Source organism: Spea bombifrons, chromosome 5 (assembly GCF_027358695.1).
Source record: "Spea bombifrons isolate aSpeBom1 chromosome 5, aSpeBom1.2.pri, whole genome shotgun sequence".
Taxonomy (NCBI): domain Eukaryota; kingdom Metazoa; phylum Chordata; class Amphibia; order Anura; family Pelobatidae; genus Spea; species Spea bombifrons.
Window position 1 is genome coordinate 81,816,743 of NC_071091.1, and position 72,089 is coordinate 81,888,831.

Here is a 72,089-nt window from a genome sequence, read left to right on the forward strand (position 1 = left end):
CATTTTGCAAATGCATTTGTCTCCTTGCCCAACACATCTCCCTGCAGGGGATATACTCCTCTCCAACTCAGCTCCAGCACTGGCTCAGGGAATCCAATCTCCAGCAAGAATAGTCAAACCATGAAGCAGGAGGGGGGCTGCTGCTGCAGGGCAGCCTCTTCCGTGTCACGTTCTTTTTTTTTTTTAGTTTGGAATACTGTATATTGACATAATCACAGAGTAGGTTAATATGCATTCTTCATTGGAGGGGTTTATCAGGGATGTTAGACTGTCCTTTTAAATACTCATACTAGCAGTATATTGTGAATGATCTCATATATATTTAGTAAATCACACACGATGGGCATTCAGTGCTTTTGTTACTTGCTTTTGTATTGTACAATCTTTTTATGGTTTATGATTAGAGCCAAACGGTCATCAACAAAGCACTTGGCAATATTACATTCATCTATTAGAACTATTTTAATGTTGGTTGTGTGTTTTAAAATCACTGTTTTAGAAAACTTTTCTTTAGCGTAGGCGTTTTTGTTTTGTGGGAATCCGGTAGCTCAAGGCACATAAACTCATAGATCATCTTCTCCCCTCATCTTTCAAAGGTTTCCAGGACTAATCAAATTAACGAGGAAGAATAACTCAATTGGGAGAAACCCTTGTGCAAATCCTGACCATAGGAATTCAAGCTCACTGCAATGCAATAAGCGAGACAGATAGATAAGATAAGCATAGTTGATATGAAAAGTATACAGATTCAAGGAGAAAGGTCCTCTTAACAGATCCCCCAGAGCCAAAGTTATCTAAGCAACCATATTGTTTTCCAGAATCTCTGCGATAACATCCTGTGTGGAAGTGCATTGGATGTGACGTCTGTTCCAGGATATGTTACTTGTGATTTATTCAATAAAGAGACCTGATATTGGAGACATGATGTCGCTTTCAGTGATAAAATACATGCGCACCATGTTTATTTTTCTTTGGTATTTGGTATTTTTCTTTGGTCTTTATATGATATTTGTACAATCCCGAGCCTTGGATTTTTACAATTCGTGCACGCATTCTAAAATATAATTACCAATGGTACTTACTTCATTTTCATAACCCTTAGAGCACACTCAGATCAAATACATATATATAGGAAAGAAAGTTATAGTAGCCCAAATGTAGTTTTAATGCAACATAAGATGCCTAGTTTAGAAAAATACTAAGAAATGCCAAGTAAATATTTTAACATATACAGTAATTAGAACATTACAATTCTTGTTTCAGCATGTATTTTCTAACATTGTTGTAAATTAACAAAGGATTTATACATTTTGAAGTCAGCTTGTTCAATTGTTCAAAGACCAAATGACAATCTGTATTACTACAATAAACAAAGGCCTATTGCGTACTTAGTTAATGTAATAAGAATAGTTATTTCTTTTGTTAACCTCCCTGCTCTAGACGCTGTAAGGTTCTAGACGGTTAAATCTCTTTATTCTGAAAACTCTGTAATCGGTTTACTGTAATCGTCCTCAAAACACAAAAGAAAATGAAGGCCCTCGAGTGTCAGAACGGTGAGAGATATTTATATCAAATATGGCACGATCAGAATTCCCACTGAGTTGGGAGGAGAGAGACTTTGCATTATAAAGGGCCATCTCAGGCTGATTTCTCCGCATAATGTATAGTTCATTCGCCTTAAGAAATCTTTAAAAAAAAACTGCAACTCTCGTGCCAACCCCCTTTTTTTATGAATAACCTCCACTTTTGTATTTAGGCTATTTACTTTTCTATTATTAATTTCACTGTGCTGGAAACTACAATGATGACTCCCTACAGAACAGGAGTTTGCGGTTCAAAACTATCCAGCTTTCTTCTTCCAGGAGGACTTATATTGTACGCTGAAAATAAAAATGGCTGTCAGTATGGCAGTCTGGAGTGGTTGAGCTTCTTGTTCAATCCACAGCTTTAGTCTAGATATTGACTTCAGGCTGTCTCCTCTTCTAAACAAATATTCTAATGGTTTACTGATAATTGTGTTTGAGACCTATTTAGAAATATTAGCTATTAACATACACGCTATCTGGTAACCTTCTCCATCAGCACAGAGAATACATTGGAGGTGGATAATATTGCACTTAACAAGGTTTGTGTAACCTTACATTCTGAATGATGGCCAAACAGGTTTCTCTGGTTTTTCAGCCAGTTCAGGATATGGAGTACGCTGATTATACATTTGTGACCATAAAATACTCATCATCATCCAAAATAGATTTAATTATCTACCACCAATCACAATTATAATTAATTGGTTTATATGCAATAATCATAGAAATAGATCAAACTCTTCTATGTCAGTATCTTTCAGCTAGAGGTAAGAACTGCAATAATAATTTCCCTGATCGACCAATTCTTTACTACTAAACTGTAACGCAGAGATTTACAATCTTTCTGGTTATGAGACCTTGTAGTTAATGAAGAATTTTAAGAAAGACTAAGAAGATTCATTAAAAATGGAGATTAAGAATACATCTTGAGCAGCTTATTTGCCAAATGTATGCTTTAATGATATTTTGTAATGTTACATTTTCTTCTTCCTACCTGTCTTCTTCTACATAAGAACATTTGGTAGAAGCAGGCAGAGAGAGAGAAAATGTTTTTACCTGTATTTAAGACCGCAGTGTTCATTTACCGGTTTTTGAGGGTATGAATGAATGAATGAAAGGCATCTTTAAGGTTGGAAATCCTTTTTTCCCAGGGGCAGTCAAAAACAAGGGAATGCCACATGTCTCCAAATTAAACAGAGAAGTCATCTAAGGATGCAAACAGGTACCTGTTAAACAATGTTTATTCTTTCAGAAGAGATCATTAATTCATTGACTGAATGGGAAGAGAAAGGTAAGGAATGTAACACTTTTCCTAAAACTGCACTCATTCTCAGTTTCACATCTTTCCCAAGGTCCCTTCTTGACTGGTTACCTATGATGCATGACCTAGCGTAGTTTTATGAAGTCACAGTTTGGGGAAGTTCAGTAGTCTCTGTTGAGGTTTTCCTAGAATTTTCTTGCATTCCCAAAATGTTAACTTCTTGCTAAATGTTAAAGGATACTATTGTGCGTGGTGATCCAACTGGGGTTATCTCTCCGTTCTCCACCAGAGTTCAGCTACTTTGGGCACCTGTCAATTCATTCTGTTTAGATTAGTAAATATGAATTTTCTCTGTGTAATTGCTAGTTGGAAATCATGATTTACTCTAAAACCTTTAGATTACAGCTTGAAACCTGTTTGTAGTCTACATCAGTGCCCAGGGATGCAATGATGCCTGGAATTGCATGTGTCCATGTATTTTAATGTTTTTTGTTTTTTTTTAAATTGAGATGGCTGTGCTCAAGCAGAGATATTCAGAAATGATGCCTTGTTTGTAGCCCTCAAGGACTGGTGTTGTGCACTGGTGGTCTGTGTTGATTTTAACCCATTTTGTGAGGGCCAGTGATTGACATATTGTTAAAGTTGCTACATAGTGTACGTCAGTACGTTCTCTTCCACTTTTCATGCATTAGGGATCTTGGCTGCTGAGGTTTGGTTTTGGTTCCTGTTAGGTGTTCCTGTCCATTGTGTTGACTTTTCTTTTCATAGTGATTTCTGAAAATGACCTTAACTATGAGAAAAGTAATGAGGCACACACGTTTTTGCCACTTCTGGCAGTGTGTCGTCTGTAGAGCTGTTGAGGACACTAGTTTTCTGGAGATTAGTTCTTATATTTTGTTATTAAGAAGAAAGTAATGAGCAGGGCCGGATTGGGGATTTAAATGAGCCCTGGCTCTTTAAGGCCTGTGGCCGAGAAGCAAGATATGTGTGACAACCTGCTGGATTCACATGGCTATACAATATGCTCCTACACTCTCACAAAGTGTGGCCCAATCTTAATAGTGGGTGGCTACACACTAAGATACCAAATCTGCCGCACATGCAATAAAGGTAGATGTCTGGCACAATGAATGTATATTGAGGATGCCGTTACATTTACTCATATACATTCAAGATGGCATATTCTGGAGAAAGAGGGCAAACTGGGGAAATTGGCTTGTGCTCCGCACACAGGAGGTTGCACCCAGGGCCAGGCTGGTGATGAAAGGCAATGCCACGGCTGAGAGTGCTGGGTAAGGCGGGTGTCAAGCAATTACATTGCATGTTACGTAGTGTGTGGCGTAATTGCTTTAGCGTTACAATCTCCAGGAGGCTTCCCGAGGACATCTTGAAGAGTGTTGGAGGTGCATGGGAAGGCGAATACTGTGTAAAACATTAGGGAAAGTAAAATTAAAGAATGATGAGGGGTTTAAACCAATGTTTGTTTGTCCTTAATAAATAAAAGATAAATACTAAATAAAGGATAATAGTAATTATAATAATAATAATAATGGTAGTAATACAGCCAAGGTACAGGGTGGTGGGAGGAAGGAAGTACTGTATCTGTGACAGGTCACTGTTACTGGTACACTAGTACATCTGTAAACGCTTTCCCATCTCCTCCATGCGGAATCTCTAATGGGATTTGTGCGATCGACTTATTTGCTTCTAGCTCACACAATAGATCACTTCTAAAGCGCTTTATTACTGGGAGGACTGTGACGATCAGCTCCGCCTGCTCTTTAGTATCAGTTAGCAACAAGCACATCTTTGGCCGCGTCCAGTAGGCTGTCTCTCCTGTGTCTCATGTTACCAGTCCTGCTGTTTACTTTAGCTGTAGTGCTGGCACTGAGCACATGCTGCCTCCCAACAATAGGACTCCTCAGCCATTGGCCAGAGCAGTACAAGCGCATGGGGCTGTAACCAGAGCCGCTGCCAGCAACCCCTTCACAGGCAAACAGGGGGCAACTCTCACAAAGGATCTTCGGGCAGAGGCTGAGCACAGGCCAGCGGCTCCTTCCTGCTTCACCGTCCGGATCTCGGCACTCCAAGAGATGGGCTCAATACTGAGCAGTGAGAGTAGCCGAGAGGCGAACTCCCGGAGCATGGCAGCGGAAGAGCCCGATCCCAGCTATGACTGTGCCGTCTGCCTGGAGGTGCTTAACCGGCCAATGAGGACGCGTTGTGGGCATGTGTAAGTGCAGTGGGCTCCCCGCACCGGCCTGAGTGGGGCACACGTGCTGCTGCCGCTTAGGACATTCTCATTCGATCACCAAGTTCCCTTTAAGCCCCCGGTGGCCAGTGAGTCGTTACCCCACCGAGCGAACCTCCCTGGCTCAGGTAGCCCAGAATCTAGCTGTGATCCAACAGCTGCACCGTCACAGGTGGCCGGACCGCTGGCGTTTAGTTGTTTTGCGGGCAGCCTAATTCCCCCGTTAAAGTGATATGAGATCAGTGCTTTGTTTTCACTATGTTGGCAGGTTGGTGCCTTCTATACCCCGACTCCATGTGGCTAGCATCGATGCTTGTACAGTTGTCTGCATTCTCATTGCCACAAAGGCCAGCTGCACTGCATACATTTCAGCTGCCACAGCAAAGCTCTCACGACTCCCAGCATATCTGCCTGAGGATAATGGGTGTTGTGCTGCAGCAAAAGCTGCTCAAACTAATTTATACTAAGCAGCTTGTTCTTTGTGTTGGCAGTTTGCATACAATGGGGTCTTCTATTCTCTCTGCTACTTCTCTGGTACTATAGTCACCCATCTACATTAATGCCGATTGCCCCAAGTTAGTTAAACTAACGTGTAGATCTGGTGACAGAGAAACTTTGATTAGATTTATAATTATTATCATGATTATTATTGTGATCTTTTATTTTTATGGCGCCAACAATTCACTCAGCACTCCTTCCAGTACACACATTTAAAGAGTGTGACAAAACTAGGACTGACAGCCTGAGACAAACCGATATATCGGGCACAGAGGGTCTTGATCGCAAGCCTACAATGTAGAGGGTCCGAGAGTTAGCGTCTGACGTCCCCGTCTGAGCACAGCCTCTCTTTGTGCCCGATCAGCGGCGCTGTACTTTCCATTAAAGTGTGTGGTACAGCCGGCTTCATTGTTCTTTCTTGTGTTATATGTGGCAACGCACACTTTCACTGGGCCAGCATTTGCAGTGTTGACCTACATAAGGCTCTTTGTTCTGTCGTCTGTTGTTAACACAGACACACTTGGCACTTACAAGGATCTTTTGACACGTGACCATACTGTTTGAGAATGATTACTGTTTAGTTAGTGTTTGACACGATGAGGAGTTTCAGACTTTTGGAAAGGGCGTTTAATATTTATAGTTCTACGATGTAACTGTTTGTACGCCTAACCCATTTGAACAGAGACCCTGAAACTTTAATAAAGGTTCTTTCTAAAATCTAGATTTTGGGAGAATCCTTAGTAATCTCATGTGATAAAGATCTTTAGGTTTTCTTGTCACTGGGGATGTGTATAGGTTTGATGTGTTAACAATTGTGTAATGTAATTTATTCTAAATTGATTTTAAATGCTAGCAGCAAAACTTTGATCGTTAATGATAACAATATCTAACCTGCCCTTTATGACTCAAGCGATGATTGTTGCACAATGCAGGCTGTTGTTGTTATAATCGGTGTGTTCTTCAGTTCGTAGTGTAATTGTATCACCTCCTGATCAGGACCTTCTGTACATAATGTATCGGTTTGTCTTAGTCTGCCACTTCTAGTTTTGTGAGACTCTTTGAATGTACACTGTAAGAAGCGCTGTGTTAATTGTTGGCCTTATTTAAATTAAGATCATAATTATTATTAACTGAATTGAAAAGTAACATACCATGTGTCCTTTTTATATATATATATATATATACTTAAGTATTAGGCATGTCGATATAGATGGAACTATGTTTTTCTTGTTGTGGACATGTGGAGGCCTTTTGTGTTCACCTTAAATCAGGGCTCGACAGGCACCAGATCGCCATGGCAACAAGAACTCGCTTCCTGGTGCCCAAGGTTTGGCAGAGGAGTCCCCAACCCCAGAACCACTGTTTCCCCCCCTGTCTGGGCATACCGTGCTCCCTTAGTGCCCCAAGTATGAGCGTGGGGTAGGACGTCATTTCCTAGACCCAAATGCAAGCCTCGTGTGAGGACTGCGAGGGACCAGGAGGCAGAAGAGTAGTCCCGAGCCAATATAGGTACTGGTAAAGAAAGTATGTGTGTGTGTGTGTGTGTAAATATGTTACAAAATGTGTCTTTTAATGTTAACGAGTTTATATGTGTAAATATGTTACTGTGTGTGTGTTAGTATATTAATATGTGTAACTATGTTACTGTGTGTGTGTGTGTGTTAGTATATTAATATGTGTAAGTATGTTATGTGTGTGTGTGTTAGTATATAAATATGTGTAAGTATGTTACTGTGTGTGTGTGTTTTAAAATCTAAAGTTGGAGAAACATATCCCAGCTACATGTTTAAAAATGCGGAATCTCTAAAACAAGGAAACCTCCTTAATATCGTATTTTTGTATCAAATCTGCCACTTACATTGACTTAGTGGATCGTGAGAATTCCCGTAGCAGTAAGGTGAGAAGCTGACACCTGTTTTCACTTGTTTAGGCCCCGTGCATGTTGTTGTGAGGTGAAGTATTGTATGTTGCAGGAAGCTGACATGTGTGGACAGCTGTTGCGTAGCCATGTGTTTTGGTTTTATTTTACGTCTTTCTGTACAGTTGCATTTCCACCCTATAGGGATTCTTGAATCTGTTCCAATTTTCCATTGAGAGCAGAGCTGAAAGTTTAATCACTTAAACCGTTTAAAGGCGAAATCCCCTTTCGGAACAGTTCCTGTTTTCATGGTATATGATATCTTAAGCTGGTGTATGGCAGTTATGTTAAACTGTTTTTACAATGTGACTGTATAATCTAAAGGCGCATGCAAATATGTCGTTTTGTAGAAAATCTGGGCTTTTGAATATCTTGGCTAAATTCAGTTTGTGACAATGCTCTACGACGCAGTATGCAAATAAACTATTATATTTGACAATGGCGGATTTGCATAGGAACTGCCCTGGATGGCAAGTGTATGGAAATGAACCGGGGGTAGTTAGAGCACAATCCACCTGGGCATTAAGCATGTGGTGGTCTGGTTGTGTAGTCAGTAGGGTACCTAGTGTTGTGTGCGTATCTAGTTACTGTTGAGTGAACCAGTGTGTTGGAAAACTTACTTTCAATCTGTGTGTATCTGTTCAAGCTTCACGGCGCTCCATCATCTCCTCTCCCAGCTGGGCCACGGATGTTTGATGATGTCAGGTGTCCCTTGTGCAAAGACACATATTGCTGAAAGTAACAACGCCACAATCTATGACTATTTCATGCCATTTGTGTCTTTTCTTGGCAATGAGCAACCTCCATATTTACACTATGATGGCGCACACTATGTTGTGTGCAATGTCATCTCTGCAGTGTTCCATGAGGCTTCTAGGTCACAAGGGAAGATGATGTAAAGTGCCAGGGGATCCTTTGGTAGGTAAGTATTCTTGTTAAAGCTTCAAGTAAATATACATTTAAAAGAACTTACAATAAAATAAAGTATGTATATAAATAATATTATAATTAAATATTTTATTCTTCATTAAAAGAATACTTTGCTAATTTTACCAAAAGTTTGTATCACGAAAAACAATATATACCTGTGTCAATAAGGCTAAGACTATTGGTGAAAGAATTTAAGCAATTAATAAAAGAAAATAAATCTCACCCAGTGAGACACATCAGGTCATCAAAAACAACAAATGCAACATCTTTTCTCTTAAACATGGTACAGTATTTAATGTTCAATAGGAGTAATTGTTCTCTATGTTGTCGCATATCCTTATACTCTTTTTGAATCCAGTAGAGTTGACATCACGACGATGACTTCATAATATCCATAACACTGTCAATACTTTAATTGTCCTCTATGTTCTTCTTAAATAAATCAGCTTGTGAAAGTTTCAACACATACCAATGCGTTTTCAAGTAGGATAACTGCCAGATTTTAAGTCACATGTGTATATTTCCGTTGGATGTAGCTTAAACTGGTGGAGCTGTGCAGAAAGGAAATGATGTCATATGAACAATAGAACAGTTCATTTCCTGAAATAAAACAATGACAGTGGGAGAACAGTATGACTAAGAATGATGCCAGGAAAAAAAAATATTAAGTCTCCCTTGGGAAATAATGGGAATATTTCTCACTGAGGATTAGAGTGTGTATGGTGTTTTGTGGACTATAAAATGAACAACTAATGCCAGTTCAATTAAGTTTTAATTAAAAAACATTAGGTTAATATTCTGTGCTCATTAAAGAGATCTACCCATAATCATCTAGCCAGGGAAAAGATATCCACTCGTAACAGAGTAAATGCTGTAGGCAATTTCAATAAATTAATTTAGATGTGCTACAAGATATGAAAGTAACAGTACCTCTTTAATTCAAAGCTGTTTCAGAAATCAAGAATTTGACGGCAGAGAAGACCAATTTGGTCCATCTAGTGTGCCAATTTTTCCTGCTAGAGTCCTTAATCACCCCTTGTTCTCGTCTATCTTTAGGACTCAGGACGGCAATATGCCGATACCATGCATGAAAAGTAAAACTTCCTTAAGTTTAGCATACGTGGATACGTATGTCGTTCTACATTAGATTTCCTGAAAATGTAAAGAACTTTAGAAACTTAAAGATAAACCCACCTAGCATCATATTTGTTGGTAAAATGCGAAATTTTGAGATATTTTTGTGGACACTTGTATTTGTCTAAGAAAAAAATTATTTTTAGTTTTGTGAGAAAGTTCAAAGTGTAGCAAAGAAAACATCTACTGAATTTCTTCTGTTTTTGTCTATTGCACAACCCATAGCAATCCTGTATTTGTATTTGGTTGAGCATCACACATTTGTGACCTGTTACAATCCTCAATATATATACAATGCTGTGAAAAAAGTATTTACCCCTTCCTGATTTATTCTATTTTTGCTCATTTGTAACGGTTAAATGCTTTAGATCATCCCACTGATTTCAATATACTTGTCATGAGTAAACACAAAATGCAGCTTTTAAATGATAATTTCTTTTATTGAGGGTAATGAGTTAATCAAAACCTATGGGGCACATTACACCCCTAATCCTAATAACTGCTTGTGCCTCCCTTGGCTGCAACTGGCAATGCGTTGTTTACATTGTTGTAGGGGAATCTTTGCCGACTCTTCTTGGCAGAATTGTTTTAATTCAGCCACATTGGAGTGTTTTGGGGCATGAACTGCCTTTTTAAGGTAATGTCACAGCATCTCCGGTTCAAGTCAGGATTTTGACTAGGCCACAGAATTCATGGTTCCATCAATTCTAGTCGCCCGGGTCCTGAAGCAGCAAAGAAGCCCCAGACCATCACACCACCATCAACGTGTTTTACTGTTGGTATGATATTCTTATTGTGGAATGTTGTGTTACTTTACGCCGAATGTAATGGGACCCATGTCTTCCAAAAAGTTCCACCTTTGAGTCATCAATCCAAAGAATATTATCCCAAAAGTCTTGTTGATGTTTTTTGGCACATATGGGATGAGCCTTTGTGTTCTTTTTGGTCGGCAGTGGTTTTTGCCCTGCGGCTCTCCATGGATGCCATAAGGCATTTTTGCCTTATTGTGGAATCGTGCATACTGACCTAAGTTTTTTTACATGTTAGTCTGGGTTCTTTTGTGGCCTCTTGGAGTCATTTTGGTATGCTGGCCACTCCTGGGAAGGGTCACCACTGCTCCAAGTTTTCTCCACTTGTAGATAATGGTTCTCACCATGGTTCGCTAGAGTCTTAGAGCCGTAGAAATGGCTGTGTAACCCTTTCCAGACTGATAAATGTCAATAACTTTGTTTCTAATCTGGTTTAGAATTTCTTTAGATCTCACATGCTGCGTTTTGAGACTGTTTAGCCTACTTCATTTTGCAAGACAGGTTTTATTTAATTGATGTTTAGATTCAGCAGGCTGAACGTAATCATGTCTGGGTGTAGCTAGAAAAATGGAATACAATTATCATTTGGTTAATTTAGTAACTTAGGGGGCAATTACTTTTACAAAGGGCCAGGTAGGGTTGTATTTCCTTCTATACATTAAATCATAATTTAAAAACTGCATTTTGTGTTTACTCGGATGATTTTTGTCTAATATTTAAATTAGTTTGAAGATCCAAAATATTTAAGTGTAACAAATATGCAAAAAGAAATAGGAAATGGGGCAAATATCTTTTTACAGCACTATATATATATATATATATATATATATATATAAGTGTGCACACACTAATGTTTACAAGCCGTGGTAGCACAGATTAATGACTGGATCATCTGTAATGATATGATTAGAGCCCTTCTGATCATATGTGTTTTGTTTATGTATAGCTACATGAGCAAAATCCAAATATTTTTCTTTTAGGAAGACAAAACACATTTTATGTACTATGGACTTTGGAACCTTAAAATTTCACTGCCAGGTCAGTTGATTATTCTCAAAGAAAATAGGTCAAACAACTGAATTATATACTCCTTTTTCATATCTTTTTTTTTTTTTTTTTAGTAAATAATTGACCACAATGTAGTACAAACAGTCACAATGTTTTTCTGTAGGCTTAACCATTAACTCCAGATACACCTGACCACATGAAATAGGCTATAGAAACATAAACATAGATTTGGCAGCACATACGGCTTTTCCTGATGTAAAGATTCAGAGGTTATTCAGCCCTTGGTCTTAGATTCAGGATAGCCTTATGGTGCCCCCTACAGGCCATACCGGATGGACAGAATGTGTGGGCTAATGGAAACAGTATGCAGAACGAGTGTACATACAGTGGATCCTGTTGTGCTCTCAGCTTACAGGAAACACTAATCCTACACAGAAAATTTCTATTGGAATCATAGAAACGCCTACTTACTGTCGTAAGGAATCTCAAAGAAGAACACAGGAAAAACGCAAATCCCAAAGTCTGTCTGTTCTCCTCTGTAACGCCAGTGCAAAGATAAGCAAACAAGTTGTCCTTTATTGTTGCATTGTCTTGCAGGACTTGTCTTGTTTCTCCTCAAACCAGATCAGATAAAAGGCAAAGTAACATCCAAACCCTGTATGTGTATCAGTAATCAGTTTACAGTTCAGTAAGCTATCTGGCGTACCTTTTATTTACAGATTAACTCAGACACGTATGTGTTTATTTTAATTTTTTTATAGATTTTGCCACACATGCATTAAAGCCAGTTTGCGGACCAACACATATGCTTGTCCATATTGCCGGACCCACCTCTCATCTGAAGGAACACCAGCTGTGGACATAATGAAGAAGATGAAAACTGTATTCCAAAACTGTGAGGAGTGTGAACAAAAGGTAGTCAACAATCTATCAAAAATGATAATACAAAGAGTAGTATTGTTGCTACTTTGGTTAAAATTTTCATATTACTTTTCTGAAGTATAATATTCAGTCTGATGAACGTGATCCGGTCTGCAAGTCATGCAAAGGGTGAACCTCCCATGGACCTTGATGGAAATTCCTCCCTACAGCTAGTCTTGTAGCAGCTTTGCAGTAAATTACATAGTTGTGGTTCCTCCCCACAGATGTTGTTATGAACACCGAAAGAACCCAAATACAGAGGATCCCACTTATTTCAAGCAACATTTAATAAAAACATGTATGTTGGGCAGTGAATTATTAGCAGAGATACAAATTAAGTGAACAAACTTAGGAGTAAGTGTTGGTGATCATTGTGCTTGTTAAGGAGATTTAAATAGCACACTAGGATATTATACTGGATACTTGTAAGGACATGCCATTGTTAAAAACTGTTGCTTTTATCAAACTGAGTTATTAATAGTGACCTTTGTTCACCAAGTGTCACATGAGGCTTTGAAATCTCTACCCTTGCTCATCATCATGTGAATCTGCAATGCTATATCTCACAGCATGTTTAATTTGTAGATCACCAATAAGTTCAAGCACTGTTTTCAAAGGAAAACATTGTTTATTATATTCTTTGTACAGATGTGCAACAGTTTATTTAGTATTGCTTCCGGTGGGCACCAAGCGCTCTCTTTAAATGCTTTTGTATGGGTTCCTGAGGGTGCATCTGCACACCCCTTCGTAGTGGTCCATTATAAGCCAGCTATGTTTTATGTGCCTCTTTTGGCGCTCAATCCCAATAGTGTCGCCAAGGTGTGATAGCACAGTCCAGCACTCTTGTTAAGTGATTCATCAGTCTCCTTGCTGTGTTCTTGTGATTATGAGTATGGAATCTGGGGCCTTTGACTGCAGTTGACGATGGAAAGGCCAAAAGTGTTCTGCCCTGGGTCCCTCCTCTGCTTAGCAATGCCTCCCCTGGACTCACAGGGGGCTATAGCTCAACTGCTTGAGGTTCAATTTGTGAAATATCTGACTGAAGTATGCCTTTAAACAGCAGCTTCAAATGTTGGTGAGAATTCTTAATAGCTGTGAGATGAAATAAAGGAAAAACCAGTCAATGGGAAATTTAGGCCACATGAACTACCTATCCTCTGCTAAGTATTGCCTCTCCAAATCCGCTCCAAAGGTCATAAGGTTATAACTTGAATGTTGTTTTATTTATACCATCCTGGTGCTTGAATTGTTTTATCTCCTTTGCTGCACCAATAAAGATCATTCAAATGTTATGTGACTATATTGGCGGAAACAATAGAAAGCAGTTGGAGGTCTACAAGAGCAGAGCATGGTCTACTGTGTAGCTGAGTCACCTCATCTAATTTACCTCCTTCTAAGACCTCTGATGGATGAAGTCAAGCTGGACATGGAGTGGAAGTGGACATGTTATTACAGCAGAGGATTGTAAGGCTGTAGTAGCATTTAAATCATTCAGACAAAGCATTTTTTTTTTACTAAATACCGGTAATTTGAAGCTTTTGGAAGCTGTTTTCTAAAAACAAAAAGAAAAACACTTATTTTATTTTTTTTTAAAGGTTTGCCTGAGTGACATGAGAGCCCATTTAAATATGTGTGAGCAATATATAACAAAGTATGGGCCCCTAGAGGAGCTTGGGAGAACCCCATGCAGGTATGAGCGTATACTTTGCTTGTTCACATACTATATTACAGAATTGTAATGAATGGGTAGGCTTACATCACTGGGGGAGTTTCTAGTGTTTTTGAATATACCAATAAATATTATGTTCTCCCTATTGGATTTAGATTTAATCCTTTGCCTTACATGACTTTTTGTCTTGTGCTTCTAACTTTAAAGCAAGGAATAATAGTTTCTGTTGGCACCACAAAAAGCCATAACTTTGCTTTTCTGGTTCCAGAGATGACCTGTTCGCATGCCCGTTTTGCCACACGGAGCTTGATGAAGATGGCCTTGTACAGCATTGCTTTACGTACCACAGCACAGAAAGACGACTAGTGGCAAGTACCTTACTCCACTGATAAATCCATCCGGTGATTGACAGAATATCAATGACATCTTATGTATGCACATGGGGAAGAAAAATCCAGGCTGGGAATATGTATTAAATGGGAAAGCACTGGGGATGACTGACAAGGAAAAGGACACAGGAGTTTTAGTTAACAGTAAATTTCCTGTAGTGACCAGTGTCAGGCAGCTGCTGCTAAGGCAAATAAAATCATGGGGTGCATCAAAAGGGGCATAGATGCCCACGACAAGGAAATAATTCTACCACTGTACAAGTCACTAGTCAGACCACACATGGAATACTGTGTACAGTACTGGGCACCAGTGTACAAGAAAGATATAGTGGAGCTGGAGAGGGTTCAAAGACGGGCAACCAGAGTAATAAGGGGAATGGGAGGACTACAGTACCCAGAAAGATTATCAGAATTGGGGTTATTTAGTTTGGAAAAAAGACGGCTTGGGGGGACTTATGTATAAATATATAAGGGGGCAGTACAGAGATCACTCCCAGGACCTATTTATACCCAGGACTGTATCTATAACAAGGGGACATCCTCTACGGCTGGAGGAAAGAAGGTTTCTACACCAGCACAGACTGGGGTTCTTTACAGTAAGAGCGGTGAGATTATGGAACTATCTGCCAGAGGACGTGGTAATGGTAAACTCAATAAAAGAGTTCAAAAGGAGCCTGGACGTGTTTCTTGAAAGCAATAATATTACAAGTTATGGATATTAGATTAATAGGGACAGAACGTTGATCCAGGGATTTATTCTGATTGCCATATTTGGAGTCGGGAAGGAATTTTCCCCCTGGTATGGGGCGATTGGCATCTGCTTCATAAGGGTTTTTTGCCTTCCTCTGGATCAACACAGTAGGGACACAATATGTATATAGGTTGAACTTGATGGATTTTGGTCTTTTTTCAACCTTATGAACTATGTTACTATGTTACCGTAATTTCATGACTATTCAGAGAACTTGAATTTCTTCCCGAGGACACTGTGTGTCACTTTTCTGTGGCCTGAGTTCATATTCAGACATTTTAATTCCAGATCCTTTGAGCTCACATGATTGTTAATACAATAAACAATCCTGGTTCTTTCCTATAATAAAAGAACTTAGGGGAGGGCATTTTTATTTATTGTTGTGTGGTCAAAATGCATATTATTGTCTCTTTCATTGATGCAATGAACTGACACACTGTGGCTTTGTTTGTTGGATACAAGGTTTAGCAGAATCCTGAGAAATCCTGAGTGGGCTCGCTATAAATAGTCTGTACATAATGTGCTGTATAAGCAGTTTGTGATTTCATTCATTGTAACATAATGAATCCCCCTTATTGCTCATGATAGTGATACAGTTTGTTAATGGGATAGAATTACCCATGATCGCCCTTTGTTTTAATTCTAGCTTTTTTATACAGTTGTAAATATTGCAGTTAAGCACTTTGTATTGTATAGACCACTTTAACCCCTTCATTCCCATATGGATGTACCGGTACATCCAAAAAACAAATCCCCTATCCTCAGGCTGTCGTTTTAACAGCCTGGACTCCCCCCTGACAGCAGAAGCCAGCATCGCCGGTTTTCTGCTCTCTGATCTGATGTAACAGCTTGCGGCACAAAAGCCGGAAAACTGTTACATTTTTAAACACTGATCTCGCGATGGGGCATTTTAAAATGCCTGCTCGCGCGATCGGCCTTTCCCTTCCGGGTCGCATCACTGCTGCCGTCACCCGGAAGGTCATCGGAGGACAGGATATATCCTGTCCTCTGATGAGGCACAGACACTGTGATCTCTATGCAAGTCTGTGCGGACCTGCATAGAGATCACAGTGTGAGCTAAGTGATGTCATTGTGACATCCTGGCATTAATAACATGTTCAAGAGGTCCCTAAGACCTCTAACCATTTAAAAAAAATATATATTGTAGGGGACAGCTCACGCATGGGGCGGCAATGACAGTATTCACACAGGTTTCAAATGTCAAGCGTGTTTATTTAGATGCTGTAGGCACAGAGCACCTTGAAAATAAAACAAACTCTAAGCCTGTCCGGCTCTAACTAAACATTCGGATACCTCTCTACAAGCCTAAGGTCTGGCACAAAGCAAAGTAACAGGTTTAGCATGGGTAAAGCTTCATACCTGCTGGGCTGCAGCGCTGGCTGTAGCTGCTCCCTGCCTCAGTCCCTCCTCCACCCTGCAAACCCAACAGTCCTTTCCTCCCCAGTAATGAGCACAGGAAGCCTCACCTGAAGGCTCCTGGGTTTGCTACCGTGCCTGGCTGAGGAAACCAGGAGATATATATATATATCCCATCCACCACTTTCCCATACACTTTACCACATAATATATATATATATATGTATATATATATATATATATATATATATATATATATATATATATATATATATATATATATATATATATATATATATACATAAATATCAAAAAATACACAAAATAAAAAAATAAATAATATAAAAAAAGATAATACATTTTTTTAAAAAAAACCCTTATATCCCATTGCCCTAGCATAACATCTACCCAGTATAACCCTCCTGCCCCTGTTCACAACCCCCAAACCCGTTAAGCCATAAGCATAAAAATTCTAACAAATAATGTATACCTTTATAGTATGTTCCCTGGTGCTGGGAAAGTATGGAAAATCTATATAAATTAGGTATTTCTGAAATCAGGACATCTATATTGATAAACTTGGAGGGGATTTTCCATCACTTTACTTAATTTTGTGAGGATTCAGAGGGAAATTTTTTTAAAAATGAGGGTTTTTTTTCTAATTTTCGCTAGATTTTACTAAATTTCTCATTCTAAATATTCAGCTAATCATCCAACTATGGTATCAAAAGAAAGCTCTATGTCTTCTTGAAAAAAAAACAATATATAGTTTACATGGGTACACTATTCACAGGAAAAGAGAATAATCGCTGAACGGACATAGCGCACAAATGGAAAATTGCTCCGGGACTTGAGGTACCAAAAACCTCTGGCATTGAAGTGGTTAACTTACTGTATATCATTTGGAAAGTAGTAGACTACATAATGCCCCATTGTCAGTTATTTTGTTGATCCGATTTGTTTCATGCGCATGGACATGAAACAAATGCGTTGCTGCCTCTCTAATTTATCCAGATATCACAGACCTTTTCCTGGTGGGTTGTAAATCTAAACGCTGTGATGTATATTTTGCAATGCTCTTATATTTGTTTAATTATATTGTTGTTTGTAACATTTCAGATGTGTCCAATTTGTCACCTGATGCCAGGCGGAGATTCGAGCTACACAAGGAGCTTTCTGAAGCATCTTCATACCAGACACTCCATATACTATGAGAACTATATAGTGAGTACTCGGCACTGTGCTATGTTTGTGTATCTTAGTATAGGTTTAATTAATGTTTTGTATGTTTCACTAATTTGTTGGTAGTTTGAACAGGATATTGTTTTGATATATGGGATCCAGCTATTCAAAGTTATTAAATGTAAAGACAAATAAACAGAAATTCAGTTTGATATTTAGCGCACGCAAAGCAAGATCTACAAGGCCTTACAGCTTAATAGTCAATATAATAGTAATCAGTTTATTCACTAAAAAAGGAGTTTGCTGGTGAGTCTGCAGGGGAGTTGCAATTTCAACTCCCAACTTCGCAATTTGTGGGGTGACTTTCAGGAAACCTTATTTATATAACTGTGCACTGTGCAAGACCAACCAAGTGCATCTCACATAAATCGTATAATTCATAGTGAGTTGGTGAGAAATAGTTGCCACTCTTATGCAAACTTGCCTTCAAACTCCAGCTTTAGTAACTCACTGGTGAGACCTGACATCTAGGACCATGACCTGCCTGTCAATTTGGAATGGTGTGGTGAGGTTCTTACATCGTGTAGGAAGACTGAGCTATACGGTAGCTCAGTATTGGTACTTCAGGGTCACTTCATACCCCAGGGACAGATTAAAAGCAATGTCTGCATACCTATATAAAAATATTTTGCTTTCAAGACTCTAATCTCTGGTGAAAATCTATATGAACGCCTTGTAGCACTGCTTCTCTTGCATTAAATATATAACCGTTTTTTCATTTTGTATTTTTTAGGATATAAATATTGTCGAGGAAGCACTTATCGAAAGGGTTCTAGATCTTTCTTTGATACACTACATGAGGCACTCAAACAGGTCCTAAGCACAGTGGATTTTCCAGGTCGTTTCCTTTAGATGGACATTCTGTTTAGAAGAGTTGGAGCTTGTAGCTTTGGTCTACAGATGAAGAAAATACATGTACTATGTATCTTCAGCTTCATTTAATTTTGTTAAGGGGATCCCGTGCATCAACTCCTTTACCGTGAAACTGTTAGGAGAAATTCTTGCCGCTTAACAGTGTATTTATTCCACTTAAAGCCAATGAATATCCATGGCACGAAACAAGCTGGTATTGTAAAAAAAATTTATAGAGTTTTTCCAAACCCATGTTCTGAATTTACAATTGGTAAACGCATTACCTTTGTTTTTATCCACTTGTGCAGTAAATTAAGTACTGCTTGGGCACTTTTTTGATTCAGGACTACGCAAGCACCCATCACCATGCCCCAGCCATACTTTGGGTAAATGAGGTTGAATGATGCTCCATAAGGGTTTTTCTGTAGAACAATAGCTGGTTGCATGTTTTTGCAGAGGAAGAAAAATGGCACAGCAACAAGAATGAAAAAGCAACGTGGTAAAGAGAAATCGGGAAGTGAGACATGGAATGAGAGAACCAGAACATGTGTATTTATTTTTGAAGTGATGCCTGAAAGAGCAGAGTGCACTCTTAATAGCCTTAGTTCAAAACTATATATTTCAACCGGCTGGAAGAATCTACATTGTTGAAATGGCACGGCTTGGTTGGTTAATACACAGATCAGTGGATATAGAAGTGGTATTCTTAGGCTGTGAAAAGTGGTACCTGCCATTAATACTGTAAGAACCAACTGAGCCCCACTATTGTTTTGTTTTTTCTAAAAGGTCAGGTGGCCATTCAGTAAGTTTTTAGGCTTTTGACGCTTAGTTATGCATATTTTACTTTTTTATTGTATGTTCTAATAATTTGGCAATTATTAATGCTTGACTAATAATTAGCTAATTATTGTTAAAGATAAACCAATTTTATTTTTTCCCTTTTCCTTTTTTTATGTAATAGTTTGCAGAGGGCTGGAGGACTGCCGCAGTCTACCTGTCCATTCTTAAGTCAATATGCGTTAGTATGTCGCAGGTTAGTTGAAAAGAGCAAAGCACTATATATTTGTCTGTGTTGACGGTTAATCTACAATCCACACTGTATTTTAATGTTTTGTGACAAAATTATTTTACCGTGAGTGATGATATGGTAATGGTAGATTCCCACTCAGCAAATAAATACAAGCAGTGTCAAAGTTATGATAGCATGTAATAACATGATGCTTTGCCTTTAAAAGGTGGTATTTAAATTTTAAAGTTTAGATATTATGCAGAATATAAACTATTTCCGTACTTCAGTAATGTAGTGCGCAGACTGCTGGTTTTAGAAATATAAGTTTGTTTGGTCTAAAATTAGACAAAAAAGTAATATTCAACGTTTTTTATTTTTGGTTTGAAATTGGAAATACACAAGCTTGGCAATTTACTAGTTATTAGTTATATTGGCTTCCTCATTGTCTTATAGTTTATTAAACTATTTTTATATTTAATACTATATTAACACAGGCACATATAATTGTATACTTTTGTGTACTCTGACCTTGGAGTCTAATTAAAGGAACATTACACATGTATCGAACTACATTATACTTAAACGTGTACAAGCCCTATTCAATGTCGGGTATTTGATTCTACCAAACAAATAATATTATAAAATCTTAATTACCGGTATTTCCCAGATTGTTTCTGGTATATAGGCATAGATGAGAATGTGGTGCCTATTAAATAGATCATATTACTGCAAATATTACTTAAATCCTGCTTATTAATTATTCTAGTTTCTTAAGATATGCAATGCAGATATGATAGAGAAGTTGTAGTATTATATGGCAGTTAAGATACTGGTAGCAAAAGCCATATAACTATTGCCATTGAAACCTTTGTGCGGTCTGGTCAGTCATGACTATTTGTCATCAATCATTGTAAATGAGCAGACCCCATTGTGCGATGCAGCTATGGCTTTAATATAACATGTAAAATGTTCCAGAGGTTAGAACAGCACAAGTTATGCATCACAAATGCCAACAATACTTGAAGATTTCAAATCATTGCACATTTTATAAAAGATCTTTGTCCAGTAACTGTAAAAATGTAAACACACCTGAAATAACTGTGAGGACATCAAATAGGTTTGGCATGCAGCTTCCATCAATGTATAATAGCTGGAGAGCGGGATGTCTATTGTCAGCCACACGCTGCCCAGTTCTGATCTACATGCTGGGTCCGATAACCAGTAAAGCCTTTATCACCATTTACCTAAGTAGTCAATGTTGCAACTACTGTAAAATAATCCAATGTGAAAGATTGTAATACCGACCATTTAAATCTGTTGCCTTTAAGCTAATTGCTTTTGTAGTACTGCTACAGGTATAGGTATCTATACGTAACCAGAAAGTCTGCTGTATGTATTACATAACATTTATTTCAATGGCGCCAGCAGATTGCATAGCAGTGTTATAGTAGGGATAATACAATATTTAACTAAGTCAATTTAAAATTACAATAACATTAACATATATTAAAACATATTAGTACAAAAAGAAGAAGAGGGCCCTGAGTTTACAATCTATTGGGTGGTATATGTATGTATGATTCTGGTTTAATAAGTAAGCTTCAAATACATTGTTATCAGTCTGGTACATTCAAAGGGTTAAACAATACAAAAAAAAGTTTTCTGTGTGAAATTGATTTAATTTAGTGCACTGTAAATATGTATAATAGATGTTTGTGTGTATACATTGTCACAGATCTTTCAAAATCCAATTGCCGAAGTTTTTCTATTCATATGTTGTTACCATGTTTTTTTTTTTTTGTTACCATTTTGGTATTTTTTTGCAATTACAAATTCTTAAGATGTTTGGAAAGCAAAATAAAATACATGGTTTTTGTATACTTGAACATTTTGTTTTATGGGATTTATTTTATCGTTGTCCATGCAAATTTGAAAACGTTGCATACAAGAAAGAAATTAAATGTAGCATAATTTAAAGATTATTCCAGATTTAAGAAATGAAACTCAAGTGTATTAGATGATATGTAGCTTCAGTTCATATGAGATTATGCTGAAAAGAATGTGAGCTGGACTCAGTGCCTTTACGACCGTAAGATATGACAGTTTTTGGGGCATAGCGCTATATTTCTTACATTGTCCTTAAAACTCAAGATGCCAACATGTCATTAGTTCTATACAGGTTACAGTTGCCTGTTATCTTCTGGTCCTTAATGAAAAGCATATTTATATCATTTAAAGTGGTCTAAACCACTTCATTATGTGGCTAGTGACTTGGGGCCTTTAGTAGTCTATGTAAATACCTATATCATTTTGAAATTAACACATTTTGGAAATCCAATACCAAGTTGCATGGTATTTACAAAGAATACATTTGCTTTTTCATAGAAACTTGTGTATTAACTGTAGGAAAGTATTGCGTAAAAAAGCGTAAATACCAATGCTCAGGACAGAAATATTCTATACAGCTATGGCTGATATTGCTTTCTAAACTGTTATTGATCCAGAAGTGCTCCAGACCTCTATAAGAACCCTAGCATGTAAACAAATGTACCGTATATTCCGGCGTATAAGACGACTGGGCGTATAAGACGACCCCCAACTTTTACAGTCCAAATATAGAGTTTGGACTATACTCGCCGTATAAGACTACCCCTCTACCACGGTACAACAACCAGCCAATCACGGCAAGCAATGTACCTTACCGGTGATTTGCTGGTTGATTTGCTGACATATACATACATGCACTGCCCTTACACACACACACACACACACACACACACACACACACACATATATAATATATATATCTATATATATCTACACATATGCCTGTCCATACATACACATTTATACACTGCCCTCACCACACACCCCTGCCTTTACACACACATGTATATGTATATATATATATATATATATATATATATATATATATATATATATACACACACACACACGTATGTATATATATATATACACACACACACGCGTGTGTGTGTATATATATATATATATATATATATATATATATATATACACACACCAGTGTGTGTGTGTGTGTGTATATATATATATATATATATATATATATATATATATATATATATATATATTTCTCCCCATCTCTTACCTTATCTTCTGTCTTCTTTCTTCCATCCAGTTGTGGGAGCCCGAGGTCTGGCACTTCAGACCTCGGCTTCCCTGCTCTCTAATCACTACGCGCCGGCTATTGATGCCGAGCGCCGGGACATGACATCATCCCTGCGCTCGGCATCAATAGCCGGCGCCTAGTGATTAGAGAGCAGGGAAGCCGAGGTCTGAAGTGCCAGACCTCGGGCTTCCCTGCTCCCTCATCACTACGCGCCGGCAATTGATGCCGGGCGCCGGGACATGACGGCATCCCTGCGCTCGGCATCAATAGCCGGCGCCTAGTGATTAGAGAGATTGGTGGCTTCGTGGGAACCTCCGGCTTGGTAAGTACCCGGCGTATAAGACGACCCCCCACTTTTAAGAAGATTTTGTGGGGTTAAAAAGTCGTCTTATACGCCGGAATATACGGTAAGTAGAAAACAAAATTACTCAGGTCTATTATAAGAAATCATTGTTTTATCATACTTTTATTCTGTTCAACACACTTTAGGCTTGAATGCAACTTGAGTGCTAGGAACATATGTTCTTAAACACGTAATGTAGCTATTAGAGGGTCTTCTGTGGAATGCTAGTGTATCCTATGACTGCACCAATAGGATTCCTTAAATTCATATATCGCCTATATATATAGTAAAGAACGTATACCTTAACTGAATTTAAAAGTGTATACATACTCATGGCTCCAAGAGCTCTTCCTTCCCTCCTTGAATACTGAGTCTACAGTACCTGTGACCACCATCTGTTCATCAGTCAGTACTGTATGTATATTACTTTGTTACTGAATAAATCTACTTAAAGAAGACTTAGAAGCTGTGGTCTTGATTGCTGTTTGGTCACTGGAAAAGTGTAGCCATTCAAGACAAAGAATATCTAACATATATTGACTGTTTAGTTGTCTACTAGTGATGACCCATTTTTGTTGCCTGTCGCAAACCCTTAATTTTGTTTTACACTTACGCCATGCAGGAGCAATTGGTACCATGAAGTGGAAGAAAATCAATTATATTTGAACCTGGGCTATTCATAAAAGTATAGATGTAGTTCTAAAAAGGATGAGTAGCCACAATTCTGTTGGACAACGAAGAGGAAACAACACTATGAAATCCTGTTCCAGACTTGTTCTTTGCTCAGTGAGCTTTTCCGTTTGTATAGATTTGCATGACAATGGTGAGCTTCAATGAGCACCAATATAAATGTGTACTCCTTCTCTACAGGCACTTAACTAACAACCAATAAAGTTTACGCTATAAATCAATGATTTAAATGAATGTTTCACTTTTTCTTCTACTTAAGGGTAACTATGATATTTATTCATCTATAGAGTTTTTTTTTTAGAATGTGATCAGATGTAAAGTAAGGCTATAATACATACCTCTTAACATTTCAAAACGTGAAAGAGGGACAATCGCGCAACTCCCCAATACAAGCAATTGCACTTTAACCCCTTAAGGACAATGGGCGGTCCCTAAACCCATTGAAAACAATGCATTTTGAGTCCGTACATGTACGGGCTTTGTCATTAAGGGGTTAAAATGTTGCGTTTGCATCGCCACTTAAAACACGCTTCATTTTGTCAGCACAGCCAGATATACTACTTCCATGATGCTGGCTGAGCTTCATGGGAAGTGCAGTTACAGTAGATAAAGCTGCAGATGTTAACTGTGAACTACAATTTCCATGATGCTCAGCCAGCCAGATGTCATTCATGACTAGGCATCATGGGAGTTGTAGTCCACAACTACTGATCCATCAACTAACATCATCTGATGTTAACTACAGTTCCAATGAGGCTCAGCCAGGCATACTGCTTCCATGATGATCGTGGGAAGGAAGTACAGTCAACAGTAAAGTTGCAGATGCTAGGTGTGAACTACAAATCCCGTAATTCTCTGCCAGACAGGCTTCTGCTTCTTTATTTTGGATTTATTGAAGGACTTGGTGGTACTCTTGCTCGTGCACCATCTCACTACTGAGTGCTGTATTACAACATTTTTTTCTGTGTATCCAAAATTGGGACTGTCCTGCCCAAATTGGGACAGTTGGGGGGCATGATTATGGCTAAAAATAAGGTTACTTCTGGTTTTCTACTGTAGCCTAGTGTCATCTAGTGGTAGCAGCATGAAAGGACTGAGATTGAGTTTTGTGTCACAAAAGGTAGATCTAATATGCCATATACTTCTACTGTCAGATGGAGCCTGCAGGTAAGAATCCCAAGAAATTTTTCAAGTATGTGAATGGAAAAAAGTTAAAGGTAGAGAATGTTGGTACGTTATTATCTGAAACTGGAAATTTGGTTAGTGAGGACAGAGAGAAAGCCGACATCTTAAATGCTTTTTTTTTCTTCTGTTTATACCAAGGAAGAACCAATGACGGAGCCCCTGCTGGCTAATTTTAAGGAACCGTTGCAACAAACATGGGATTGGCTGACACAAGAAAAAGTGCTCAAGCAATTAAATACTGTTAAAGTAGACAAGGCCCCTGGACCGGATGGTATACACCCAAGGGTACTGAAGGAACTAAGCCTAATTCAGGCCCAACCATTATTACTAATCTTTAGGGATTCTTTCAGCTCGGGCATAGTTCCATTAGATTGGCGCAAGGCAGATGTTGTGCCCATATTTAAAAAGGGATCAAAATCTCAACCGGGCAATTACAGGCCAGTAAGCTTAACATCGGTAGTGAGGAAATTATTTGAAGGGTTGCTAAAGGTATACATTCAAGATCATATCTTGATCCGTAATCCAATTAGTAGAAGTCAACATGGATTTGTGAAAGACCGGTCTTGTCAAACCAACCTATTAGCATTCTATGAAGAAGTTAGTAAAAACATAGACCTGGGGTTGGCTGTAGATGTGATTTATCTGGACTTTGCCAAGGCGTTTGATAAGGTTCCGCATAAAAGGCTACTCTATAAATTAACAGAAATAGGCTTAGGGGCAAATGTCTGTATGTGGATCAGAAATTGGCTAAAAGATAGAATGCAGAGGGTTGTGAATGGATGTTTCTCAGCCTGTACGCAGGTATTAAGTGGAGTGCCTCAGGGGTCTGTCCTCGGTCCTCTTCTTTTTAATTTATTTATAAATGATCTCCCAAGCTGCATTAAGAGCCATGTCACAGTTTTTGCTGATGACACAAAATTAGGCCGGGTAATTCAGACTAATCTTGATGTTTCTTCATTGCAGGAAGATGTAGACAGAGTTGGGGACTGGGCGTGCAAGTGGCAGATGAGGTTCAATATAGAGAAATGCAAAGTTATGCATTATGGTAAAAATAATAAAAATGCAACCTATTCTTTAACTGGAATATCCTTGGGGGAAACTACCAATGAGAAGGATTTAGGAATAACGGTTGACAACAGACTTGACAACAGTGCGCAATGCCAGCAAGCAGCTGCGAGGGCCAATAAGGTTTTGGCATGCATAAAAAGAGGTATTGATTCAAGGGAGGAGGATATCATCTTGCCTCTTTACAGGTCATTGGTAAGACCTCAACTTGAATATGCGGTACAATTCTGGGCACCGGTCCTTAAAAAGGACATTATGGAATTAGAAAAAGTGCAAAGGAGGGCTACGAAATTAATAAGGGGATTGGGAGATACTAGTTATGAAGAGAGACTAAAAAAGTTAAAATTATATACACTGGAAAAACGGCGTCTCAGAGGGGATATGATAACATTATACAAATATATGCAGGGCCAATATAAAGAGCTCTTCAGTGACCTGTTCATTAACAGAAATATACAAAGAACAAGAGGTCACCCTCTGAGACTGGAAGAGAGCAGGTTTCATAGAAGACAAAGGAAGGGATTCTTCACAGTGAGAACAATTAAGGTATGGAATTCACTTCCAAGGGAGGTGGTGTTATCCAATACATTAGATACCTTCAAAAGGGGCCTCGATATTTTCTTAGAAAGGCACGATATACAGTGATATAAATAGAATAACATTAATATTTTAAAGCTTCTTGATCCAAGGAGAAATCCGATTGCCTCTTGGAGTCAAGAAGGAATTTTTTCCCCTGATGGCAGAATTCGAAGTAGCTTAATTAGGGTTTTTTTTGCCTTCTTTTGGATCAAGAATAGAAAGGTTAGGTAGAAGGGTTGAACTTGATGGACTTAGGTCTTTTTTCAACCTTATGAACTATAAACTATAAACTATAAGTAATTGCAGAGTATTTGAGAGAGATCTTTGATCCATGCCTATATTACAGGCAGAGGTAGGCATACATTTCCAAAGAGCACTGATGATCTCTTTTGCATATGTGCAAAAATTCTCACAGAAACTCTCCAACATCTTGCCTTCCCAGAAGAGTGGAAACTGTTATAGCTACAAAGGTGGACCAACTACATGGTGTACGGGGTTAGCATTCCTGTGCAGGAGTGTTTTTAAGTTAGCGTGTGGGTGTCTTACTGTTTGTGAGCATATGATGTTAGCAAATGTGAGTCTGTTATTGTATGGTGTTAGAGTGTGTAAGTGTATAGTGTTAGCGTTAGTATATGTGTGTTAGTATTTGGTGTTAGTCTGTGTGTGCTAGTCGCTGTTGGTGTTATGGTCAGGTGTCCCAATACCATATAGTGTATATTGAGTTTGGTGTGATGTTACTGTATTGCATTAGCATAAGTGTGTGTATTGGTGTATGGAGTTAGCATGTCTGCACATGTTAATGGTGTTAGCGTGTGTTTTAGTGTTTGCTTGCATTCCTGTATATGTGTGTTAGTATTTGGTGTTAGCATGTGTGGGTGGGCGGTTGTCAGTATATGATGCTATAGTGAGTTTGTGGATTGTATGGGTGTTGGAGTGTCAGGGGTGAGTGTAGGGCTAGTGGTGCTTGAAACAGGAAGTTTGACGAAGGCTGGAGGTAGAATCGGTGCATGGAAATAGTTACAATACTAGCATTAGAAATACCCCGAGGTGTCTATTATTGAAACATAATATATATAGTTTGAAGTTTTAAACTGAAGTGGCAGGCTTCAAAGATGTCCCAAATAGGACATGAGGCAGTATGGGAAAAAAATAACAATATGCTACTTGTAGTTATTACAGGGGAGGGCTGGCAGCCTAAGGCCTGGGGGGCAAGTCAAGTGAAGTGGCTCCACCCCCTCGCACTCACCTTTCACCCCTCACGCTGCTCCCATCACTATGCGGCCATCAGACTGCTGGAAAACTTATCTAAACGGCCGCTGGGTGCTGATGCCACCGGCCGGAGCTACTTTAATCCTTTTTTTATTTAAAAATAAATAAATAAAGTATTAAAGTAGCGCCGGCCGGCAGCATCAGCACCCAGCGGCCATTTAGATTCGATTTCCAACAATCTGATGGCCGCATAGTGATGGGAGCAGCGTGAGGGGTGAAAGGTGAGTGCGAGGGGGCGGAGCTTTCATCCCTCACGCTGCTCCCATCACTGGGCGGCCGCTGGGTGCTGATGCCGCCGGCCGCTGATGCTGCGGGCCGGCGCTGCTTTAATACTATTCTTTTTTTTCATTTAATAGCCGATTCGGCTTGCCATATTAAATTTAAAAAAAAAGCATTAAAGTAGCGCCGGCCGGCGGCATCAGCACCCAGCGGCCGTTTAGATTAGATTTCCCCCGAGTTATTACCTTGTAACGTGCTAAAAAACATCAAAACATTGGGTATTTCTTAACTCAGGAAATATAGTAGAATCTATTTAGCAGGTTTTCCCATTAGTGTTTGCAGATGAGTACAATATTTTTCAAAAGAAATTCACCGTATTTTATATTTTTTTGTAGTGAATTGGATGGTATGATAATAGTAATGGTATCTTATTAAAGCCTTGCTTGTCCTGAAAAAAAAAATATATATATATATATAATGAGTGTAGGTGCACTACGCGAGAAAGAAGGAAACGCCTCACAAATGTTAATACAGCCTTTGTCACAATATGTACTACAAGTAAAAAACTGTCTTGTCATTAAGGGGTTTAAACACTCACAAAGGAGGGGACATTACTCATGAAAAAGAAATGCTGTCGCGCTTGTAATAAAAACACTCCCTGCAGTCCCTGATAGGTGTTCTCACGCTCCTTCTGTACACTGAGGAAAACCTTGACGTTAATTGTGCTATAGTTCCCGGAAGGCATAACCGTATACTGTAGAAGCACGCTGTTTATTCTAATATATCCACTGGAAGCCAACTCTGAGGCAATCCTATGATGAATAGGAGAAACGTTCCTTCATTGAGTACATCTTTAAAATGTGAAAACAATTGGTTTATGGAGCAGGAGAATGATCTGAAGCACACAAGCAGGTCTCCCTCTGAATGACTCAAAAGGAACAAAATTACGTTTTTTTGGAGGCCTAGTCAAAGTCCTGGCTTAAATCTGATTGAGATGCTGTGGTATAAATTCATGCTCAAAAACCCTTCAAAGTGGCTGAATTAAAACAAACTTACTCCGCAGAGATGGAGCGCAGTTATCACAAACGTTTTATTGCAGTTGCTGCCGTTAATGATGGCACAACCAGTTATTAGGTTAAGGGGGGGATTACTTTTTCACATGGGTTGCAATGGTTTTGATTAACTCTTTATCTTCAATATTTTAATATACAACTTTAATTATAGCAAAACCACAAAAATTGCCGTGGGAAAAAAACCCCCAACCTCAGGCACTCAAAAGGTTAAAGGAGGCCTAGCCACAGCATTGTGATGGATTTAATGTTGAAATCATGACAGCCTAGAATGTCAATATAGACGTGAAGAGGTTAATAGTTTTTTTTTTTAAAACTATAGAGATAATGCATGGAAATGAAAGGGCAATTGTATAGCAAAATCTGGGGTTAAGGAGGTTACAGCAAAAAGCTGGGGAAGGGGTTAACGACACTTTAATGTATGCATTTTGCAGTAAAATGACATGACTGTTCCATTAATTATATTACATAAAAGTTATTATTCTATTGACCACATATGTAGCTATACATATATTTATGTCGTTATTACATTACATCCCGGCCTGCAGCATAAAGGGAAGAGTGGTATTTTGATTGGGTTTTTAGATGCAATGTTACTTTAAAGAGGGAAAAAAGCACGCTATATGGAAACCAATTTGAGGTAATTAATGAATATCCTTCACAGGTTATAAATCAGTTCTGTGATTTATCAACAATCTCTTGAAGTTCTTAAACGTTTTGTAGAAGCTGTGGTATAATTCTGGTGGTTTTCCTCCCACCTGCAAAATTACTTTTATTTAAACACCAAATAATAACTTAATTTTGTAAGGCAGCCTGCTTTGTTTTTTGATCATGGCAGAAGCTATAGCATCAACTTCCTCTTCAGGCTCTTCTCTTAAAGACTTTACTTGCCCGGTTTGTAAGGATGTCCTGCAAACACCTGTGCGGACGCAGGGCTGTGAGCATATGTAAGTCACACTGAGATTGCAAGCACTACAATCTTACTGTCTCGATGTGTAATTTATAATTGGTACACTTGGTGGTATTTAAGTGTATGATAATATATGAGCAAATTAAGGTTTGCATCTGACACCCAATGGGTTAAGGTTTTGTGTGTATTTAGATTATTGATTTAATTTCAGAATTCTATCTTTGTTACAAAGTAAGAAGCCATGTTTTTCTAGGACACAGATTTAAAATGCTCTCCTTTTGTAAATGGGGCTTTCAGCGTGCAGAAGGGAGTACATTGCACATGTATAACTCACACATACTGCAGGGTAGCAGTTTATCTGCAGTAGTTGGCAAACATGTCTTGGAGAAATATCTGGCCACCATAAATTAAATGATGGTTGGGTTTTTGTTTTAACCCCAACAGTGCCAGCTACATAGGAGATAAATAGTAGGCATATTATGCTTAGAATCTCCTATGTAGTGCTGCGTATCATATGAGCGCTGAAAATGGAGAAACCTGAGGGGCACAGGGATTTGAGTGTCAATAGGTGAGCTGCCCCTCGAGTAAGGAGCCCTGGGGGCATTTATTACATTGAACATTTCTCCTTATGAAACTGGCTGGGATTCTTGTTGCGAAAACTGACCCTTTACTGAAGTTTGTGGGGTTTTTCTCCTTTTGCCATACATTTAAGTATCTATGGAACTAGCTTAAAGGTGTATCTGCTGTCAGAAGCTGTATACGACAAATGTTCGTAAAACCGTTTGCCTAATAAACTTTATCAACCGTAACTGCAACTTTCCAATAAGGAAGTCAGAGCGAAAATTTGCAAATATTCCATACCATTTATCTTAACTTGTCATATCTGTAAGAGAGATTTCTAGACCGTTATCTAGATAGCTTTGTAGGGTTATTATACATAATGACATGTAATTATGTATAGTAACCCTACAAACTGATACAAAAATAATCTGTACTGTTTTACGCGCTTCTATAGGACTCTATCTCTTTATTGCCTCTAATATTATCTTCTCTTACCTCATACTTTGGTCTCGCGCTGTCTCGCTCTCCCACGGATGGGCACACCTTGGTGATCTCCAACTTTGGTAACATCCGTGTTTGGCCGTCGCCTCTTATCCTGCTCCGTTCTATATACCCAGCCAACATTCATCTCCATTACACTTCTGGACCCAATTTAGAATCCTAACTGGCATACAAAGCTCTTCATCGTTGTTCCCCCACCTAAATCCCCTCACTTATATTCAAATATGTGCCTACATCTCTGCTCATCTTCTAATATCTAACCTCATTCTCATAAACATGTTATTAACATGCCTATATTTACCTTATTCTGATGTTTCAGCTTTTGCAGGAAATGCTTAGTGACAGCCACAAGAACAAGGGGTGCAATTTGTCCCCTATGCCGTGGAGCAGTAAGTGAAAGGGACAGATTTGCACCAACAAGAGCTTCTGATGTTGAAATAGAAATGAAAAGGCTATCCGAGGAATGCATGTTCTGTGCCAAACGGGTAATGTTGATACAAAATCTGGATGTTGGCTCAGACATAGGGTAGACCGTGTATGCGTTTATGTGCCTGCTAATATCTTTCTATGGCTTAATTAACGAACCTTTGTAGGTAACGATAGTGATGCGTAATTTTTGCAATACACACTTTTTACATTTTAGATCTGTAAGTTTCTATTGCACATATGTACAGTTGTCTTCTAGAACTCAAAATGACAAAGCTGCGTTTTACATGGTCACAAGTGTAGCCCAGTACGATGCTGTCCTCATCAATTCACTTCCATATCTTCCCCCAATGTGTGTGCTTTCTTAGCACGTTGAACACTGTTAATACCCTCAGGCTGCAAAAGTACAGTATTTTAGGCTAAACTATGGGATTTCCATGAATAGGTCAAGCTGAACTACATGAGGCTGCATTACAAAACATGTAAGAAATACCAGGAAGAATTTGGAATTCTTCCGAAGGATCCAGTGCTACAGATCAAGGCAAACCCCTCTAAACCGTGAGACACTTTCTTATTGGTATAAAGCAGATTTATTAATTTTTTACCCAGATAATATTACATCTGAAATATTTGCAGGATGGAGCCAACATACAAGTGTCCGATGTGTGAAAACCGAAATCTAAGTAGAAGAGGCTTGCTGGACCACTGTAACAATGTGCATTCTCATCAGATCATGGAAGCGGTAACTATTTGGTGGTGTACATTATGTTCATTTTTTTCTGCTCAATGAATTTTGGGCATTTTGCTACGTACTGTATATTCTGTAATGCTCAGTATAAATTACAAAACTAGTCTTTTGAAATGCTGTTTAAGATCATTCATCCCAGGTAAGGCAAGCAGCATTCCTCCATATAGCAGCAAATGGAATGATCCGGTTCACAATAGGATCTTTTGGATATGAAGCCCTAAGAAAGATAGAGCAAATTGCTTTATATGAGTCGAAATAAACATTCACATAAGTAAGAAACATCAGGCACATATGTTTCCAAATTCTTTGTAGTGTTTTGCATTAATTGATGTTCCCCAGTTAGCTGCTGCTAAAGCTTGTATGTACCAAATGTCCAATTTTCAATGTGACCTCTCAGTTCACAGGTTTCATTTATTTGTTGGAATCCAACCTCAACCATGATGATTAACAAAAGTAAATGTTAATTGTGCAAATTTTTATTTGTAGGTCTGTCCAATTTGTGTATCTTTGCCATTGGGGGATCATTATCAAAGAAGTGGGAACATAGTTGGACATCTAAATGCAAGACATCGGTTTAATTATGAAGAATATATGGTAAATAACAATGTATGGTGTTTAATTTTTTTTTTTTATTTTCACTGTAAAGTTCTATATCCAGATTACTTTTTTTTAAAGCCATCTTCCTTTGTGACTTCTGGCAGTTCTTTAGGTAGGGCAGGAACAAACCTATAAAACCTTTACAACAACTGTTTTATTCCTGCCCTACACCAGGTAGGTGCGTATGGCCTTTGACTCCTTTCTTACTCTTCTTGGTAATTGAGGGATCCTAGAGCCCCCTCATAATGGTTCTGTTGGTCAGAAGGAGAGTGTTATGACTGCCTCCATGCTCCTTGAACAGACTATTGCTGTTAGCACATGGTGGGGTGTATGGAGCCCTTAGGGTGGGCTGTAAAGTCTCTCCTGTCTCCTCTGTCTGGTGTTTGGGTTCCCTTACACTGTTGGGAAGGGGGTAGTCCCTGTTTCTAGCACTCCAGCAATGCATTGGCTCATAGTCACTAGGCTTGTCAACCAGGCCTCCCGAGAATGCTAGTTCCATTATTGAAAACCCATCTTGGCTCATGTCATGTTTTGCTGTCTGTTGTGTTTGGAGAGGTCCTGTTGTCCTAGTCCCTCTGAATATTCATGTTTGTGTGGTGATAATGGTTGAGAAGCATATGTTACCCAAAAGGATGCCATGAAGTATACATCTGCTCATCTTGTAATAAGATAAGCCATGGTGTGACCACCAAGGACAAGGTCTGTTCATCATGTGCAAAATCCAGGAAAGACTCCAGGGGTTCCTTTTTCAACCTTTCATCTAATGAAAGAAGGAACTTGGAGGATGTATACTACACAGTTGAGGAAGTTTGCAGATATGTTACTGTCATGGTAGCTGCATTAGGGATGCTGGAAGTAGGTAAATGAGGGGGGGGGAAATTGATTACATGTTTGCAAGTTACACTAAGGTGCATAATGCATTTGAACCAATGATCCTAGACAAGTAGAGTCATCTTGAAAAGACACTGAGTTCAGAGAGTTAGTGTTAACTTTGATATGGCACTGCATTAGGTTCCTAGAGTGGATGATACTGTGTGGAAGACAAACCGTAAGTCAATCATTCTTTTGGGAGACTCAGACCTCAACATTTCCTCCTCAGTGTTTGACAGGAATGTCTCTTCCATCTAGTGTAACGTTTTGTCTTCATTGGTTGCTAGGAGCCCCTTCATCTCTCCAGAGGTCTCTCTAAAATGGATTGTCATCACCACCGATGTGAGCCAGCTTGGCTGGGTGTCATGTCCTGGCATTTCAAACATGTCAGTGCAATCATTACTGAGCGTTGCAGCCAGACAAGAGGATTGAGGTAGCCTACCCTAATCAGCAGGACAGTTCAAGAATTGCTGTGCTGGAATACTTGGCTGTTCAAATTTGTACCTGGGCAGAAATCAACCTTTCCTGTCTCAGGTCTGCATTCGGTAGGCAGTGTTTCAGGTGGTTCATCAGTCACTTGAAGTATCAAGTTGTAGACCTAACTGCATTTACCTAAAACAAGAAAGTGGACCTTTTCTGTCTCTCCAGGAAGGGTTCCACTGGCCTTAAATGCCCACTCCAAGATGTGTCCTTTGGGTCAACCATTGTTGCTATCTGCCCTAACACTCTTTGTTTTTTTTCTCTGTGCTCTAGTATACAGCACTAAGCAACGTGTTTGCTCATTGGGGAAAAAATGTGATGCTGTCAAAGTTTTTCCTAAAAATAGATAAATAAAAATGTAATAGTTGCTTTTTGTAAGAAGTACGTTATTCTGAGATCTATGTGTGGAATGTTTTTGATAATGGCTGATCTGCTCTCTATTCCTCTGTAGAATGTCCACATGGATGAAGAGGCACAGTACCAGGCTGCCATTGAGAAATCAACTCAAACTGCACACATGGTGTAAATTTAGCAAAGGTTGTTTTGTGTGGTATGTTTAAATATTTTAATGTTTGTATCAGGCTAATAAAATATTTTCTAGTTTAAGTGTCTGTTTATTCCCAAGTGTGTGTGTGGGGGAACCCTGCTGGTATTTTTGAGGCAGGTATGTGGGCGTTTATATTTTTCCACTAATTAAGAAAACCAACCCATGGAAATCTGGAGATTTTGTGTACTGCGGTGGGAGGGAGGGGGTTCTGCAATAGCAAAGTTTTTATCAATGCATATTAGGTTTCCACAGAAAAACTAATTCTACATGGGTTTTATATAGTGCAAACAAATGCTTTAATGGCAAAAGATGAAAATATATTGGCGTGCTCTAACAACGGGATATATTTGCTAAAATGGGAATTGGGGAGAGAGCTGCAGACTCATCCTGCTGTCTTCATTCACTAAGCTTCTGCTGCAAGATAGCTTTGATGATCTTGTTCAAGACTTACGCCAGTGAGGTTTATAAAAAGCAAACACTTATTGCAGGGGCAGCTCAGCCTCTTCTGTAGCGAAATCTGCCAGAGAAGAACTTTTATAATGTATGGGGAATCTGGGTAGCTGAAACAACCCTCCAGCAAACACTTCCCAACTCTCTCCTTAGTGTGATATCTATTAAACTAAGGCCAGGGACTGCTTGGGTGAACTTCTGTTGTCCCTAGTGAAGATCATGTGGAGACAAAGCTGGAAGAATTAAGTGTTTGTTTCAGAATGCAGGCTGTGGGTGTAAGGACGGACTGTGTGCTTCTCTGAATAGGTGTGTTTTGAGAGAGTTTAATGTTGGAATAAGCAGGGTAAGACTGACATGAGGTAAGGAATTCCAGAACATAAGAATGGCACATATGTGAGTGGGAAGAAGTGATAATGGTTTCAAAGAAAGTAACAAGTATATCTGGAGATATGAGAAGATACACTATATGGGGAAAAAGTATTGGGACACCTATTACAACAACAGGCTTTTATGACATTGTATTCTAAATACATAGACATTGATATGTAGTTGGTCCCCCCCCCCCTTAACAGCTTCCATTCTTCTGGGAAGGCTTTTCATAAGATTTTAGGAGTGTTTCTGTGTGGCCTTTTGCCCATTTGTCCAGTAGAGCATTTGTGAGGTCAGGCAGTGATGTTGGATGAGAAGTCCTGGCTCACAATTCCTATCCAATAATCCACACGGGATATCACAAGGGAAATTAATTGCCATTTTAGCAGAGTCTTGTGTGAGGTGCTTCATTAGGCGCATGACGTTCCATTAAATGAAAATACTGTTGTAATTATTTCCCCAGCTTTCTATCCAATGCAAAAGGTGAATCCATAAACCCAGTTTATTTTTAACCCCTTAAGGACTATGGGTGGTCCCTAAACCCATTGAAAACCATGCATTTTGAGCCCGTACATGTAGGGGCTTTGTCATTAAGGGGTTAAAGGCCAATGTCTGTCTAGTTGAAAGTTACTTTTGACATCATCATAGAAGCTCTGGAGGGTCAGTGGTGAGTTCTCTTTTAAATAAAACCAGAAGTAGCATATAGAGAGATATAGTTTGGGAGATCATAATATATTCACGGGGGCCTGGCTAATACCTCTTTCTTGGGCTTTGTTATGAAAAAAAAATAATGTCCATACCTTTGGCACCCAAAGAGCTTTACCTGTACAGAGAAATCTTGCAATATAAAGAAAAATTGCAAACATTTTGTTCGGATTTGTTAATTCATTGCCACTTGTAGCAATTACAAGCTGTTTTGGTGCTCCTTGATGAGGTAAAGTCGAAATGATAAATAGAAGTAGCCAAAAAGACGAGGGTGGTCTCATTAATGGCTATGATTGATCGGTCCAACAACCTGTGGGAGTTTTTTTCTTTTTTTCACTCTAGCCAATAAGCCTGTGCAAAGGGAAGGGACAAGCATTAGTTATATACTGCATTTGCTTGATTATAAGACGACCCCCCCCCAAAATCCGAAAATTTATGAAAAAGAGAAAAGCCCTGAATATAAGACGACCCTATAGGAAAAAAGTTTTACCAGTAAATGTTAATTCATGTAAACTATGTGAACATTTTTTTTAATAAAAGCTAGGATTGAGAAAAATATTTTGTTTTTATTTCCTTTTTTTTTCAACCTGCCCCCCCAGTTATGCACATCTGCCCCCTGGCTTGCCACTCTGCCCCAGAAATGCCTTATACCCCCTATATGCCACTGTGCCCCATGATATGCCTTTTAACCCTCTAAATGCCACTGTGCCCCATGATATGCCTTTTGACCCCCTATGTGCCATTCTGCCTCCAGAATTGCCTTATACCCCTATATGCTACTCTAAAATATAAAGAGGCCAACAAAGCCTGTAAAAAGGCAATTAAATTAGCTAAATTGGAGAATAAAAAAATAATTGCTAAGTAGAGCAAGAGCAATCCCCCAAAAAATATAAATACATAAATAGCAAAAAGTTAAAGGCTGATAATGTTGGGTCTTTGTTATCTAAAATTGGTGAGATGGTCAGTTGGGACAGAGAGAAAGCAGATATTTTAAATAATTTATTTTCTTCTGTTTTTACCAAGGAAGAGTCAATGGACACGGACCTGCAAGCTACTTTTATAGAGCAGTCACAGTTATCAGTCACAGTTTAGTTTTATTTTTCTTCAAGTGAAAGCTACAGTTATGTTGGTTATCATATTACTTCTAAGTTATGTTTTTGATGTTTGTGTTGTGTAGAGAATAGATTTTTGTAAGTATGCTTCCTGTTTTAACTGTCAACTATAAAACCTTTTCAGGCAAAGGTCATTAGATAAGCAGCTCTATATAAGTTGAGGTAAATTCTCTTATTCTTTAACGGCACCCTACAGTACAATGACTTTTATTTTGCTTCTGATGTTCCTGCAGGTTACTGATGGTCTGGTAAGTTAAATTTATATGACCAGAGATAAAACGAGAGTGTAGAATTCTAACAATATAATTAATCAAAGTTATGGGTGTCTGCCTAGAGTGGCAATGGATGGGCACTTTTACCCCCATTCCCTCTGAATTTCAAAGAGTAGGGAAGCACACGAGGAGTGGCATTAAAGAAAGATAAGCCTAGCATCAGCATTTAGGATAGACTGCAGAGGAGAGAATAGAGACAGTGGAATGCCAACCAGAAGAATGTTGCAGTAGCCAAGACGGGAAATGATAAGTGAATGAACCAGAGTTTTTGTGGCTTGTTGGGTGAAGATGGGGGGGTATGAGAGATACTTTTAGGCAGGATCTGGCAGGGACAGAATGTGAGGGATGAAGGAGAGGTTTGAGTCAAGGATAACCCCAAGGCATAGGGCCTCTACTAGTAGGAGAGATAGTCGTGCTGTTAATGGTGATACAGTATTCAGGTAGTAGGGTGGAAATGGGAGGAGGGAAGATAATGAGTTCAGTTTTAAAAAGATTAAGTTTCAGGTAACGTTGTGACATCCATGAAGAAATAGCAGACAAGCAGTTGGAAATACGGGACATGAGAGATGGAGAGGGATCAGGAGAAGACAGGTAGATTTGGGTATAATCTGCATATAAATGATACTGGAGGCAAAATGAGTTGATTAGTTTGCCAAGAAATGAAGTATAAAGAGAGACTGCAACACAGGGCTAAGGATTGATTCTTGGGGGACACCAACCGAAAGTGGAAGGGGTGATGATGTCTTGCCAGAGAAGCTAACACAGAAGGAACAGTTAGACAGATATGACGAGATCCACAAAAGAGCTGTATCTTGAATGCCTGTAAAAGCAAATGGGTCAAGAAGAAGGTGATGGTCAACAGTATCAAAAGCAGCAGAGAGATCCAAGAGCTGTATTGTTATAAAAAGAGGCTGCTGAGTCTGGGCAGGAAAGGGTTAAAATGGATGGTAAGAGAGGTTCCAGTGAGGCTAACAGTTGGGTGCTGGAAAATTGTTTTGTTAGGGCTTAGCACTGGAGAAAAGGATAGAAGGTGGTGGTCAGATCGAGGGAAGGCAGAGATAGAGAAATCTGAAAGGGAGCATGATCTGGAGAAAACCAGATCAAGTAAGTGTCCCTCAGTGTGTCTAGAGGAATTAGTCAATTGAGATATGTTAGCCCATTGTTAGATATTTCAAAAGGAATGTTAAAATCACCCATAATAAGACAGGGGGTATTAGAAGAGAGGAAGAAGGGGAGCCAGGCAGAAATGTGGTCAAAAGGACTGTGAGGTAGGACCTGGAGGGCGATATATTACTCCAATTTCAATAGAGTGGAGAGAAGATACTGATTGTGTTAACCTCAAGGCAACAGAATGAGAGGGAGGACGTGCTTGGGGTATGCTGGAAGGTGCAATAAGATGAAAGTCTGTTGCATACCTAGCAGGCATTCCATAGGGCACAGTTGAAGACATGAGGGAGTTTATGGTTGGAGATGATAGGAATGAGATTGTTTAGGTTGTGCATGTTGGTTGAGTTTAGTGGTTGACCGTGATGCAATAGAGGAAAATATGTGGGGGACCAGAAGTAGCAGAGGTGTAACAGAGCAAATACAGTCAGGCTTCACATATAAAGGTTTATTGGAGGTGGAGGGATACAGATAGAAAAGATTAAGAATAAGTTAATGGAGCATAATGGGGAATAAAGGGGTCCAAAAAGTTGGTGCCCTCTGCTGGCACGTTTAAATAGGGCAGGTGATTAACTGTCTATTTATTAAGACAACACAGGGGCGGGAAAATAATCAGTGAAAAAATGCCACATAACCCAGTACTTCTGGCACAGAAACAGGAAAATAATAATAAAGAAAACAATAAAATATAATTATGGAGATCTATTGGTCCACTTTGTACACCTTTTTTGCAATAGGTTGTTAGTTTGTTTGGGCTTTAGTTGTTAGGGAGGTGGAGGAGTGTATTGCAAACTTTAGTTTTCTTTTCTAGAATAAACACCCATCTTCTATAGACGGTGTGAAAAAATAACATGCAAAGGCTCCCAGTAATGCCCAGGTTCCAGCTGTGCAGGGTCCTCATCAAAGTGTTTTGTAGATGGAGCAAAGACAAAATCAAGAGCATAGGTGGGAGGCACCTTGAAGTAGCATATGCAAGCCACTGGTTTCTACAGGAGCAGTGTGGAATAATGGGCACATTTCAAGGGGAAGCTGGTGTCCCACTGCTTGGTGTTAATGATATCTCACATCTATGGGAATTGAGGGCAGAAAAGATAAAAAGGCACAATAAAATGTAATTTTGTTCCTCATTGCTCAAAGCAACAGAAGATAGAATAATTAAACATCAATGCTGATGTCCAAAGTGCTGGGCATATGAAGAAAAAGCTAAAATGGGCATTGGAATGGAATTGTGGGGCTTCATTATTAATGAACAAATTAAGAATTGTTGCTTTAGTATTGCTTCAACAAAAATAGATCACCAATCCATTATTAAAACAAAATGTAAATTGACCTATGTTGTTGAAAGCATCTGTTGTTCTACGTCTACTAATTCATCCAGGTTTAGAGAGTTCAATACCACAAATGTAGATAATAAAGCCAAATCGTCAGCCCAGATTTACACTATGACTAAATCATTTTGGTATTTCCTTTAGCATCCCTGTTATTACATGGGTGTTGGACCGATACTGGTCATACCAAAGAGTTAGCCCCCTTGGCTGAATGTCTGACAGCAGTACCTCAGTGCTCTGCATTTAAGCCATATTGCCACAGACCCATCAATTTGGCATGTTTACATTATGCCATTGTATATCGCCTCCATATATACATTTCAATACTGTATTTGAAAAGGGAAGAAATGTAAGGATCCTAGTCTGATACAAGGTCAGGGACTTGAATGTGATTTTGTGTTGTTAATGTTTAACACTAGAGGCTAGTGGATGCATTCAATTTGCTTCCAGCACATGTGGTAGTAGTTAATACAATGGGGTAATTTAGGCATTTATTATATAGGTGCAAAGTTATCCTGGACATAGGACATGACCCAAGTACCAAGTGAGTACTAGAAGTCTCACAGCAGACAAAAAATTAGCGGAATTGATGGGCCAAATCTTTCTGTCAAATACAGTTTAGTGTGTAGCGTGTAATGTAGGTGATTTATTCATGTTAAAAATGACTAATCTTATATTTTTGCATTTGTCTTTTTTATTCTACAGCCCTTTTCCAGGCCTTTGGGTAAGTTCTATGAAAATACTAGATCTATTTAGTGTTATTATTTATTTCAATCATTATTCAATTATGTTTTAAGCCACAGAAATATAATTCATGGATATCTATTTTTTTTCAATTATGATGTTTTTAAAATGTAGTTTTTTGTTATTTACACATTTGTGACATACTTTCTTTTTCACTTTCACATAGAATCAAACAGACCTCTTCTAAAGCACATGGATATTATTGACATAAACCAAGGTATGCAATTTGGATAGCAACGTTACTCATATAAATGACTGTGGGAGAAGTGTACATATTAATTATATTTGCTGGGATGTTTCAGCTCTTGGTTTGGATCTTTTTGAGGGAGACATCAAAATTGATCAGGTGAGTTTACCTAAAGCTTTAAGGTGTAATGTTGGCTGTTTATTGTGGTACTTATAGTTCCGCACAGTTGTGACCTGTGACGGGTGACCATCTCTGGATCCTTAGAATTACCCGTGACCTAGACTATTATAAATTGTGAAGTAAGAGGATTTTTGTATACTTCTACATTTTAACAGGTACAGCCTAACACAGAAGAAGGCATACATACATCATATGTGTTATCTGTTTGCTTGGTCAAGTATTTATTTTGCTCAACAGAGGATATCAATTAGCAATATTTTTTGTTAGAAAGTGTGGCAAACCATGGAATAAGGAAAACAATTACCTTTTTTATTTCACAGAAAAATGGAAGAAATTCAATTACTGGAGATCAGTATAGATGGCCCTTAACCATACCATATCACCTGGAAAATAATCTAGGTAGGTATTAATGCAAGTTTATATTTACTATATTTTATACACTTTGGGATATTTTGAAATGATATCTGATTAAATTATAATCCAGGAGACTGTATGTCTAATGATCACTTTAGGAAGAATTCAGGTATTATTTATTTGGAGAATATAGAGACATAAAATGATGATAGAGATGCTTGGTTGTGGATAGGGCTTGGTTGAAATGAGTTATACATAAACAGTAGGGAAGGAGGATACTGTCTTCCCTCTTTACTGCCTACAGCACCCCCAAATATTGACAATCTATGTTTGTATTTAAGAAGTTGGAGCTGACAAAGAAGCAATTTGGCCTAGAACAGCAAGTCTAGGGTAATGGTAACCAGGGCCGGCCTTACAATGGAGCAGAGTGGGGCAATTGCCCCAGGCGGCACTTTTGAAGGGGTGCGTTTTTTTTTTCTTTTTAAAGTGGAGGAGAGAGAGGGGCGCCAAGTGGTTTTCGCTTACCAAGTTGCAGGTACCTGCTCGGCACCCCTCTCTCTCCTCTGCGAGCCCTCTAACTCTGCCACGGTGCCGGCTTGTAATGCTGAGCGCCGGAAATTTACCTCACTTCCGGCATTCAGCATTACAAGCCGGCACCGAGACCGAGCTAGAGGGCTCGCAGAGGAGAGAGGGGCGCCGAGTGGTTTTCGCTTACCAAGATGCCAGTACCCGCTCGGCACCCCTCTCTCTCCTCTGCAAGCCCTCTAGCTAGGTCTCGGTAATGTTGAACGCCGGAATTGACGTGTCAGAGCAGGGAGACTCGTCGCAGGACTGTTTAAAGGTAAGTACAAAGGGAGAGGGAGGGGGGATAGGGTAGATAATGGTGTCGGCGAAGTTTAAAATGCCCCCCCCTGATGTCGGCAGGGGGGGCATTTTAAACTTCGCCCCAGGCGGCATTATGTCTTGGGCCGGCCCTGATGGTAACCCCTCTGCCGCAAAATGTAGAGCTGGTCACTTTTTGGGCAATCCAGCTCCATGGTTTACCTAAAGGGCTTGTTGGGCAGATCAGAGATTTACACAGCCTCTACAGCCTGCAGTATTTGCACCACAAACCCTCTGGAGCGCTGGCATATAACATCCCATCCTGGGACCCAGAAAGGATTGTGGCAAGGAAGTGAGTGCTGGGGTGTCTAGGGCACCACTACCTCTAAGGCTTTCTTAAAGCCCTAGTGGGCTATTTTTGGTTATCTATTACCACTCATGAACAAGGTGTTCGTTATTATATTTTTAGCTTGTTTTTGTCCAGAACTTGTACCTTGCACATATTTTCTCCATAGTCCAACTGCACATGCATATTATTTTAAGACATGTCCAGTGGCATGTTCCATGTAACAAGAACATAGTGAGGGGCTTCCCATCAAAACATTTCTAGATGGACTTATGGGGGATAATTTCATCAATACTGAAATAAGAGAGTTCACCATAAGTATAAAGAATCATTGGTTATAGTAAAAATAAAAATCTATTCCTTGCATAAAACACATACACGGTAAAGCACACCTTATTTGTGATTGCTTGTCAGATTTTCTTTTTGCTTCTTCCTATAGAGGTTAACGCAAAAGCTGTCATCCTTAATGCATTTGAAAGGTTCAGACTCAAGACATGTATTGATTTTAAACCATTGGAGGGCGAAACAAATTATATTTCTGTAATCAAAGATAATGGGTAAGTAATATTGGAGTTTCTCTTTTGTATCGACCTATAAGTACCCATTTTCAATGGTAATAGAAATAGGACACTTCATTGTACAATATATAATTGATGGCAGGGGACAATAAAAACAAAGTTTAAAAACATTATATGAATGTACCCCAAAATTAAGTCCTCTTTTGCGCTGCATGTTTCAAGGAATTAAATTGTCTTTAAAAATATTCCTTCATTTTGTTAGCTGTTACTCTTCTGTTGGCAACCAACGTAAAGGAAAGCAAATTCTCTCTGTTGGATCTGGTTGTGATAAAATAGAAATTGTTCAACACGAATTCCTCCATGCCCTCGGATTCTGGCACGAACAATCAAGATCAGATCGAAATGATTATGTCACTATTGTGGTGGAACAGATTGAATCTGGTAATTTATTCTCCTACTTTTCAACAAGGTGTGAAATCCATTTTGTATATCCAGTGTTAACTGAATAGATGTCTACAGACAGGATTGGGCATTCAGTAATTCCCAATACTGATCCTCTGCTGCCTAAAAAAGCTCATGGTTCTTTTGTAATATATCATTAATAAAAACATCTGGCTCCATAACTTTTTAATTTAGTTAAATACAGTAGATTTTGATCAACATTTATCTCTTAGCAAAACATTCAAAAATGTTTCTTTGATATGCACAAAATGACCTAGTTCTAACACCAGTGATCCACTGTGGAGTCAATTCATTAAAGGGAGAGTTGGCAGGAGGGTTGTGATTTTAACTCTAATTTTCTCATTTCACTATTCATTATGAATGGAGTGAGGAGATTTTGGAGCTCCAGGTCTGCCGCCTAAAGCTGCGTTAACATGTGCTTCTCTACATTAATGATTAGGTCATGATGATAGTCATGTGTGATGATTTGCACTGTATATTAATAGAAAACCAATGCACCCTTTTAATTTAGTCTGTTCATCCAAAGTTTTAATCTCTGTTTTAACATTTATTTAATTTTGTTATGCTTTGCTTTACTCTTCTTGTAGACAACTTACACAATTTTAACTTATATGATGATGAGCATACAAGTTTTCTAAATGTCCCATATGACTATACATCAATAATGCACTATGACAAAAACGCATTCCAGATTGGTTCTGAGCCAACCATAATAACAAAGAATCCTGAGTTCAGAGATCTGATTGGCCAAAAAATGGATTTTAGTGAACGTGACATTGCAAAGTTAAATCAGCTCTACAACTGCAGTAAGTATGTAATGCAAAAAAGTAATCACCCGTTTTATCTTGCATGTTTAACTTGTATATATCTGTAGGTCCCTTTTTTTTAGACTAGAGGTTTAGTAATCCCGGAATTGGCCATGTGATGATCATCTGAAAGTTGCTCAGGATAGTTTGTGACAACTGATATGCATACCTGAGAACTTCTGGGCTCCGGGTACCCAGAGCCTTTCCCTTACGGGATGGGGCCACTGCCCACTGACATCAGTGGGAGGTCCCGCCGACATCAGTGGGAGTTCCTGCTGACCTTGGGGGCGTTCCTGCTGATGACAGCGGGAAACACCCCCATTTACTGGGAAAATGTGTCAAACCCGGAGAGTTCCCAGGTATGCTAATATGCAAAAAATTGCACTCCTGAGAGGATTGTCCATTGAAAAACTCAGAATAGAAAAGTCTGAAAATTAAGTGTTGATGTTTGGGAAGCTCGGACTGGCCTTCTGGCACAACGGTCAAATGCCTGATGGGCTGCTGGATTTCAGCACCCCATACTCACCTGATCTGCCTCTCTAGCTGAAAATGTCTGCCCGCACGCTACGTGAGCTAAAAATGTAACATGCCTGTCTTTCCAGCCTTTTGCCATAGGTATGTCATTAGGCAGCTGCCAGCCTTAAGTTCCAAGGCTGCCTATTTAATGTCAATCTGTCCCAGGTGCTCATACAGAGCCTGACCTTGGAAGAGGCAATCACACTAACCCCCCCCCTGAAACTTGCACTTATGCACATATGCACACAGACATTCAGCACTAACACATGCACCCAGATACTTACACCAACGCAACTAGACATTCAACACTAACACACACCAAGGCACTAACACACACAGAAACAGGGCTGGCCTGACAATGGAGCCGAGTGGGGCAACCGCCCCAAGCCCTTTTTTTTTTTTAAAGCGAAAGAGAGAGAAAGGGGCGCCAAGTGTTTTTCACTTACCAAGCTGTCAGTACCCGCTCGGCGCCCCTCTCTCTCTCCTCCGCGGCGAGTCTCCCTGTTCGGTCTCGGTGCCGGCTTGTAATGATGAGTGCCGGAAGATTACCTCAGTTCCGGCGCTCAGCATTACAAGCCGGCACCGAGACCGAACAAGTTGACTAGCCGCAGGACTGCTGAAATGGAAGTACAAAGGGGGGGGTAAGGGTAGATAATAGGGTGGGAGGGAGAGGAAGGGTAGATAATGGGGGGGGCGGCAGGGACGGAGGGAGAGGAAGGGTAGATAAGGGGAGGGGGGAGGCATTTTGAAATTCGCCCCAGGAGGCATTTTGCCTTGGGCCGGCCCTGCCCAGAAACATGCTAAAATACCCAAAGACACATGTTCACATACTAACATACCCAAACACATACACGAACACAGACAATGACACAGGGTCACACAATAACATAACACACACACAAACATAATCTGGCAAAGACATATGTTCACATACTGACATAACCAGACAAAAAAAAATTAAATGCAAGACATATATTAAAATTGATTTGCATAGGATGTTGATATTAATATGAGGCCTTGTGCATATACATATACACACACCATGTACAGGTGGGATATTATTCCTTTTGTTAACTATAACAACTTATCCAAACTTGAGTTCAATGTAACCAACCATTATTAACCCCCTAAAACAACACAGTATGGTAACTTTGAAAAAATTGTGTCCTTTAAAAAGTTTTCTCCTTTAAAGTCAGGTATGCCTCTGTGTTTAACTTTGTGCATTTGATGACCATGGTGACACTGCACGTCAACAGAATTGATTTAAGTTCATCAATTGACTTAAGCCAGCAGATAACCTGCATCCCAACGATAAATCCTCCAGGATTTGTGAAATGTAATTTTTTTTTCCAGCAACTTCTTTAAGTTTCTTGGATTCATGCACCTTTGAGCTTGAAGATATCTGTGGCTTTCTGCAAAGTTCAGATGATGATACTGATTGGGAGCGGGTTACCTCTGTGCCGGCTGGGCCTGACTCTGATCATACATACTTAGAAAACACAAAAGGTAGTATTTTTTGCCTGATCTATTCACTCTAAGGTTCTAATCATCATGAAACTGTGAATATTTAATATTTTGTATGCTTTCCTACTGGGCAAAACCAGACGCTGGGTGAAAACAGACTTGCATTGTCAAGGTTTAAATGGACCCTAAACTGGTTTTAGATGGTCCTCTAAGTTAAGCTATGAAACATATACTATCATTTTAAACTGTTACTTGATGTGGATGTTTTGTAATGGCATCAATTTGTCTGTTCCATCCTCCTATAAGAAAACAGGGTGCCCTAAACCACTGCTAAATTTGAGTTAAGGTTTCTATGTGTAGAACATTATTGTACATATGATTTAGTTTTTGGATAGCAATTTATACTGAAAAGGCTATAACCACGATAGTTACTTTATGAGCCATCCATGCATCCTCAAGTGCACTCTTTACTAGTTTGATTGGGTTTTTTAATTGACTTTTGTGTGTTCATTTGTTTTATACTGCATGTGTTTTGTCTTTTACATTTGGTAAAGATGTATAAAATGTAACTTTGTTTCTTCAAATTTGTAGCTACTGGCTTCTTTATGCACTTTGGCACAGCCACAGGTATAGCTGGGCGTAAGGCAATACTAGAAAGCAGACTTTTCTATCCAAAGAGAGGATTTCAATGTTTAGAGTTCTTTTATTATAATAGTGGCCACGTAAGTGATCGTTTGGAAATATGGATTAAAGAATACAAAACGACTTCATCCGATGGCACTCTAAAATTCATCAACAGTGTAACAGGTATACCATTACTCTAACAAATCTGATACGACTAGTGATTATATATTTTTATAGTCATATATTTTAAAGACCTTATATGTACAAATTACATTTATTTAGAAGTATTTCATCTGCTAAGCAAAGCCTTTTAAATATTATTGGTAAACTGTGACCTTCACAGCTTCTAGTATAACTATAAGTGTTTACTAAAGCTATCCATAGCTGATTTTTGAGTCAGTGTAATTATTTTGGAGATATTTGCTATAAACATAATTTTTTTCTAGAGACATTTGTGCCTAAATTAGCATAATTATTTAATCTTCTGTCTTCTCCTCTTTTCTCCTCACCCACCCCATTGGGGGCCAATAATTGGAAGACATGAGCATGTAAAACAAGAATGTTCTGCACATGAAGTTAATATGACAGCTTCCATAGTCTACAGAAATGCTGCTTTCAAATACACATGGGTGTCTTATTGTAATATCTAAATGCAGTCACAAAGGTTTCTTTAGTGTACTAATCCATATGTTCTTGGCTTTAGAAACCTGATTTGCATTTACTAGCTAAATGCCCATAGACATTAGTAATCTGTATGTAATTAGTAAAAAAAAATTATAAAGATATGTATTTTCAAGTATACTGGGGGAGCCCCACCGATGTGTGCAACTAGCCTTACCTACCTAACACTGGCTCACCATCTTCCATAAGGAGTAGGAAAGGGAGACCTCTATGGTTCAACAGCACTGTACCTCATTGTATTATATTTGGATATTTGTATTACTTTTTTTGATTGAAACATTGCTGAATGTGTGAATGTTCTTCAAAAGGTAGGTGGGATGTTAGGCTGTATTCAGTCATCAGAGTGGATAAGCAATTGTTACAAAGGGCATTGAGAACATAAAAACTCTCCACTAGACCAGACCTGGAGAAGCATTAATAAGCTGAGAAGTAGCCTCAATGTTAGTAACTCTAATGTTGCTGATTTTGAAGACCAAGAGCAATTAAAATCATTTTTTTCCATATTTACTGCAGGAACACCAGCTAAATACTGGCAGCTGCACCATTCTTCTTTAAATGCAGCAACAAAGTTCAGGGTTATTTTTTATGGAATCAAAGGAACCGGAAGTTCCAGCGGTGGCTTTTCAATAGATGACATCAATTTATCAGAAACTGAATGTCCTCAGTATGTTTGGCATATTCACAATTTTAATCATAATTCATCTCGGGAAGGGATTCGTAGTCCTCCATATTACTCTACAGATGGCTACGCATTCGAGATTTATTTATGGGAATATGAAACTGCAACTTCGCCTTTTAACTTAGCCGTTTATCTACAACTGATTTCTGGAGCTAATAATAACAATCTACAGTGGCCTTGCCCGTGGAAACAGGTTACCGTAGAGTTAATGGATCAAAATCCAAATATTATACAGCGTATGTCAAATGCAAAGAGTATTACAACAGATCCAACTAAACTTTCAGAAGGTATTTTTTTCTTTATTTCTGATTTTAGCTTTAGGCAATTGAAATAGTAAGAATTTTAAAAGATAATTGTAAAAAGGAAAAACTATCACATTAAGAGGATTGATGTTTGTGATGTTTTGAATAATAATAATGCAGAAGTATTAGAATGTGTGCCTTGCTGTGCTAGAATGTCCTATAATTAGTGTTGTAATGGAACAGTGTTACTCATGGGTGATCTTTTAAAACAAAAGGCAACAGGTCAACTGCTGTTTTATAATCACTGTGTTTTTCAGTGGGAAAACAAGAGGTATCTTTGGGCCTTTTAGTTATGAAATGTAAAGTAAATATAAACAGATCTCACATTAATCCACAGTATTGATTTGTGTTCCTGTTTTATTAAAACATATTGCTCTCTAGTTTAAAAATATCAGTTGTAAGTAACTTACAATCAATATGTTTACTCATTTATTGGAAATTTAATTCTACCTTTAGATTCTTCTTACTATGTCTGGGATAATCCTGAAAAGATTGGGTACCACGGTAGGTTCCCTAACGGAACCTCTTACAAGATTGGTCCATCAGAGGGAAAGTTTTTTTTTAATATGAAAGAATGGTTTTACAAAAGAGAATTTCTAAAAGGAGGAGATGCTTTTGTTCACATATCAATGAAAGGTAACGGTGGCCTACATTTTATTGTTTAAAGGGTATTGTTTTATTCTGTTTAAGTTAAAAAGTATATATTTTGTTTTGACTTATCGCAGGGGCGTACAACATGCGGCCCTGCGAGCCAATGCGGACATATATATATATATGTCCTGTATTAAAACGTAATGGGCTCTCCAGAGTGCAAAGCTACTTTCTTGGCTTAGGGATGCTGCCTTGTACCAGACTACCCTCCTTTGTTGCCCCGATCATGCAACATTAACCCATTCATTTTTGGGGGATTTTAGGGGTTAATGTTTGTGTCTTCAGTCCTCACAAGAGTTTAAAAAATATCTTCATCAGCAATGGCCTGGACGTCAAAAGTACTTCCAGGTTATTTGCTGTCAGTTAGACTCTGCAGCAGTTTAAACTGCTGCAGAGCCAGCCAGGAGTTGGATGATGATCAGATCACTCCTGACCAATAGGAGTTATCTGATTATTATGACAGCCACTAGATGTCCCACTCCAATAACAGAGGGATCATCCAAGGTAAAGAAAAAAACCAGACACAAATTTTGAATAAAAAACCTAAACATTTATAATTGCAACCTGATTAATTACGTATTAATGACACCTTAGGTCACTGATTATTGGTGAGTCTCAGTTGTGGAAAGGGTTGAGCCAATACAACCCCCCCCCCACACACACTTTATAATAAATAAAGATACTTAGGTTGATGTTTTTTGTTTTCACTATGTTAAAGGTTTTTTTATGTCTTTTGAGAGGTGGATGGTAGATACATGAGTGATTTGCAAACATCTATTTTTTCATTTCTGCTTCTTGTATCAGTTTTGCAAAGTACAGTATATGATTAAGTTTTAAAAATTCAATAGGTGTAGTTTAATGCAAAGGCTTATTAGATATTATTTAAAAAAAAAATAATAATAATAATACTAGACGTGCAAGAAAAATAAGGTAAAATGTGGTGCTTTTTCAGGGGTTGTCTGTCCAAAGTTATTGGGGTTAACCTATTGTTTAAAGTTTGCTCTCCAAATTTACCAGGATTTATTGTGGGGACAATCTAATTATATTGATTTCAAAGAAATCAAGGATGACACCCAATTCACTGAGAGTTCATTTATTGGGATTTTAGGTAATGTATATTAACTGTTAGATTTCTTAATTTTAGCATCACTGATGTTGTTCTGTAAATGTTCCTGATGCTTGCAAAATTCAAACAGATATCCACACAACTAATTATGATGTCACTTTTGCCCTTAGGTTTTGTGTTAGCACGCTATTTGGAAGTGTCCCAAAAGTGGCAAACTTTCAATAGTCATTTTCACCTATTCACTTATACCAGTCACATGCTAACACTGTCACAAACAACTAGTAAATTCAAGAAATTCTATGATGTAATTCACCTTGTAACCACTTGGGGCTGCTATTGTGTATATATACACCTGCCAAAGAGGGGAACCTTTGTTTTGGGAGTGGTGGTTAGCATTTATATGTGACTTTGTGGTCCCATTCCCTATATAGATTTTCATTAAACAAAGTAATATCTTTAAACAACAGACACTATTTATTTTTTCCATAATCAAATTTATAAACACATTTTATGCTGTTTTCATACACTTAATTGTGATTAATGCAGTTGTTATGCACTCATGCTTGGTCCTTCCTAAAGAGGGGCACTTGGGAGGTTTACCTTCCCCCAATATGGAAGGAGTAGACATATTAATGATGATTCTGTCCAGGTGTAGTTCCAAGTTTCACATTTAACACAGGCTAGTAATGTTTTTAATGATACCAGACCATACAGATATAACGCTACCTATAAATCTGCAGCCATACCATTTGAAAATGATAATTTATCTGTGTGCACAAAATCACTGAAATGGAGAAATGTTTAGAGATGGGGGGAACTATTACCAGAGATAATTTGATACAATAACACAGTTATATTTCTTCTCAGATGTGTCTCACCTAAGGGATTCCCCACCCACTCCAAACCCAGAACTGTGTACCCAAAATATCTGTCAGAACGATGGGATCTGCATTATAGAAAACCAACAGCCTGTGTGCAGGTAAATATGAATAAAATATGAACAAAACTATCAACATCAACTATCTTTACCAGTCGCTCCATTGGTTCCCCATACCCTTCAGTCAAACTCCTGACCTAAAGAGCCCTTAACAACTCTGCACTGTCATATATCTCTACCTTTCTACCAAAATACACCCCTAACTACCCTCTTCAATCCTGTCATGACCTTCATTTCTCTTCTACCTTCATTACGTGTTCCCATTCCTGCGTCCAGGATTTCACCGTGCTGTACCCTTACTCTGGAATTACCTTCCCCTTTCTGTCACATTTTCTCCCTCATATGCAAATTTAAAAGCTCTCTGAAATCCAGTGGCGTCTCCAGCTTTCATATTTAGGGGGGGCACATGGGGGGCCAGGGACCAAAGTAGGGGGGCCAATTATAAAAGGGTACATACACACTATATATATATATATATATATATATATATATATATATATATACACACACACGTTAGACGTGCATTTTTAACTACATAATATGCACTTATCTCTTTGAAGTTAGCCCCTGCTGACAATATATATAAATATTAGACCCTGCTGCCAATATATAGAAATATTACACCCTGCTTCTGATATATATTAATACCTGCTGCCGATATATATTAATATTAGCCCCTGCTGCTGGTATATATTAATATTGGACCCTGCTGCCGATATATATTAATATTAGACCCTGCTGCCGATATATATATAGTATTGGTCCCTGCTTCCTATATATATTAATATTAGCCCCTGCAGCCAATATATATATAAATATTAGACCCTGCTGCCAAAACATATATAAATATTTGCCCCTGCTGCCAATATATTTTATAGTGAAAAAATTGGACCCTATCCAAGCATTTCCTTGGGCCCCACTTAACGCCTCCTTGCATGTAATCACTCCCTCCGCTACCATACTAAAAAAAGAAATATTTCCCACACTGACTGCAGATCAGGGAAAGACCGTGAGAGTCAGTCCTGCACCGTGACATTGAGAGGTCCTCTCCCCTGTAATCATCCCCAGAGTCCCTCTATCCCCTCATTCACTAAACCATACCGCTCTTTTACTTACACCCTGTAGTTCAGGTATAGATCAAATAAACAACACATGGAAACAGCACATGCAACTAAATGAGATATAAAAAAAACAACTTGTATTTGCAGGTATACATAAATAATGTATGGAAACATAGCATTGCAGTTATAAACCAACAGAACACACAAACCCAGCATTGCAGGTATAGATCAACTGGAAATCACATGTACACTCAGCACTGAAGGTATAGATCAAATAAACAACACATGGAAACAGCACTCCGGGTATTGATCAACTGAATAAGACATACAAATCCTATATTTGCAGGTAAACATAAATAATGTATGGAAACATAGCCGATACAGATGAACAGAATGACACAAAACCCAGCTTTGCAGGTATATATCAATTGGAAATTACATATAAACTCTGCATTAAAGGTATAGATAAAACACCCTAAATTACAGGCATAGATCACTGGTCACACACCCCAAAGCCAACCCTGGTGTCCACACTGCCCACATAAAACCCGACCAGCACCCAAATTACATATTGTGCCAACTTTGTCCCCAAACAGCTGAACGTACGCCAAGTTTGTCCCATAAACACCTCTCCCTCCTAATCTATCCTATCTGCCCCCTCTCCCTCCCAATCTATCCTATCTACCCCCTCTCCCTCCCTATCTACCACCTCTGCCTCCCTATATACCTACTCTCCCTCCCAATCTATCCTATGTACCCCCCTCTCCCTCCCAATCTATCCCATCTACCCCCTCTCCCTCCCAATCTATCCCATCTACCCCCTCTCCCTCCCAATTTATCCCATCTACCCCCTCTCCCTCCCAATCTATCCCATCTACCCCCATCTCCCTCCCTATCTATCATATCTATCCCATCTACCCCCTCTCCCTCCCAATCTATCCTATCTATCCCCTCTCCCTCCCAATCTATACCTATCTACCCCTTCTCACTTCCTATCTACCTCTTCTGACTCTCTAACCCCCTCCTAACTTTCTACCCCCCTTTGAAGTTCACTTACCTTGGGCTTGTCCAGCGGTGAGATCGCGAGGTCTCTGTATCCCTGGTTCTGCAGTGTGCGCGGCTTCACTGCCGGGCGCCGGATATGACGACATATACCGGCGCCCGGCTTGAAATGCCGGCACTGCGACCAAGGCAGAGGCCTCGCGGTCGCGGAGAAGAGTGAGAGGCGCCGACCGGTTGCTGAGAACTTAATCCTCAGCGACCGCTCGGCGCCTCTCTTTCTCTCCTCTGGGTCTATTAAAAAAAAAGCCGGCGTTTCAATTGGGGGGGCACACCGGGGGGCACAGCATGATGTTGGGGGGGGCATGGTCCCCTCTGGCCCCCCCCTGCCGACGCCACTGCTGAAATCCCACCTCTTTCAAGAAGCATACAACTTTCCTCATAACATTCTCAGTCAGCATCCTGTCTAAGCCATCTGAACAACCAACCACCTTGACAGGTCATCCTGACAACTCACCCTCATCCAAGCAGTTCTCTCCTACTTCCCCCTTAACCGACTAGATTGTAAGCCTACAAGAGCAGGTCCCTCCTCTCCTTTTGTACTAGTTTGTGATTTTGAATTTATCCTATTGACTCTGATTGTAAAGCTCTACGGAATCTGTTGACACTATATAAATAAATAAGATATATTGTGTATGATGTTAAAGTGTCAGAGGTGAGCCTGGGTTTAGTGGCTCCTAGGGAAAGGTTAGATAGGGATAGAGTGCGTTTGTGTAGGTGCATGGTATTAAAGTGAATGTGTGTGTGTTACTGTATGGTGTTAGAGTCAGTGGCTGTTAGTAAGCAAGTTTGTGTGTTAGTGTAACACACATGAACAGTATATAATTATTAGTGACTTGCTGCATCCTTCTTGGGATTAATAACCACATACATTAAAACAATACACTACCAGTCCTATAGAAACAGCAGTTTGTTTACCGTATTTGTTGTATTTTACTGTAATTGAGTGTTTATGATTTTTATATTTCAATACTGCACATAAAAAGGCTTACAAAATTACTATTTACTTCAGATCATATTAAACACATTACATTAATAGAAATGAATTGCATGTTATTCCTTTGCAGGTGCAAAGTCTCTGGTGATTTTTGGTATGTCGGTGACAGGTGTGAGAATAAAGTCCCCAACAAAACCAGTGACCTGAAGATGTCTCCTTTTTCTGCACTTCTTGTGATCATAACAACCTTTGTACTCGGTAGTGTTGCCTGAGCACTACATAAATTGTTACAATGGGGCTAATTAAAGACAAATTGTATACAACAGTGGTTACCAACTACAGTCTTCAGTAGCTCCAGCGGTCCAGTGGTTCAATTCCCAAATGCCCATACTGACCTTTAATTAGCATGTGTGGAGTGACTGGTTGTGTGGACCGCCAGTGCTTTATCTATGAGATTAAGGAATTTATGAGATTGAAACAGGAAATGGGTTATATCATTTTGCAACAATAATACTTTACCTTATAAGAGTTGGATCACCGCTTATGCCTTAAACCTCACCGGGGACTGAATAAGGATCCTTTTCCACCTCCCACCCCTACTTATTTTTTACCATTTACCATTTTTCCTCCTTCAGTCACTGTATCTAACTTTTTGTTGTTGTATTTAACGCATTGAAAGCAATAAAGGAGAATTAAATTTGCATTTTTATTCATGCATTTAAAGATCTTTGTAGGACATTACTTTTTAGGACAATGTTTTCAATACAAATGAATACAAATAAATATAATAATAATAAATGACAATGTAAATCTGCTTACTCTGTATTGAATATGGGCAATATATGAATATAAATAAATATAATAATATAAAATAATAAGCTCAATGAAGTCTGATTCACCGCCTTGGACACATGGCAAAGTGGACATCCTGAAACAGCTAGCATGATATGACCTCGAGAATATAATCCAGACCTCCTATATAGGGAACAAAGAGTCACAAGAAGCCTGTTAGCCATTCTGGTACCCTGTCTAGAACCTATTGAAATCTACAATTAGCTATGATTGCAAAAACTGGAATTATGGCTTTTGACCAAAGAAAGTTGGTTCTGTGAGCTAAAAGGTGTTAAATGTGCATATTTGGTGCCCATGAGTATGTACGATAAATCACTGTTCTATACTAGTGTTCACAAGTTTACATGTATAATATAACGGGTTTTAATTTGAAATTACATGTTTTTCTGAAATACCATGTTTGCTCGATTATAAGACTACCCCCCAAAATCTGAATATTAATGTAAGAAAAAAGAAAAAGCCTGAATATAAGGCGACCCTATAGGGAAAAAAGTTTTACTAGTAAATATTAATTCATGTAAACTATTTTTTCATATTTAATAAAAGCTATGATTGAGAAAAATATTTTTTTGGTTTGTATTTCCTTTTTTTGCCAACCTGCCCCCCAGTTATGCACATCTGCCCCCAGACTTTCCACTCTGCCCCCAGAAATGCCTTATACACCCCTATATGCCACTCTGCCTCCCTGATATGCCTTATACCCTCCTATATGCCACTCTGCCCCATGATATGCCTTTTAAACGCCTATATGCCACTCTGCCTTATACATATAGGGGGTTAAAAGGCATATCATGGGACAGAGTGGCATATAGGGGGGTATAAGGCATTTCTGGAGGCAGAGTGGCATATAGGGGGTTAAAACGTATATCATGGGACAGCGTGGTATATAGGGGTTTAAAAGGCATTTCTGGAGGCAGAGTGGCATAAAGGGCGTTAAAGGGCATATCATGGAGCACTCTGTCTCCAGAAAAGCCTTATGCCCCCCCCCCCCGACTTACCAGAGCTTCTAACTCCCTGGTGTCTAGTGGAGGCAGAGGCGTATCTACTGAAAATAGCGCCTATGGCTAAATATCTAAAACCAATTTACTAGCCCCTGCTGCCCATAAATATAAATATATAAATATTAGACCCTGCTGCCGATAGCAGGTATAGATCAACACACAAACCCAGATCAATTGAAATTCACTTGTGATCTCAGCACTGAAGGTATATATCAAATAAACAGAATCAGACATACAAATCCTGTATTTGCAGGTATACAATAATAATATTTGAAACGTAGCATTGCAGGTATAGATCAAATACATGGAAACAGCATTGCAGGTATTAATCAACTGAATAAGACATATTAACCCTGTATTTGCAGGTATACATAAATAATGTATGGAAACATAGCATAGCAGATATGGATCTACAGAATAACACAAAAACCCAGCTTTGCAGGTATAGATCAATTGGAATTCACATAAAAACACGGCATTAAAGGTATATTTAAAAACCCCTAAATTACAGGCATAGATCACAGGTTGCACACCCCAAAGCCAGCCCTGGCGTCCACACTGCCCACATAGAACCTGGCCAGCACCCAGATCACACACATAAGATTTGCCATCTTTGTCCCCAAATAGCCCAGCACAAGTCAACTTTGTCCCCAAACAGTCCGGCCTGTGCCATTGTGGTCCCATATACACCCTGCCTGTGCCATCTTGGTCCCCAAGGCTCAAACCTCCTGCTAGTGCCATCTTTGCCCTTCTACAATTATACATCTATGATGCACACAAACACTTTTACAGTCACTCACTAATTCACACTTTAATTCAGACAACTCATCCACACATTAACTCATGCTCTCCCTCATTCACTCAATGCATCCACACATTAACTCATGCTCTCCCTCATTAAGATAATTCATCCACGCATTAACTCATGCTCTCCCTCATTCAGACAACTCATGCTCTCCCTCATTCAGACAACTCATCCACATATTAACTCATGCTCTCCCTCATCCAGACAATTCATCCACATATTAACTCATGCTCTCCCTCATTCAGACAACTCATGCTCTCCCTCATTCAGACAACTCATCCACATATTAACTCATGCTCTCCCTCATTCACTCAATGCATCCACACATTAATTCACACTCTTTACTTATATCTACCCCCTCTCCTCCCCTTATCACTTTCTAACCCCTCTCCTTCCCTTATCACTTTCTAACCCCTCTCCCTCCCTTATCCCTTTCTAACCCCTCTCCTTCCCTTATCACTTTCTAACCCCTCTCCCTCCCTTATCACTTTCTAACCCCTCTCCCTCCCTTATCACTTTCTAACCCCTCTCCTTCCCTTATTACTTTCGAACCCCTCTCCCTCCCCCTACTCACTATCTACCCTCTCTCCCTCCCCCTACTCACTATCTATCCTCTCCCCCTTTGTAGTTCTCTCACCTTGAGGTCCAGCGACGGGAGCACGAGGCTTCTGTCTTCCAGCACTGTTGCAGTGCCCGCTGCTTCACTGCTGAGCGCCGTAATATGACGTATTACGGCGCTCAGCAGTGAAGCAGCGGGCACCAGCGAGCGGCTTTTAAACGCTGTCTTTTTTTTTGATGCGGGGGAGAACGAGGGGCGTCGAGCGGTTGCTAGGCACCCCTCTCTCTCCTCCTCATAAAAAAAAAAGACAGCGTTTAAAAGCCGCTCGCTGGTGCCCGCTGCTTCACTGCTGAGCGCCGTAATATGACGTATTACGGCGCTCAGCAGTGAAGCAGCAGGCACCAGCCAGCGGCTTTTAAACGCTGTCTTTTTTTGATGCGGGGGAGAACGAGGGGCGCCGAGCGGTTGCTAGGCGCCCCTCTCTCTCCTCCGCATAAAAAAAAAAAAAGACAGCGTTTAAAAGCCGCTCGCTGGTGCCCACTGCTTCACTGCTGAGCGGCGTAATACACCATATTACAGCGCTCAGCATGAAATGCCGGCACCGGGACGGAGGTAGAGGCCTCGTGGAGGAGAATGAGGGGCGCCGAGCGGTTGCTAGGCGCCCCTCTCTCTCCTCTGCATCAAAAAAAAAAGACGGTGTTTGAAAGCTGCTCACTGGCGTGCCCCTTTCAAATGGCGCCTATGGCACGAGCCATAGGTGCCATACCCTAGATACGCCTCTGAGCGGAGGCCGCCGTTAGTTCCGCCGGGGCTTCCATGACTGAGCACCAGAAGGTCATGTGACACCAGTGGAAGTGCCCACTGGTGGGAGGATCCAGGTCCACTGCAGGGCTGCAGGGGATCTGGATCTTAGTCTCATAGTCTATTTGAGGTCTTTTTTTTTATAAATCAAAGTTTATTATTTTACAAAACAGAAGGGGAATAGGAGGGAACAGAAGGGGGGTGGGACATCACTGAGAAGATTAGTAATAAATCTCAAAATTCTGACACAGCAGGAAAGTGCATATAACAATGACAGTAATTATGACAGCGTTGCACACAAGGATGACATAATAGAGAGCAACCCTGATAGACAGACACAATAAGCAATACCCACGCCCCTCAGCCTAGTCTGGCCATATTGCCAGAGCGCCGGAACAGGAACTCTATAATAAATACCCTGGCGCCACGAGGTGCGGTAAATACGGCCATCAAAAACCCGGAGAGCGACAACATAAAAGGAAGACGCCCCCAGGGAACAGTGCGGGTAAAAAAAAACAAAAACGGAATGCACTTAAAGCGGTTAGCTCCTTGAAGCGCTGAACAGGGAGAAGTTACCGGGTATCCCTAATAAAGTGCATGGACGACTCAGCACCTGCAGCTTGGAGGGGAGTACAGGAAACAAATAATAAAGAGAACATCAGTCAAACAGAAGTTGAGAAGAGGGATCCGCCAGGAACTGGGACCAGTAGAACCAGGTACGACAATGCCGCTCGCTAAGACTATCAGACCTGGCCACCAGCTCCTCCATTTCCCGAACATGTTCAACCCGCAACACCCATTCCTGTATAGAGGGCGGAGATGACGCACCCCAATGAAGGGGAATCAGAGCTTTAGCTTCATTCAGCAGGTGTCGAACCACCGAGCGCCGGTACACTGAGACGGGTCAGGAGGTAAGATTTAGCAAATAGTTAGCAGGCGCGAAAGGAGGCGGGGAATCGGTGAAACGGGGAAGGATACCATGGATAGTTTTCCAAAAAGGGACAATCAGAGGACAATTCCACCAGATGTGAAGCACTGTCCCCACCGACTGTCCACACCGCCAACATATATTCGAGCTCTCTGGGAACATAGCATGCAAGGACATCTCCTGCGACCTAGAGTTTAGGGAACAGCCATGTGTCAAAGTAAAAATCTTACTCCACTGCGCCGCAGTCAGCGAGACGGCAAGCTCTGTTTCCCATTTACCCACATAAGCTGGTAGAGGGATATCATCGACGCACAATAGTAGCTGATACAACAAAGAAACGCCGTGGGGAGGCAAGGCATCCCTAGAGTGCAAAGCCTCAAAGGGGGTAAGGTCTCTAATAAGGTGATGTTTCTGTGGAATGGAAGCAACATAATCTCGCAACTGCAGGTACTGGAGAACCTGAAGAGCGGTAGGGGCAACCCCAGGGAAAAGGCTAGATATGGGCCGGAGTGTATGACCCTGCATAAAGGAGCTCAACGTGGGAGAATCGTGTGATGGCGACCCCAAGAAAGCACCTCCAGACACACCCGGGGGAAAGTCCGGATTATCACGAAGTGGAGTCTTGGGTGAAGGGTAAGTCAGCATCCGGCACTTGCGGATAATAATAAGTAATAATAAGTATAATAATAAGTACGGAGGCAAGGCAACCCCAGACTACCCTTCACCTTAGGTCTCTGCAATAACGCCATGGCCAATCTAGGGGATTTCTTGGCCCAAATAAAGGACAGGAACACAGAGCGCACCGTCGAGAAAAAGGCCCTCAGTAGAACTATAGGTAAGGCCTGCAAAAGAAACAATATGCGGGGAAGAAAGTTCATTTTAAGGGCATTAACCCTACCAACCCAAGAGACAACCAAGGACCCCCAGGTGCGAAGGTCCCTGCGAATCTCATCAAGCAGCGGGGGAAAATTAAACCGATACAAAAGAGATAGGTTTGCAGTCAACCAGATCCCCAGATGACGTAGTGCTTGAGCGCACCAACGGAAGGGAAAGGAGGAGGTCAAGGAGTCCACCTCCGCCCTAGGCAAGGAAATGTTTAATATCTCAGATTTTGCGAAATTAATTTTTAAATTAGAGAGACAACCATAAAGCCGAAATTCCTCGAGGAGCACGGGTAGCGAAACGTGGGGAGTCGTAAGTGCAAATAGCATATCATCCGCAAAAGCCACCGTTTTGTGCTGTAAACCTTCACATATCACCCCTGAAATATCCGGGTTAGTAAGCACCGCCTCCAAAAAGGGTTCCAGGGAGAGGACAAAGAACAGCGGGGAGAGCGGACAGCCCTGCCTAGTGCCGTTGGAGATAGGGAACGAGGGGGAGAGAGCACCATTAATGCGAACCCTGGCAGAAGGCCTAGAGTACAAAGCCGATACCCAACCCATCATATGAGGACCAAGACCCACCTCCCGAAGCACCACGATCATAAACGTCCAGTCAAGCCGGTCAAAAGCCTTCTCGGCATCTGTAGAAAGCAAAATAGACCTGGCCCCTGAACGCCCAGCCAAGTGGATAAGATTCAATGCACGGATAGTCCCATCTCTGCATTCCCTACCAGGCACAAAGCCCGACTGATCAGGATGAATCAAAGCCGGGAGAAATCGACCCAAACGCAAAGCCAAAATTTTGGAGAATAGTTTTATATCCACGTTCAACAGGGAAATAGGCCTGTAGCTACCGCAGAGATCAGCATCTCTCCCCTCCTTCGGAATCACAGCTATCGTAGCCGCCAAAGTATGGGGATGGAAGCATTCCCCCTTCAAAATAGAATTAAACACAGAGACCAATTGGGGACCCAAAATATCAAGAAACTTTTTATAATAGGCCAGAGAGAGACCGTCTGGACCCGGACATTTACCAGATTTAGAAAGCTTAATCGCCCTGGACAATTCGTCCAGAGAAATCGGAACCTCCAACTGGGCAGAGTCCGAAGTGGGAAGACGACGGGGTAAGTATCGGGATAAATATTGAGCAATAGCCAATCTACGAGTCTCCGTATCTCCAGAGGAGTCGTGTGTAGGGGAGCGATTGTAGAGGTTAGAATAGAAGGCCACAAATTCGTGCGCTATTTCCAACGGAAGGTATCGCAAGACACCCCCAGCGGAACGAATTCTGGGTATATAGGAAAGTTGTCTCCTCTTGCGTAAAGCGCGGGCTAAGTATTTCCCCGGCTTGTTCCCGTGTTCATAAAAGAGGGCTTTAAACGAACGAAAGATCTCTGAGCCTGGGCATTGAGGATAGCAGCGAGTTCCGTACGAAGCGCAAGCAGACGCGCAAAGTCAGCAGCCACCATCGTGTCCTTGTGAACCCTCTCCAACCTCTCTATCTGCAGATATAATGCGCTAAGCTTTTGAGCATGGGCTCTCTTCTTAGCAGCCCCCAATTTAATAAGCTGACCACGGACAACACATTTATGTGCTTCCCAAATTGTAGGAAGAGGCAGATCTGGAGTCACATTGGACAAAAAATAGTTGCGTAAGGCCTCGGCAGTATCCTCCGAGGCAAGGGTATCAGTAAGCAAAGACTCGTTCAGCCTCCAAGAGCTCTGGGTAGGTCGAGACAGGGGGATTTAAGCGTCAAGGACAGGGGAGCATGGTCAGACCACGTAATGGCTCCATAGCGAGCAGCAAGCAGGAGAGGGAGATTATAGTGAGTAATAAACAGACAGTCAATGCGAGAATACCTGTTGTGCGGAATAGAGTAAAAGCTAAAATCTTTGTCAGAAGGATGAAGGGCCCTCCAACAATCCACCAATTGCTCAGACGTGAGCAAAGAATGGATACGTTTTAAGACATGAGAGGGGGTCTGAGACACCCCCGCGGATGTATCCAAACGAGGAGACAGAGCTACATTGAGATCCCCACCGAAAATTAACAGCCCCTCCTGAAATCGGCGCAAGGCTCGAAATGTTTTAGAAAGCCACAAGTGCTGCCCAGTATTAGGGACATAGACATTAGCAAACGTGTACCAGGCATCGGCAAGCTTACCCTTCACAAAGAGGAATCTACCCTCCGGGTCCGCTAAATGAGTGACATCAGTAAGCGGGACATGGTTAGAAAACAAAATAGCAACCCCTTTCGATTTAGAGTGTGGATTGTTACTGAAATAGGCAACAGGGTAATCCCGTGACCTCAGGTGAGGATGAGACCCATCCCAAAAATGAGTCTCCTGAATAAACGCAATAGAAGCACATTGACGCCTTAAATCCCTAAGCAGAATTGAACGTTTCTCAGGGACATTAAGCCCCTTGGCATTGATCGAGAGCACAACAAGATCGGCAGGTCGAGAAGTCATAGCGCAGGATGAAATCAATGGGAGGTAAATCCTATTTGAGGTCTGATTATAAGACGGCTTCGATTATAAGACGAGGGGTATTTTTCAGAGCATTTGCTCTGAAAAAAAACCTTGGCTTATAATCGAGCAAATATGGTAGTTTCACTGTGCTTGAAGTTAAACCTGAAATAATTCACATCTGGTTCTACTGCTATTTGTAGACTACATGTCTTGTCTGGTTAGTTGAGGAAGATGGAATTGTGTGGCTCCATTCGAACTGATGGTTACATAGCCTTACGTAACCCTTTGGAGATATTTTGAACATGGTTAAAAGTACTCAATGACACGGTCAAGATTGTTATATGACAAGTTCAAGATTCTACTTGGATGGTTAAGCTGTAACCTGTTAGCATGTTATACTGCAGAGCAAAGTACATAGCAGGTGATATTACCTGGATAATATAAAAGGTAATGCTGTCAGAATGCCATAGTCCATTGTTCAGCGTTCGCCTACATACCCAGCATGGGCTCAATGAGATTCCCTCTGATTCTGCTCTTCTTGCAACTTGTTTGTGGAGTGGTGAGTGCAATGAATACCTCATCTGGAATATATAAACCAGTAGCATCACTTGTATACTGTCCAATTATTAGCGTGAGAAACCCATTTTGAATTCACTTTTTTAATATGCAAATTCTGTATTGAACATTCACATCAATGGAAATCTGCTTCTTCTGTATATGAATCTGAATTACTGCCTGGTGGTTTACTGTCATCTTTATACAGTAACTACTAAAAGTACTTTACTTAATTGCCCAATTTTAATTAGTCTAAAAGGCTAGCCCCAAGTCCTTATATTTTTGGTTTCTAAAATAAAGTAAATCCAGTGCATAGTCACTCTCAGGTGAATTGGGACCTTTAAATGATCACAAAAAAATGAATTTACCAGGGCTGCTAAATAACCGAGTAATTTATTTAACAAATTCTACTGGGTGTCACATAGGACAAAACTGATTTTATTGGAAGCAGCGTGTATGGTTACCCTCAGATTAATTTTGGTTACTTGAAACATTAAGAGCAGTCTTACCCACTTTGTCACTGATCAAAAAAGCAAATGTCGTTTGGTCTGTTGAACACATCTTCCTCTGACGCATGCTGCATCACACTGACAAACATTGTTCATTTAATCACTATGTGGTTAATTTTGATAGATTCAAAAACAAAATTGAAAATGACATGCCCCATGATTACGGTATATCAGGAAACAGACAGAAGTCACAGAAACCTACACTTAGACAGCAGATAAGAACGATGCACCCTATCTAGTCTGCCCATTGTTGTGTGATGTAAAACCCTTAAACCTTATTCTGTGCTTGGCAATGTTTTATACTCAGGAGAGCTGTACGTCCATCACATGCATCTTTCAATCCCTTCACTGTATTCCTCTCTACTACTTTTGTTCGGAGGCTGTTCCACTTATGTACCACTTTCTCATTTAATTAACACTTCCCATGCATTACATGGACACGTATGACTTTCTAGGTTTAAACAACACAATAATGTTTCAACTAGTGAAGATCATTAAAAGACTTATGACTCTTGATGGTCATTTTTGTATCACCTGCCAGTGAGCCTCATATTGATTTCTTCCAATCCTCTAAGCCATGTCCTAATGACTCCCATGTACTTTGTTCTGTACTTCATTTCTATATTCTGTTAGTTTTGAGAAAAAAGATGTTATCCACATAGACTTTGTCCTTAAATATTTAACGTCTACTTGTAGACATTACCAAGCAAACAGAACACACCGTTAATGTCTTAAAATTTAATCAGTGGTCGCCAAACCAGTGTCCATTTGTAAGACTTTTTAAATCCTTTGAGTCTGTTCTTTTTCCTCAATAACTGTAATCCAAACAGACAAATGCTCATAGCAAACTTAGGAACATCACCTTTACTAGCGAGACACCTTCTATCTACAACTACTTTGCCAAGCCTTTACCCTCTCCGCATTGTCGCTCTTTCCCAACTTTATATTTTATATATCTATTAGACAAAGACCCTGTGATGAAGAACACGCTGTGACATGACATCATATTACAAAATATGTATGCCTGTGAGGCACAATGAAAAAAGCCTCCAATTGCCTGGTATACGGATCGTGGTCTGGGGCCAGCCATACATGTAATGTCTGAAACAAAGAAAAAAAGGAATATATTATACTCATTCCCATTTAGACTAATGACTACTAATCTGGCCTCCATATTATTTCCAAATTCTAATTCAACACGTTAATATTGTGGGGTAAATTATGTTCAACAAAACTATTTAATTATGTTTTATATTCTTCCCCAGCCTGTTCCTGAACTAAAAGGTAAGATTGCGTCATCTATTCATTACATGTTGCACAACCAAGCACCTCCAACTTGGAATCCAAATAAGAAGTGATATCATGCTGTTCTGTAATTCCAAAATTCTAGCCTCTTTTATCATATTTTTTACTGAAAAGATTTGCTACCAGGTCCGGACTGACAGTCTGGCACAATTCCTTGTTGGCTGGTGGTTGACATCACCATGTACTCACTCTATCTGCCGCTCCAGCAGCAGATCGGGTCCTGTGGCGTTGGTCTAGTGGCTGGTTACTCCCAGCCATATGCTACATGAGTAGAAAAAAGGTAGTAGACATGCATATCCAGCTGACAGCCTTAAAGTGCCAGGGCCGCTTGGCCACCCAGGCTTATGCAAAACACATTAATAGAAAAGGAACACATAAAAAAACATAGGAGCATATAAAAGACAGAATCATGATATGACTGCTGCCTAAAGTCTTCGTTACACTAGGCACCATCATGGTTATACAGTATATGATTTTAAAGTTAAGTACTGACCCATCTTCACTTGGGCTAAAAAGGCTACATTCATTTTTCTTATGAAACAAGTAATAAGAAGCACAGTGGCGTTAGGCGTTTTTAATAGGATTAGGTTAAATGTTTCAACTAATTGTAACTCTCTTACAATTTGCCCGTTAGTTAATAAACAACTCCTATGTGTTATTTCAGAGTGAATTTATAATTCACACATTTAAGACCTGACATTCTCAACATTCAGTACTTTTTATTTTTCATCTTAGCGAATAACATTGTATCTTATTTGTTTCTCTTCCTTCAGATGTTGACGTGGATGGTGGAAAAAACTTGGACATTCTTGACGTAAATGAAGGTATGTTACCTTCACCCATTATTTTATGTATACATTATGCTTTGAAATTTACATTTTTCAAGTTTACTCTGTTTCTCTTTTAGGATTGGATCTTTTTGAAGGGGACATCAAATTTAATGAAGTAAGTTACACTAAATAAGCCTATTTCCTTTTATATATTTTTGGTGACAGACACTCTGTATATTGAATAGGTACGAGTCATATTTAGCTTTCGATAAGAAAATTTTACGTAAACTGGAATATTTGCCCTTATTTACAAAACAGTTCATGATATCTGATTTCCAATATCCTGGCTAATCACAAACATTTAATAATATTGGTTATAGACGTGTATCACCAACAGGGCAGACTAATTCACGTAGCTTAAGCCGTACTTGTTCTTACAATTTTGTTAGGTTATAGCTTTGTTGCTCACACAGATCAAAAATTAACTTTCTGTTAATTGATAACTTATTAATAGAATTGCTTAAATGCTTACATATTTTCTTTGCTGGGAATATTAAGTAACAATGATAAGGAATTTTTGCTGTCCTTACAGCTATAAAAAAGACACATGACATAGCTTGATAATCTGACATTGGCAAAGCATCATAATTATCAGTAGCTAATTATGATTAAAGTCTGCCATACTTCCACTTCACTGAGTATATATATATATATATATATATATATATATATATGCCGGTGTGTACGTTACAGTGGATGTGTAAGAGTGTAAGTAAGAATGGAGATTGTGTGTGTCTGTTATGGTATGGTGTTAGAGTGTGTAAGTGTATAGCGTTAGCATTAGTGTATGTAGGTTAGTATTTGGTGTTACTTTGTGTGGGTGTTATAGTGAGTTTGTGTGTCAGCACATGGTATTGGAGTATCAGGGTTGAGGCTAGGGTAAGTGGTGCTTGGGAGGGGGAGAGGAGGAGAAAAAAATGCTCTAGGACTCCTAGAGCTCATCTATAACACAAGTTTCCCTCTAAGGCGCGTAATCATTGGCAGTCATAATTTAATCAAAAATGTGACCAAAAAATTATCACTTTAGATAGAATAATAGGGTTATAGTTTATTTTAACTATTACTTGCTTAAGTAAATATATATATATATAAATAGACAACTAATATATTTTAGCTCAGTTTGTCATAAAATAGTTGTAAAATGCATAAGTCAACCTTAAGTAATACAATAGAGTAATCGATTCTAGGATTACATGAAGAGAGCGTAACTCAGGCTGCCTAAATCCAGTTTAGTTCTCTGAAAGGTTTGTACCTGCTGAGTTCCTGAAAAAAAAGTATATGCAAGTGTATCTAGAAGAATTGATGCTGTTTTGAAGGCAAAGGGATGTAATTTTTCTTCTGTTCACTCACTTTGCATTTTGTTAAATGGCAAGAAAATAAGCTTTATAGCTATAGGTCATGGCTACTAGGTCTTTAAATGCTGCAGCTAATTGTAACTCATATTCTCCTTCATTTTTCCCACTCAGGTAAGTGAACTGAACTCAATCATTGGTGAGCAGTACAGGTGGCCTATCCCTGTTCCTTATTTTTTGGAGGACAGTTTGGGTAAGTACTGTCAACAGTTTGGTAATTCTTCAATAGATCGGAATATTGGAAGGAATGTGTAGGAATTAAGTTGGAATGCGTAGGATTTTTAGGTCTATATACCATTAATTCTGAAATTATTGGAGGAAACTTTCCTTCAACAAATAAACTCTCAGGATTGAAACATCGCCTTAGAAAATGTAGATAGGATGTTTAAATGGTATTTCTTCTTTCTCTATGAAACAGTACACTAGAGCAGGACTGTTGGGACCATGTGGCCCATCCAAGCACAATTGGGAAAGATGCAATTATCGATGTACCTTTTACTCTTCTCGATTTCTGGATTTTGTTACAGCAGATTTTCAAACTTCCCCGGACCATCTAGAGCCCAGTGAATTTGCTTATTACGGTTTCTAATTTATCTGCAGATTGTTGACTCTTTTGCCATTTAGTGAAACCACCATCAAATAAGCATTTATTATTATTTCTAATAACAATAATATACCCCACTTTTTCCTAAATAAAATTATAGATAAGTATAAATACCATATAACATCTATTGGGATTAACAGAAATTTGCCTTTTTGGTGGTGTTATCTTTGGGGAAAGAAAGTGCTGAATCCAACAGGCAAGATGTGAACGGAAGCGTTGTTAGGGGCAAATATCACAGATTAAAGAATGTAAAATCTCCCTCTCTCTCTCTCTCTCTCTCTCTCTCTCTCTCTCTCTCTATATATATATATATATATATATATATCCCTCTCTCTCTCTCTCTCTCTCTCTCTCTATATATATATATATATATATATATATATATATATATCCCTCTCTCTCTCTCTCTCTATATATATATATATATATCCCTCTCTCTCTCTCTATATATATATATATATATATCCCTCTCTCTTTCTCTCTCTCTCTCTCTCTCTCTCTCTATCTATACTGTATTTTTAGCTACTTACAGGATTATGGTGTTTTCCAGCCCCTTACACAGAAATGGTTTCCATGTTGACTTTCAAACATTTAGAATTATGATGGCTTTGTATTGTTTGATAGGTGAACCTTCTGTTTGTTGAAGAAAACCAGGCATATTACTTCATAGCAACTTTCATAAGCTGCTAAGTGATCCCCTGTAGTTGTGTGTAGCCCTTTATGCCCATGATATTACTGAAGTTTTTTTTTCAATTTTGTTTCTTCCAGAAATTAATGCCAAAGCGTTGGTCCTAGAAGCTTTTGAACGTTACCGACTTAAATCATGCATTGATTTCAAACCTTGGGAAGGAGAAACAAATTATATCTCGGTGTTCAAGGATAGTGGGTATGAAAAAAACCCAATGTTTAATCAGGAAGCTATTTATTTATAGAAAGTTAAGCATTTTTAATATCATTGCATTCATTGTCTGATCCTCAAATCATACATACATACATACAGGTCCACAAGGCTTTTATGGTACACTTGCCTGAAACAGAAAAATAGAAATTCCCTTTGTCATTGTTATATGTCCAAAAGCAAATTAATAGATTATTTAAACATTGCGTTCATTGAGTCCAACGCTCCCTGTTAAAGGGTTATTTTTGGCTCTAATGAGTATGCCTCCTGAATGCTGTAAATATTTCATTTCATATATGTAGGTACATCATGTGTATTTCCTTTTGCACAATTTCAATGGATTAAAAATAGCCCCAAATACCATCTTAAATGGTCACACAACCCATGGACAAAGGCAAGCAGACTAAAATAGAATAGTGTTAAGGTTTTACATTAAAATTTCATTATACGTAATTGGAATAATTCCTGTGCAAGGTTTTAATGTATGGTGCAATTATGGTGGTGATCTGAGTAATATTGGAAACATGGGTTTCCATGGTTAGTCAAGTTGCTTGCAAGTTATGCGGCTCCAACAACAACTATATGACCACAGTTTGCTCAATCCAAGATTAAGTTAATACCTTAATGTAAAGATTGTATTATTTTATAATGAAAAAATACAGTAAATTATTTTCTTTCTGTTAGATGTTATTCTTATGTTGGAAATCTACGGCGAGGAAAACAACAGCTATCGCTTGGAACAAATTGTGACCGGATAGCCACTATACAACATGAATTCCTTCATGCTCTGGGATTCTGGCATGAACAGTCCCGTGCTGATCGCGATGACTACGTCATCATTATGTGGGACAGGATTCTATCGGGTAAGCTTTGTTTCTTAATCATTGACATGGTGATGATTCTGAAATAAATGGAACATTTAGTTGTGTTACATGTATGATTGCTCTTGAACCTATTTGTAAAATCACACATATTGCTACATGGTCATTTGTTATCTGCCTAGAAATTTGAATGAGAAATTATCCCATAATTTACAATATTGATATCCATAAAAGTGAACTATTCATAAAGATACCTTACATTAATTAGCATTAACATTAACAGTAGAATTTAATTTGCTGCGTTTTCTCTTCACAAATACTGGCTTCACAATCTTCAATATTGTAAGTTGGTTTGAGCAGTGCCCTCCTTGCCTGTTGTTTCTGTAAGTCAAATTGTTATGCTATACACTACTTGTTATGTCCTGTCTACTCAATGTACAGCCCTATGGAAAATGATGGGGCTATATAAAACAATAAATAATAATAATAATAAGTATCCATAAGTTCATAATAAAAAAATATATATAGCATTTCAAAATGCAACAAGGTGCATAAATACTGAACTATAAACACATAAAAATACCATGTTTTGTGACACATTGTATGCTATGACGGTGGAATGTGACATCTGGTATGTTTTAATGTTTATTATATAGAGATTTTTACTTGGGTTCCTGACCATGTTTTATTTATTACAGGGAGGGAGCACAATTTTAATACATATGATGATACCCGTTCCAGTGCCCTGAATGTTCCATATGACTACACATCTGTTATGCACTACAGCAAAACTGCTTTCCAGAATGGATCTGAGCCAACCATTGTGACAAGGATCCCCGCATTCAGTGATGTGATTGGACAACGAATGGATTTCAGTGACTATGACCTTGAAAAGCTGAATCGACTTTACAATTGCTGTATGTGACGAGATTTTGCATTTACTTATATTTGTTTGGGACTATGCTCATTAATATGTAATTGTAATTAGTGTAAATTCTGGTGCAAAATGTAATTTCTGTGCCAAAGTATCTATTTATAGTATACACTGTTTGCAACAGTGGTGGTTACACTTTAGGGACATATACAATGTTAAAATATTTTTTTAATTTACTGAGAGGGTGGTATATAAATGGAACAGTCTCCAATCAAATGTGGTAGAGGATAATAGAGTGAGTCAATTTAATTAAAGGGTCTTAATTATTTGTGAAGACTTAAAGGTAACTAGGCAATGCAACAATGCATCAGAAAAGCAAGAAGGGTGGTATAGCTAGAGGGATAAGTAGGAGAAACAGAGATGTCACAAGGTTTATTTGGCACATTTAAAGACATCCCTGTTACAACACGGGTTAATGGAAGTTTTAGTCCACCGAGCACCTATACTCGGCTTACACACACTGAGATATTTTTGTATCTTGATACTATATTTTCAAAAATATAAATATATAAAGATTTGCATGGCTTCAGCAAAAACATACAGAAAAATAGTTGTGATCATTTCATACAGTAAAGACATAAATAACCATTTCTCTTTTTACCAAACAGCATCTTCTCTCACATTCTTGGACACATGCACCTTTGAGTACAATAATATTTGTGGTATGGTCCAAGGTACAGGAGATAACGCTGACTGGCAGCATGTTCTTAACATTCCTAATGGACCCTCTAGTGATCATTCAAACATGGGGAACTGCAAAGGTATGAAGTTTGTTATCTCGGAACATGAATCATTGCCATGGTTTATGTGGTTATGACTGAAGCAGAGGTTGTGTAAAAAAAAACAGCAGGTTGTGTATGATTTCTAAATCCCTAAATCACCACGTAATCTATGATTCAAAGGGTAAAACTAGATCACAAAACAGAAAATGAATCAACGTGCGGTGGTTGACAGGGTTTATTTAACATTATTTAAGCCTACTTCATAAAGTTAATAATCCATGTATACCCCTACTTTTAAAGATTCAACCAATTACATATGAAACTAGCATATTCAAGTAAAATATTGTACCTCCGTTTCCTATATGACACTAATTCCACCGTTCCTTTTCTCCTTGTTTCCTCCTTGTATTTGTCATCTGACTTATGTCAGTTTTAATGTGTCATTATTCTTTTTTACAAAAATGAACACTGAAATATGTAGCAATACCATACCTCTCATTAAACCATTACTTTACTGGTGCTAATAAGAAAGAGTTACATCATAATGCTCTACCTTGTCCTTCTTTCTCCTTCATCCCATGTTGTTAGTCATTACCATTTCATTATTAGCACAAATATTTTATTCATTTATTTAACTTTTGTGACATTAT

General features: G+C 39.2%; 4 protein-coding genes across 5 annotated transcripts in view; all 4 read left to right on the top strand.

Moving 5' to 3' along the window:
* Nucleotides 1-4,716: 4,716 nt before the first annotated feature.
* Nucleotides 4,717-19,063, top strand: RNF125 (ring finger protein 125). Its single transcript, XM_053467943.1, has 6 exons — nucleotides 4,717-5,080; nucleotides 12,157-12,310; nucleotides 13,912-14,006; nucleotides 14,254-14,353; nucleotides 17,622-17,726; nucleotides 18,478-19,063. Exons 1-6 carry the CDS (start codon nucleotides 4,743-4,745, stop codon nucleotides 18,562-18,564), a joined length of 879 nt encoding a protein of 292 aa, XP_053323918.1. The 5' UTR covers nucleotides 4,717-4,742; the 3' UTR covers nucleotides 18,565-19,063.
* Nucleotides 19,064-30,007: 10,944 nt separating this feature from the next.
* On the top strand, nucleotides 30,008-34,835 carry RNF138 (ring finger protein 138). Its single transcript, XM_053467456.1, has 6 exons — nucleotides 30,008-30,123; nucleotides 31,468-31,633; nucleotides 32,020-32,132; nucleotides 32,211-32,316; nucleotides 32,809-32,916; nucleotides 34,721-34,835. Exons 1-6 carry the CDS (start codon nucleotides 30,008-30,010, stop codon nucleotides 34,793-34,795), a joined length of 684 nt encoding a protein of 227 aa, XP_053323431.1. The 3' UTR covers nucleotides 34,796-34,835.
* A 2,792-nt stretch (nucleotides 34,836-37,627) lies between these two features.
* On the top strand, nucleotides 37,628-55,097 carry LOC128497399 (meprin A subunit beta-like). Its single transcript, XM_053467453.1, has 14 exons — nucleotides 37,628-37,700; nucleotides 40,922-40,940; nucleotides 41,127-41,177; nucleotides 41,263-41,306; nucleotides 41,648-41,726; nucleotides 43,289-43,406; nucleotides 43,630-43,808; nucleotides 44,417-44,635; nucleotides 46,505-46,657; nucleotides 47,207-47,422; nucleotides 48,434-48,886; nucleotides 49,358-49,537; nucleotides 51,486-51,597; nucleotides 54,743-55,097. The coding sequence occupies exons 1-14, from the start codon at nucleotides 37,653-37,655 to the stop codon at nucleotides 54,882-54,884; spliced, it is 2,013 nt and encodes a 670-aa protein (XP_053323428.1). The 5' UTR covers nucleotides 37,628-37,652; the 3' UTR covers nucleotides 54,885-55,097.
* Nucleotides 55,098-63,385: 8,288 nt separating this feature from the next.
* Nucleotides 63,386-72,089, top strand: part of MEP1B (meprin A subunit beta) — a 13,592-nt gene continuing 4,888 nt past the window's right edge. Inside the window, exons 1-9 of one of the 2 annotated variants that reach the window (XM_053467451.1) lie at nucleotides 63,386-63,468; nucleotides 65,239-65,257; nucleotides 66,052-66,102; nucleotides 66,165-66,223; nucleotides 67,575-67,653; nucleotides 68,833-68,950; nucleotides 69,647-69,825; nucleotides 70,482-70,700; nucleotides 71,326-71,478. In XM_053467451.1, the coding sequence (XP_053323426.1) occupies nucleotides 63,412-63,468; nucleotides 65,239-65,257; nucleotides 66,052-66,102; nucleotides 66,165-66,223; nucleotides 67,575-67,653; nucleotides 68,833-68,950; nucleotides 69,647-69,825; nucleotides 70,482-70,700; nucleotides 71,326-71,478 (934 nt within the window). In that variant the 5' untranslated portion in view covers nucleotides 63,386-63,411. The remainder of the gene's footprint in view (nucleotides 63,469-65,238; nucleotides 65,258-66,051; nucleotides 66,103-66,164; nucleotides 66,224-67,574; nucleotides 67,654-68,832; nucleotides 68,951-69,646; nucleotides 69,826-70,481; nucleotides 70,701-71,325; nucleotides 71,479-72,089) is intronic. The other variant, XM_053467452.1, reaches the window with a different exon arrangement.

Excerpts from the sequence above, each read along its gene's own strand:
- RNF125 (XM_053467943.1), top strand. The coding sequence starts at position 4,743 with ATGCTGCCTCCCAACAATAGGACTCCTCAGCCATTGGCCAGAGCAGTA. Across the intron at positions 14,354-17,621 it reads GCACAGAAAGACGACTAGTG|ATGTGTCCAATTTGTCACCT; the intron begins GCAAGTACCTTA and ends GTAACATTTCAG. Across the intron at positions 17,727-18,477 it reads TATACTATGAGAACTATATA|GATATAAATATTGTCGAGGA; the intron begins GTGAGTACTCGG and ends TGTATTTTTTAG.
- RNF138 (XM_053467456.1), top strand. The coding sequence starts at position 30,008 with ATGGCAGAAGCTATAGCATCAACTTCCTCTTCAGGCTCTTCTCTTAAA. Across the intron at positions 30,124-31,467 it reads ACGCAGGGCTGTGAGCATAT|CTTTTGCAGGAAATGCTTAG; the intron begins GTAAGTCACACT and ends CTGATGTTTCAG. Across the intron at positions 32,133-32,210 it reads AAGGCAAACCCCTCTAAACC|GATGGAGCCAACATACAAGT; the intron begins GTGAGACACTTT and ends AAATATTTGCAG.
- LOC128497399 (XM_053467453.1), top strand. The coding sequence starts at position 37,653 with ATGACTTTTATTTTGCTTCTGATGTTCCTGCAGGTTACTGATGGTCTG. Across the intron at positions 41,178-41,262 it reads TATTATTGACATAAACCAAG|CTCTTGGTTTGGATCTTTTT; the intron begins GTATGCAATTTG and ends GGGATGTTTCAG. Across the intron at positions 43,407-43,629 it reads TCTGTAATCAAAGATAATGG|CTGTTACTCTTCTGTTGGCA; the intron begins GTAAGTAATATT and ends TCATTTTGTTAG.